This window comes from Eptatretus burgeri, chromosome 3 (genome assembly GCF_056783735.1).
Source record: "Eptatretus burgeri isolate ZD-2024b chromosome 3, Ebu_testis_v1, whole genome shotgun sequence".
Classification (NCBI taxonomy): domain Eukaryota; kingdom Metazoa; phylum Chordata; class Myxini; order Myxiniformes; family Myxinidae; genus Eptatretus; species Eptatretus burgeri.
Window position 1 is genome coordinate 72,377,254 of NC_140963.1, and position 72,089 is coordinate 72,449,342.

Here is a 72,089-nt window from a genome sequence, read left to right on the forward strand (position 1 = left end):
AGACGTGGCATTCCTCGACAACAGCATTCCCACCTTCTCCGCAGGCGTGGGTAATCCAGTTGCCGAAATGTTGTCAAATCTTCCCCACCACAGAGCATCAGACATCACTTCCAAAGCGGCCTGAGTCATGGCACCCTCTTCCTCATGCTTCAGCTTTACAAGATGTATCTGTTACTACATAACTTTCAATCGTTGCTGCATCTGTTGCTGCTCTTGCTGTGTCTTTTGTTGCCGAAGAAGCAATTGAGATTCTTACGATTTACATCCCATGGTAGCTCTGACAAAGGCCTCGGCTGCTTCTACTTTGGCCTTCAACCAGAGTGAAGACCTGGAAAACTTGGACAAAACCCGGGAGCCAGCGACATACCGCATATGGAAGCGAGCTCGACATGGCTGCTTTCGACGAACCACGGGATCCATTGACAGACCACATGTTTAACAAGATCAACATACGAGAGCAGCTCCTCTTCTTCCCGGTGGCGAGACGAGCGTGGTCAGGTTTTTACTGTCCTGGAACGCCCTACGTGTCCTGATTCTTGAATAAGAATGCTCCAGGCAGTTCAACCAACACTTGCAGAGGTTTAAATCACTTTTTCATTATTTAAAACATTCGAAGTGCGTCGGTAAAAACCGTGCCTTTTCCACAAAACCACACATCCCACCGGACCGAGGAAGAGTCGCCATCACCGCTTGCACTGGATATGATGCCATATATGGGCAGAGCATAAACATGCATGAGGTAAGAAATGGGTGTAACATGTAAGTATGCTTGAAGCAAAACATGAATATACATTTTTACTTTAAACTTGGTTGCATCGCACTCTGAAATATGAAATTATCAAGCGATTTCAAAGTATTTGGTTCATCGACATCAACTAGAACCATCGTCTTCATCTTCGCCTTCATCTTTATCGTCAAGATAGGCTTACGATTCATCGATGTCATTCATTCCGCATCCTTTTCATCTTCTTCCTCATCCTCTTCGGCTTCATTACCTCTGGATAGAATGTCCATGAGACTTGGAGGCAAGAGTGGCCCATCCGACCATAGAGGCTCGAGATGACCATCATCTCCTTCAACCCATCCATGCATGGTGGCTGATGGAACATCAATGATTGGGATACGGGACCGCTTCCATTGGGCCACGCGATAGTTCATTCTTCGAATATGGGGATGTTGAGCCATTATAAATGGTGGGAGGTGTGCTAGGTCTCCCTTTGACTTGACATTCAAGGTTTCATCCTCTCCCACCATCTTAATCAACATCAAAGCCCAGACCTCATTAATATCAGTGACTCGATCATGTTCATAATGTTGGTAAAGGCTTCCAGCTCAGTGACGATGAGTCAGCTTTCCTCTTCATCCCAAAAAATGATCCCAGCTCTGCGAAGACCTTCTGGAGTACAATTCATGGGCCGGTGTTTGTGTGTGTTTGTTTGTCTTCTCCTCTGAAAGTTCTGGCCCGAATCATATATATATATATATATATATATATATATATATATATATATATATATATATATATATATATATATATATATATATATATATATATATATATATATGCTACATATATATGCCTCGTGTCAGCACTCTCCACCACTCACCATCAAACCAGCCAGTCAACAGTGACACCTAGTGTGTCCACACATCATCAAATCACAGCTCACATCTATCTACCAGACAACACCCAGGCTGACCAAAGAGCGATTTGTCAAATATCCAATATACACAAACTTTCGTGTGCAGCCTGTGTCTGCTGGTTGCATAATTGGTGATGGACGGGGCTAAGCCGCTGAAGCAGTGCCTCTTACCAGTACACTGATACTCATTTCAGCAACATCAGAATGATGACAGGCAGAGTCAACCCCACCTGGTATTAATTCAATGTCCGACAGGGGCTCAAACTCAAAAGGTTCCAAGCGTCCCAAGCCAGCCACCCGAACCATTAATCCAACACCAGGTTTTCCAATACCTTAAGGCCAGTGAAGTAAAAAGCTAAAGATCGAACCGTTATATATGGTATTTGTAGGAGTGCTGAGGTAAAAATGGGACACAAAAGACGACGCTTTTCTTTCCTGTTATATTTTCTTTCCTGTTATATTTTCTTTCATAACTTTCACACGTCTCTCGTATTGTTTGCAGTGCAGGCACATCAATTAGTGCGGTGTATGATCGCGGGCTCATGGTTTCTACTACCGTCGGAATAAGATTGCGATCATAAAACAGTTTTCCTTGCAGTGTTAATTAAATATCTCAATGAACGTTTACGAAACTCAAAAGCAGATTATAAGGGATTTGTTTGATCGTTAAGCAATTCACCCTGTGACCCGGATGTGATTGGCTGTGAAGCTTCGCGAACCTTCCGTGCTGCGGGGTCCGTTCGCTCTCTTTGCGGATCCGTCGCCATCTGCGTCTCTCCGCAGGGTGTTCGACAACAAATATGTCTCAGGTCGGACAGTTGGTGTTCGATGAATATGGAAAACCATTTATTATCCTCAAGGACCAAGACAAGAAGACGCGATTGACTGGGATTGAGGCATTGAAGGTACATTCGATAATTCGACAGAATGAAGCGAGAGCTCGCTGTGTGTGCTCGATCTCCCCATCACATGAAAACCTTATTATGAAGATATTTTATTTTTGTCATTTTGATAATGTTACGGATTGTGGAATTTTATGTGAAAAGTGACCCGCAAATGGAGGATTTCCCGCGGTGAGAGCTCGTGCTGTGGGACATGGACATGGCCTCTTCATGTGAAATGGATGACACTGGAAGACTGTTCTGTTTGCTTGTGCTTTGAGCCGCAATCTGCTGGACTGAGAGTGTTGGTGACACGTCGTGTTGTTTAAACCTTTCAATCGACGGTTGCAACTAAATTCCTTTGTCTCAATTGTTTCTGTGTCCTGCAGTCTCACATCATGGCAGCCAGAGCCGTGTCCTCCACCATGAAGTCATCTTTGGGACCCAAAGGTAGTGATGCAACTGGTGCTGAAAAGTTACAAATAACACATCACACTTCATTCAATTTCGCCACAATATTTTTCTTATCGAGGAATGTCTCATTGCCTGCTCCACGATTCCTTTCCACCCCCTCTCCCCCCTTCCAGCCGCTCCCCTCCCCTTCGAGCCGCTCCCCCTTCCAGCCGCCTCCCCCTTCCAGCCGCTCTCCCCCTTCCAGCCGCTCTCCCCCCCTTCCAGCCGCTCTCCCCCCTTCCAGCCGCTCTCCCCCTTCCAGCCGCTCTCCACCCCCCTTCCAGCCGCTCTCCCACCCCTTCCAGCCGCTCTCCCCCCTTCCAGCCGCTCTCCACCCCCTTCCAGCCGCTCTCCCCCTTCCAGCCGCTCTCCCCCCTTCCAGCCGCTCTCCCCCCTTCCAGCCGCTCTCCCCCTTCCAGCCGCTCTCCCCCTTCCAGCCGCTCTCCCCCCTTCCAGCCGCTCTCCCCCCTTTCAGCCGCTCTCCCCCTTTCAGCCGCTCTCCCCCTTTCAGCCGCTCTCCCCCCTTCCAGCCGCTCTCCCCCCTTCCAGCCGCTCTCCCCTTCCAGCCGCTCTCCCCCCTTCCAGCCGCTCTCTCCCCTTCCAGCCGCTCTCCCCCCTTCCAGCCGCTCTCCCCCCTTCCAGCCGCTCTCCCCCCTTCCAGCCGCTCTCCCCCTTCCAGCCGCTCTCCCCCCTTCCAGCCGCTCTCCCCCTTCCAGCCGCTCTCCCCCTTCCAGCCGCTCTCCCCCTTCCAGCCGCTCTCCCCCCTTCCAGCCGCTTCTCCCCCTTCCAGCCGCTCTCCCCCTTCCAGCCGCTCTCCCCCCCTTCCAGCCGCTCTCCCCCCTTCCAGCCGCTCTCCCCCTTCCAGCCGCTCTCCCCCCCTTCCAGCCGCTTCTCCCCCTTCCAGCCGCTCTCCCCCCTTCCAGCCGCTCTCCCCCCTTCCAGCCGCTCTCCCCCTTCCAGCCGCTCTCCCCCCTTCCAGCCGCTCTCTCCCCCTTCCAGCCGCTCTCCCCCCTTCCAGCCGCTCTCCCCTTCCAGCCGCTCTCCCCCTTCCAGCCGCTTCTCCCCCTTCCAGCCGCTCTCCCCCCTTCCAGCCGCTTCTCCCCCTTCCAGCCGCTCTCCCCCCTCCAGCCGCTCTCCCGCCTCCAGCCGCCCTCTCCCCCGTCCCGCCCACACTCGCTCTGTCCCGTCCCGCCCCCGCCCGCTCTCCCCCGCCCGCTCTCCCCGTCCCGTCCCGCACCCGCCGGCTCTCCCCGTCCCGCCCCGCCGGCTCTCCCCCGTCCCGCCCCGCCGGCTCTCCCCCGCCGGCTCTCCCCCGCCGGCTCTCCCCCGCCGGCTCTCCCCCGCCCGCTCTCCCCGTCCCGTCCCGCCCCGCCCGCTCTCCCCCGTCCCATCCCGCTCCCCTTCCAGCCGCTCTCCCCCCTTCCAGCCGCTCTCCCCCTTCCAGCCGCTCTCCCCTTCCAGCCGCTCTCCCCCTTCCAGCCGCTCTCCCCTTCCAGCCGCTCTCCACCCCCTTCCAGCCGCTTCTCCCCCCTTCCAGCCGCTCTCCCCCTTCCAGCCGCTCTCCACCCCCCTTCCAGCCGCTCTCCCCCTTCCAGCCGCTCTCCCCCTTCCAGCCGCTCTCCCCCCTTCCAGCCGCTCTCCCCCCTTCCAGCCGCTCTCCCCCCTTTCAGCCGCTCTCCCCCCCTTCCAGCCGCTCTCCCCCTTCCAGCCGCTCTCCCCCTTCCAGCCGCTTCTCCCCCCTTTCCAGCCGCTCTCCCCCTTTCAGCCGCTCTCCCCTTTCAGCCGCTCTCCCTTTCAGCCGCTCTCCCCTTCCAGCCGCTCTCCCTTCCAGCCGCTCTCCCCCTTCCAGCCGCTCTCCCCCCTTCCAGCCGCTCTCCCCCTTCCAGCCGCTCTCCCCCTTCCAGCCGCTCTCCCCCTTCCAGCCGCTCTCCCCCTTCCAGCCGCTCTCCCCCTTCCAGCCGCTCTCCCCCCCTTCCAGCCGCTCTCCCCCCTTCCAGCCGCTCTCCCCCTTCCAGCCGCTCTCCCCCCTTCCAGCCGCTCTCCCCCTTCCAGCCGCTTCTCCCCCTTCCAGCCGCTCTCCCCCTTCCAGCCGCTCTCCCCCTTCCAGCCGCTCTCCCCCTTCCAGCCGCTCTCCCCCCTTCCAGCCGCTCTCCCCCTTCCAGCCGCTCTCCCCCCCTTCCAGCCGCTCTCCCCCTTCCAGCCGCTCTCCCCTTCCAGCCGCTCTCCCCCTTCCAGCCGCTCTCCCCTTCCAGCCGCTCTCCCCCTTCCAGCCGCTCTCCCCCTTCCAGCCGCTCTCCCCCTTCCAGCCGCTCTCCCCCTTCCAGCCGCTCTCCCCCCTTCCAGCCGCTCTCCCCCTTCCAGCCGCTCTCCCCCCTTCCAGCCGCTCTCCCCCTTCCAGCCGCTCTCCCCCTTCCAGCCGCTCTCCCTTCCAGCCGCTCTCCCCCCTTCCAGCCGCTCTCCCCCTTCCAGCCGCTCTCCCCCTTCCAGCCGCTCTCCCCCCTTCCAGCCGCTCTCCCCCCTCCAGCCGCTCTCCCCGCCTCCAGCCGCCCCTCTCCCCCGTCCCGCCCACACTCGCTCTGTCCCGTCCCGCCCCCGCCCGCTCTCCCCCGCCCGCTCTCCCCCGTCCCGTCCCGCACCCGCCGGCTCTCCCCCGTCCCGCCCCGCCGGCTCTCCCCCGTCCCGCCCCGCCGGCTCTCCCCCGCCGGCTCTCCCCCGCCGGCTCTCCCCCGCCGGCTCTCCCCCGCCGGCTCTCCCCCGCCCGCTCTCCCCCGTCCCGTCCCGCCCCGCCCGCTCTCCCCCGTCCCATCCCGCTCTCCCCCGTCCCGTCCCACCCCGCCCGCTCTCCCCCGTCCCGTCCCGCCCCGCCCGCTCTCCCCCGTTCCGCCCCGCCCCGCCCGCTCTCCCCGTCCCGTCCCGCCCCCGCCCGCTCTCCCCCGTCCCGCCCCGCCCCCGCCCGCTCTCCCCCGTCCCGCCCTGCCCCCGCCCGCTCTCCCCCGTCCCACCCCCGCCCGCTCTCCCCGGCTGTCTTTGGAGGTCAACTTTTAAATGTGGTTTGCTGATAACTAGTGCATGCCCGTAAGTGGGGGAAAAAAAAGAAGTAGAAGAATTGTGACGTCAATTGTCATGTCATAGCACCGTGTCCTGTCATTGGTTTGGTAAATAATTGGACATTACTTGGGAGCCACTTATCCGATTAATATCAAACCTTGAAAAGGCACATCCACAGGGCCCCAGCAATATACCTGGCAAGTTTCAATTAGATCGGACCAGAGGTTGTCGAGAAACAGCGGTCACAGACAGACACTCGCAGATTGCTGGAATTATAGATAGATGAGACCCAGGAGTTTGAGTGACTGAACTTCCTCAAGGGTATCGTTGAGTAGTAGATAGGGGTTGCCAGACGGTCCTTTCGGAGAGAGTGAGAGTGTTCGATTTGTCAGGAGTGAAAGACATATTCCAAGTGCTTGACCAGCTTGTCTTATTATTATTTTCAAGGTCTGAAGAGAGGGAAGAGGCTGCAGCCAGCCTGTCTGAAGGACAAGGGATGTCACAGGAGAGGGTGGAATCATCAGCCAATAGATAAAGAGGATTTTCCCGAGAGTCAGAGAGATCATTGATGGAAATCAGGAATATGACGGCGCCCAGAAAACTACCTTGGGGCACTCCATCCTTGACAGGGAGAGGAAATGAAAGGATTTCATTGAGTGCCACATGTTGGCTACAAGAGTAGTGGAAGTCAGTCTGCCATGTGTGGAGTTGGCCTTGGATGCCATAGCCAGAGAGTTTGGAGAGTAAGGTGGGATGTCAGACTGTATCAAAAGCATGAGATATGTCCAGAGGAAGGTCTGATTTTACGTCTGACATTGAGGGCCTTCTTCATTGTTGGACATGCTGCTTCTACTCACCCAAGGTGGAATGACCTGGTCAGAAAGCAAATCGGTGATCTGAGATGAGGTTGGAGAGAAGGAAAGCTTTCATATCAGTTGCGATGATGGATTCCATGACCTTGCTGATGATTGGAAGTAAGCTGATAGATTATTTTTTGCACCTTTCTATGTAATGCTGTGATGTTGTTAGATTTCCAAGCAGATGGAAGATGACTGGGTGAAAAGGGCAGAGAGTGCTGGCCGGTCCAGTAGCAGATTCAAAGGTTGAAAGAAACTTCTCCACATTCTCCGAAGGTGCAAATGACACAGTCCAGGAGCAGTTGGAAACGACAGGGAAGTACCAAGAGTGAGGGGTTGGGGAAACCAGATTTGGATTTAGCCTTCTCACGAGCAAAGTCTGTTGTGCCATTAAGAGATGGAGGGGGAGCATCACCAGTCACCAGAGACAGACTTAACAAGGCACCACCAGGTTTTAGAGGAGGGAGACCAGTTTGAAAGTTAATTTTTGAGGTTGAAAAGATTTTCTGGCTCTCGTGAGAGTGTATACACTCGTTTCGGACCCGGACTTATTATTATTTTTTGAATGCACTGAGATTGCCTTCGGATGGATTTGCCTTCCAGGACGAGAAGGCAAGTTGTTTTAGATTAACTGCCTCACCACTGGATTTAGTCTACCATGGGTGGAACTAAGGGTAGGATAATTGAAGACGAGCTGGGATTAATCTCTTCATGAGAGGGGGCAGGTTTCTGTGGAAGAATTCCCAGGCTGAGTTGACATCAGAGGCAGTAGATATGGGAGACCGGTTCTGAAAAGAAATGGCAACTTGTCCCTGCCAATATGCTCGAGTGAAATGCCAGACGTGCTGGCATTGAGGCACCTTCTGAGAATAGCCAGATATGTTGATTTTTCACAAGCATATTATCAGATGAACCAAATGGAAAAGAGGAAGAGCAGGAGACATTTGTTTGAAAGTTAGTCATCACGAAGTCCAGGAGTGAGGATTTGGCATTGGGAGAAATCAGGATTGGAGAGTTCACAAATCGAGTCAGTCCCATGGAGTGACAGAAGTCCTTTGCTGAAGTGAATTGGTTGGTGAGAGGTACCCACACCCAACCAAGTTGCATGGTGACAGTTGAAATTGCCACATATGAGGAAGGGAGATTGGGGTTGAGTGGTTAAAAGTTTGTCGATGTTGTCTGAGAGAGGCGGAGATGGAGTCGTTACTGTTAAGACTGTACAGCGTACAACTGAACAAGAGGTGGGAGTGGAAGGGGTAGTTGTAGCTGGAGGTACTCCTGGAGATTGTGAGGTGTAAGATCAGTACAAGGTCAGTGAGAAATTGAGTTGTTGATGTAAAGTGCAACTTCATTTCCGGGGCGTCGTTCAGGCCTATCTAACCGGGGAGAGACACTAATGAGTCGGGGATATCCTGTGGGAGGAAGGATTCTGTGAAACAGATGTCTGGTTTATCCGGAGGTGGGGTGTGGGAGCAAATCAGAAGCAAAGAAATTCACTCGAAATGAGAATCGTTGTGGAGTGAAATATAGTTTATCTTTTTTTTGGTTTGTTTGTTTTGATTTTTTTTGAAACGAGGAGAGGAAATAGTTTTGAGGATGGTGTTGAGGAAAAGCAAGATACAATAGGACAGCTCGGACACTTTTTATCTGATGTAAAGCCTTGAAGAAGAAGAAGAAGAAGAAGAAGAAGAAGCCGTGACAAAAAGAAGCTTTGATGAAATGAATAGCACAAAACAAGAAACTAATTAACATGAACTATTGCACGGGATAAAACCAACAACACTCCGACAAATGACACAACACAAAACATGACGAATCCGGTTCCGAAAACTTGGCTTTCGTGAGATGGCAGCTGCAGATTTGACCAACACATGGTAAAATCCCCCCAATTTTTTGAGTCTTCGTTCAGGCATATCAGAGTTTGAGTCATTGGTGTGCAGACTTTGAAATGAGCAACAGACCTGTTTGTTTACCGGCTTCTTTTGAAAAAAATATACAACAAAAAAAAACCAACTTTAAATTACTTGTAGAAGCAGTTAATGGAGACTAACTCAGAGTGCAGATTATTTTCATAACTTTGTGATTGTTTTCTAAGAGTTTGTTTGATGCTCTTGTATCATCTTGAATGGAGTTGTAATTGGCTTTGTGGGTCGTATTCATGCCATTAGGTTTGGATAAGATGATGGTGAGCCAAGATGGAGATGTAACGGTGACAAATGATGGAGCCACCATCCTCGGCATGATGGATGTGGAGCATCAAGTGGCCAAACTCATGGTGGAGCTGTCAAAGTCACAGGATGATGAAATAGGAGATGGTACCACCGGCGTTGTTGGTAAGGCTCTCTCGTTGCTTGTTTTTGTATCGCCGTACAAGTTTCACATCGAGAGAACAAGTTGGTTTTGTTATTGTCATGTTCGAGCTGATATGGATTCTTCATCGATATTACTCTGAAGAGATGCACAGATGTGCTGGAGTCGAAAGTAGAATAAATAAATAAATCACAATCACATGTGGAAGATGAAAAAAATCAAATAATCTTCCACGGCACCTCTGGGTGGTGTATTTTGCCATCAGAGTGACAAATGTCAGGAATAATAAAAGGAAAACATAATTTCAAACCGAAGGTGGGAATGATGTGGAAACCGGATTCATGAGATGTCTCGCGAAACTAAATTAATCCTGATTATGATGTCCATCAATCATTAGAAAAGAAGTATGCATACGTGGCAGTCTGTACATCATCCTAAAATATGACGTGCCATCCTTCCTTCCATTCCGTGTAAGTACTGCTTCATCAGGATGAAGATCACTGCACTGAGAAAACTGTTTGTCTATCATCTGTCCACGAGACAACGACTTGGCTGATCTCCACGGAATGTTTTTGCTTTGCATCAGGGGCGCAAAATGATTCCTCCTTCAGTACCCAGGGGCACGGTTGAATTGCAATTTTCACCTTTGCATGTTTACTGACCCCCAGTGTGACCACTCCTTGGCTTTTTCATAAGATCTTGGTGGCTATTCGTTGTTCACCTTGCCGTCTTGGTTTTCTATCGGTTTTCTTGGCATATAGGTTTTCTATTATCATCGCTTTTCCGAAACCTTGTGAATTCTTGGCTTTTTTTCATTGGCTCACCTTGGCATTTATTAAAATGAGGAGTGGTCGCATTGCTGACCCCGTCAGAGGGGGTATTACTTACTGTGGGCAAAAAATGAATTTACTCTCCTCACCCACCCGACCACCCCCCTCCCCCTCCCGAGGCACCCACAGAGGAAATGCATGTTTCTAGTTTATATAAACACAGCAGAAATTTTTGTTATTTTTGGCAATCTCACCTGTATTTTTATGATTTTTTTTTTTCAAAAGATGCACATGTGTGATCACCAGCATTTTGTTTTTGCCAGCGATCATATTTTCAGGGATTTTTTTTTTTCACCGACTTTTCAACAGCGCGTTGACTTTCAAATCAAATTTTTGAATCTGAGACGTAGACTGAATTTTATTCACTATTTATTGCCTGCGATTGAGATTTACAGCAACACCTGTTTTAACTACTTCTCGTAATTACACTTTGGGAATCGAGCCTGTGGAGAATCGCGCACACACAATCGGACAATATGGTGAATATTTGATTTCTCACTAAACCTGATCAATCGTAACTCCCTTTTTTTCCCCCTGCAATTTACTACATTCTATTTTTTCCCCACCGTTTCAAGTCACCGATTCCGTGAATTTTGTCCATTTTCTATGATCACAGAAACTACTCATTCCAAATGACTGCATTGCCCAAAACATGGATGTGGTTTGTTTCCTGAGAAACCTTACCAGTTTGCTCCAGTGTTTTAATTGTGTAAAATTGTCTTGTGCATTGCAATGGACTTTTATGCCCTTTAACATGAGCTGTGACTGTCATGACGTAGAATCTTCCAAGATCAAGTCAACTGTGATTGTATGTGTGAGGGTGTGTTGGGACCATTATCTCTCATCATTTGGTGAACTGAGTTGAATGAATCTGCAGTGCAATATTCCTACTGAAATACAGTGTGTTTCTCTGTTCCAGGAAGGATAATTATTATTATTTATTTTTTTATTCCCCTCCTCCCCCCACCCGATATCCCTATACCAGTAGATCGGTGTTAAAAAAAAGTAAAAATGAAATTTTTTTCCTTAGGTTCCAAAAATTCACAATGGCCCATTACGTATTCATATATGACGTACACATCATTGACACACGGGGCTTTTTTTGCCCCATCATGAGAAGGTTTGCCCTGGTGTTGGCTTGATGATTAAGGTGATGGGCTTGGGATCCTCGGATCCTGAGTTCAAATCCCCCTCTGCTGTTGAATTAATACCAGGTGGGGTTGACTGTCTGTCATCCTTCCAAGGTCGGCAAAATGAGTGTCAGCTTGCTGGTATCCTGTCGGAGTGGCGACCCATCCAGGATTGTGCCCAATAGCCAAGGAGACTGCTTCTAAGGCTGCACAGAGTGTGGTCCCAATTGATGGATGGATGCGAAGGTTATTTTGCTTCCAACTTCAACTTGTTTTAAAAATGATTTTGTTTTAAAGCAAGATCAGAATTTGTAACCTGCACAGTATGCATCATCATTACAGATCGCTGTGCCGATGTGACTATACCGGTATGACGACCGTGGATCACCCTGTCGGGAATGAGCACAGGCTTTCAAAAGCACACCTGATTCATCTAAAATAACCAATTGGCAATTTCTTTAAAAGCAGCCACAAGGGCAAACAAAAACGTGATTGCTTGTACGAAGCTTGGGTGGTGTTGGTGAAAAGTTAAAACCTAGTGTAATAACTTCCTGGTACGTCTTGACGTTATACGTTCCACTGTTCCTGGTGTAGCTGAGACACGGATTGCATTCAAGGTTTTTAAATCATAAACTGTATTTAAAGATTGTACAAATCTTTCTTCGATTTGATGGGTTTTTGGGGGTGCTTCGGGGTGGGGGGGATTGTTTTTTCCCATTTTTTTCTTTTTCGGTATACCAGTATATTCAGAATTCCAATGCCGGTTATATTGTTGAAGATACGGCAGCGCTTAACAGCACTGCCGTCTCAGGGGTTATATCGCCGGCCAGTTAGGCACAGGTCTCGGGTCACGCGCCCAAGATCACGATACCAAAGTACCCCTGTGCCTTGCCAGTTGGGGATGTACACCCCGGCTACAGACTGGGTTTGATCAGAGACCGAGCGAAGTCTGCCGCAGTCCGTAGCCAGTTTGGTTTTAAATACAAATCGAGCGATTGTTCCTCAGCACGACACAAATAAATTCAGGGCAGCAAATTTCGTATGAATCAGCCAGGTTTATTGGGAAAACATCGGACAACACGACACAAGCAAAGCATTCGCGATAATGTTATCATTCATCTATAACCTGCTCTTATCTAGGGAGCTATGGATATGGGTTTCGAAGGGAGCCCTAGCAAAATAAGCCTTAGGCCTGGACAACATGCATACAAGACACGGAGTACTTGGTGGTGCCTCATGGACGAGAGGAAAGGTGTCGAAGGCATGAATGCGGCTCGTGACGAGCCGTTGTTGCCGGATTCGAGCACCCAGCCCGATCATGCAGCGTCGCAAGATGGCGGCGACGTACTCCTATCGGCACAGCTCACGCATGCAGCCTCGGTGCCTCCAGCCTCTGTGAGATTGACGGCACAAGAGAAAGATCTGGTGTGTGTTCAAGCTGGTTTTTCACAAGGTCCAGTATGCGAATCCAGGCCTGGCCTGTACACCAGATTAGGCCAAATCTGGGTGTTGGACTCTGCAGGTGGATCGATGGGATGAAAAGACGTGGTCGAGCTGTGCAGGCAGTAAGTACAGTCAGAGGCTTTGTGGTTCGACTCAGGATGAACCTGGGGATGACCCACATGCTGGATCCATGGCCAAGAAGGAACAGCTCATCAAGTCACTCCTCATAAAGCAGATGACAGACAGGACAAAGCAGTTCCTCTTGCCTTTTGGGGCAGGCTTTTCGGACCACCTCCGGGGACACGTGATTGGAGTTTGCAGCAGCTCTCCGCGAATGGGTTGCTGGCACGTCTTGTTGACTGGTTCGGAGGGGGCAAGGAAAAAGAAGGCGCCTCTCGGTACACTACCACTGTATGAACACTGGACTGCCTGCTACACCTTCCGACACACATTTAACGTCCGATTACCAAACAACCTGGCTAAACATGCACTTAAGGGGGGATCTGGGTTAATCCTATATTTAATAACCCACTAAGGCCCATTTCCGCAACAATATCGATATAACTGGTATATGGATACATTGCCAGACCCTACATTGACACAAATAAGTGTATAAACTTATGAAAATTCTACTTTATTAATATGACCATGTAACTAAACTCTCCTTCATATCTCCCAATATGTTAAATGTAATTTCGCCATTTATATAATTTTTAAGCAATCGATTGATATGTATCTTTAAAAAGCTGGAATATTATCTCTGCTGCCGAAGGTGGATGGAGGTTATGTTTTCACCCCTGTCTGCGTGTTACTTGCTGAAATACTTAAGCCAAGTATGTTGGTTTGTAGCATCTGTTTGTCACACTTTTTGTCCACAGTTTCAAAGTGATTGTTCATTGATGGCCAAAGACCTTGTGGAATAAATAACGTGATGAAATATGGTTGTCATGGTTGCATTATCTATTTTGAGGTATTTGAAATAACTTGTGTTTTGTGTTGTTCAGTGTTGGCTGGTGCTCTTTTGGAGGAAGCGGAACAGCTGCTGGACCGTGGGATCCACCCAATACGCATTGCAGATGGTTATGAACAGGCTGCTCATGTTGCCATCAAGCACCTAGATTCCATCGCTGACTCATTTCCAGTGGACCCTAATAATCTAGAGCCCCTCATCCAGACTGCAATGACAACGCTTGGTTCCAAAATGTAAGCCTTTGCCTTGGTTTGTACAACTTGTCATGAACTCATTCATGATGCCACCTTATTGTGTATGGCATGAGGAAGTGGCTCACCTTGTGTTTTGCTTCCAAGACATGCAGTGCCGATAAGTCCACAACCCCTTTCAAAATGTTCACCTTTTGTTGCCTTGTAGCCTGGAATTAAATTGCATCAAATCAGAATTTTTCTATCTGTATTTACACATCGTAACCCACAAATTTCACAAAATTAATTTAAAATACTACACAAACATATCTTGGTTGGATAAGTGTCTCCACACCCCTGAGTTCAGACCTGTGAAAGCTATTACAGCTGTGAGTCTGTTGGGATAGGTCTTCACCAACTTTGCACACCTTGATTGAGCAATATTTGCCCATTCTTCTGTACAAAACCGTTCTAGCTCAGTCAGGTTGCGTCGGGAGCTTTGGAGGACAGCAATCTTCAAGTGATGCCACAGATTTTCGATTGGGTTTACATGGGTGAAACTCCTTCAGTATTTTACGGAAATCCGTAGTTTTTGTAAAGACCCATGCAGAGCTTTTCGTATGTTCATCAGCAGAAAGGTATGCCGTGATTGTAGTCTATTTAGGTGCTATTCTGATATGCTTATTTGTTTATTAACCCATTTCATCTGGAGAGGGTGAAATGCTTATGCAATAATGCATCATGGCCATTATTATGTAAATTACTCCCATGGTATTTTTTTATTATTCGGCTAACCCCCGCTTTAGCGGGGAAAATGGCCTTTAAGTGCGCGCGTGTGTGTGTGTGTGTGTGTGTGTGTGTGTGTGTGTGTGTGTGTGTGTGTGTGTGTGTGTGTGTGTGTGTGTGTGTGTGTGTGTGTGTGTGTGTGTGTGTGTGTGTGTGTTTTTTATTAACCTCCGCCATCGAAGATGGATGGATGGAGGTTACTGTTTTCACCCCTTTCTGTTTGTTTGTGAACAGTATTATGGAAAAACTCCTCGACGGATTTCGATGAAACTTGGTGGGGGGGGGGGGGGTTAGGTCTGGTCCAAGGATCATGCCATTCGATTTCGGACTTGGTCCAAAATCCAAGATGGCCGCTATGGCGGCCATTTTGAAAAAAATATTTGATTTTTTTTTGCATTTCTACATGTTTTAAGTGATTTCCAACCCCCCCCCAAAAAAAAATTGTTAGAGAAAAAAAGTTTTTTGCAACTTTTTTTTCAACAAAATTTCAATTTTTTTTTGCATTTCTCCATGTTATAAGTGATTTCCAACAAAAAACATGCCAAAATTATAATTGCGGCTGATTTTGGAACTTCAGGTGGATATACCCACGTAAAATCAATTTCTGTCTCGAGGATTATGACGAATGAATTGAGTATGTAAAAGTTAAAAGGGAAAGTTGCAAACTATAACTCTGTGAGCACCGTTGACGTCAAATTGAATGAATAGGATATCAGGTTCACTTGAGTGACCTAGCAGTATTGGCGGCGGAGGTTTTGCACTCTACCGAGTGCTCCCCCTCTATGAGCTGTTTTTTTGTGGAAGCTACGTGGGTACAAAAGCTTGCAAGTGCTTTACCGTGATTAGATTCTGCCAGGCAGCATTTCGTGTGTGTACGTCGGTGTTACGTATACACCTTTCCTCGCCGGCAGATTCGTCTGAATTGGTTATCACATTGGAATGGCATTTATGTTCGTTTACATCATGAGTGTTTGTTAACATTTTATTTGTTACATTGATGGCATAGTACAAATTACCTCTGCCACCAAGGGTGAAGGTGGTTATGTTTTCACCCCATTGTCTGTTTGTTTGTTTGGCTGTGTACATGGTATTTCAAAAAGTTGTTGATGGATCCAGATGAAATTTGGTGGACAGGTTCGCTGTGTGACAAGGACGAAATGATAGATTTTGATGAAGATAGGATCTGACTACGAGAATTTTAAAGTGATTCTTCACCATTGAGAAATGGGGCCAAAAACAATATAGTACTGTATAGCACGATATTTCAAAAATGGATCGGGCCCAATGTGTTCTTGTGGATCAGGCATTACATGGCGGAGGTATGTGCTCTACCGAGTGCCCCTGTAGTTTTTAAAGTGATTCTTCACCATTGAGAGATCGTGCTGAACTGATATATAACATGATATCATTTGCTGACGGATTTGGATGAAACTTGGTGGACAGGTTGGGTGTGTGAACATGATTAATTTGATTTGGTGATGATCTGAATCCGGATCTGGATACGAGAATTATTTAATTTTTAAAGTGGTTCTTCACCATTGAGAGATCAGGCCAAAAACATATTGTTACGGTTGTGGAAATTCACAGAACACTACTCAGGTTCCCCAGAGGTCAGTTATTTCGATAAGTGTGTGTTCTAGGTTAGAATTCCCCACTGATGTATAAAGGGAATTATTCGTGTGCCGGGCTGTGCATCTTTGAGTTAGCCGTTATTCTTTCTCTCTCTTTTATTTTAAAACAAACACATCGTCACAACAACAACCACGTCCGCGTTTGATCGGCGATATCATGGCAAAATCTGATCAAAACGGCATTACCCTCTGAAAGAGCTGGCCAATCAGAAGTGAGAGGGGCGGATCCAGCCTGGGTGAAGGTTCAAAGGTGAAAAGGGGAAGGCGCTGATTTCGGGTGATGCAGCCCACAGCGGCCCTTCCCCTTGGAGCTATAAAAAGCCGTGTTCGCTCGCCAAGGCAGTTGAGTGGTTGGAGAGACGCCGAGTCGTCGGTTGAGCAGTTGGGCCGGGTCACAGTGAAGGAGTTGGCGAGTGGGACATTCGGTTGTTAGCCGAGCAGTTGGTGGTGAAGCTGGCGAGCGGAGTGGAATTCGTTGGTCGGAGTAGTTGAGTTGGTTCATCGGAGCAGTGGAGTTCGTTCACTGGAAGGTTTGTCAGCGCAACCAGGAAGCCGGGGTCGAGACCCGTTCACTCCTCCAGCGCGTCGTCGGCTAGGCAAGGCCGCAGTGAAGGCTGGACGACCGAGGGGAACCGTACAAGCTGCTCGTCAGGCCACCCAAGCGACTGGCACGTTCGCAACGCACCAGGCTGAACGGAGACACCAGGGGTCGCCGATAATAAAGATCCATCGAGTCACCACAAGGGTGACGAGGTAACCTGCCCGGTCTCTCAAGGCCTATTCCGGTCATCCCGGCCCTGAGTGCATTAAAGGCTCACGAGCCCGATTCTTTCTTTCTTGGGTTTTGCATGAAAGTCTGTGGCGCCTTGTCCTTGAGTAGAATTGTTGTTAAGTGCCTGTATATACTTGCTTTCCGATATAACTGCTGTAGGCTTTTTGCTCGTGTCCTGTCCCCATCCCCCCATTGACTGCTTCCGTGCTGGGTGGAAATAAATACCTGTTGTTTGAATGTCAACCCGCTTGTTGTGTCACTTTCTCCATTGACTGCCATGATGCATTCGGGAAATTAGCTGGCTGATTATAAAGCTGATAAAATAATCTGGTCCGACGGGATCTGGCGAATTAAAACCGCTCGGCATTCGCATACGGAACGAGCCGCTTAAGCGGCTCGTTTTCGTGCAGGCCCCGTCAAGGTATAAACTCCCGGCATTTCTGTCCGCGCGAATAGTTAGGTATATCGATAATTCGGCGATTGACCTTGTAGTGGGTGGACAGAATAGTTGGCGAGTTTATGGTGTATTAAAAACACCCATAGCTGGGTTTCGGCGTTTGTCCGGAAGCTACGACTAGATTGTCGCGTTCGGTGGACGCCCGACCTGGATTGGGCTGAAAAGGTCGTGCGCATGCCGAACGGGTGGAAATCGATTACAATATTTATATATATATATATATATATATATATATATATATATATATATATATATATATATATATATATATATATATATATATATATATATATATATATATATATATATATATATATATATATGTAAATTTAAACTGATCAAGACACATGGTCTGGCAGCCAGAATTATTATTATTACTTATTTATTTTTTGATCAAGGTTTTTTTTTTTTTTTTTTTTTGTTTTTCCAATAAGACTCACTTGTCTGTGCCTGGATGTGCTTGAAGGTAGAGGAGTAGCAGCTGAATCATATCCAGGTTTCTCCTGATGACCTCATCTTTGCTTTTTGCTTGTTCGGGTTCCTTCTGCTTATTACTCCAATGCAGGACTGAACCTATTTGGTCTCCCATTTGATATGAATTGATTTTATTTTAAATCCATTCAAAAATCCATTTATTAATAATAAGCATCATGGGTCAGGGTCAAGTGTCCGATCAAAGCGGGACGTCTTGGTACCCGGTCATTACTGCCAGCGGTTATAAAGTGGCAGTTCTAATTGTCTATTAATTACGTAACACCCCAGTACACAAACACCACACAAAATTACACAAACTCCACACAAAACAAGTCCTGGTGAGGATTTGAAATCTCTGATTGCTCTCTTTCTTGTTTCTTAAATGTAGTTACGATTACTTACAAAGAACCTTTCCTTGCAGTCAGTTAATTCACCCAGAATTACGGACTGCGTTTTGCCTCCAGAGTTGGAGTAATGTCGGATCCTGCATATTCCTTGACATATGTCGGATCGTTCTTCACATATTCGTGTTTTGACAATTCAGGACTAGTCTTCTATATCCATCTGGGAAATTGGAAATCGGCCAACATCACAGCATTACATAATGGTGTAAAAATGGATTCCCCTGACAACAGCCCAATGAGCGTACTGTATTTCCAATCATCGGCAAGGTCATGGAATCCATCATCGCAGTTGAAATAAAATCCTTTTCTCCAACAGCCTCATCTCAGATCATCAATTCGGATTCAAACCTGGTCACTCTACCTTGGACATGCTGCTTCTATTCTCCCCACATTGGATGGAGACCCTCTATCAGACATGAAATCAGGGCCGTCTGTCTGTCGACATATCGCTTGCCTTCGATACGGTCGCACCTCCCTGCTTCCCAAACTGTAGGCCTATGGAATCCAAGACCAACTCCACTCTTGTATTACTGACTTACTCCACTCTCTTGGACAACCTCTGGCTCTCAATGGAACCATTTCTTCTCCGCTCCCTGTGAAAACTGGAGTACACCAAGGCAATGTTCGAGGCCCAATAGGATTCTTAATCATCATCAGTGATCTCAGCCACTTTGGAAAATCCTCCATCTCTCTCTGCTGATGACCCCACTCTCTGCCGTGACCTCTCTCATCCTTCTGACAGTCAGGCAGCAGCCTCTCCACTCTCCTCAGACCTTGACAAAATCACAGTGGTCAAATACAATTTTGCTTCTGTATCCATATTGTCCACCCATTGCATTCTCCCTTACCCCTCATCGTTACCTGCATCTCTTGTTTGTCTGTCTCTGTCTATTTTCTCCCTCCACCCTGCTCTTGTTGTTTCCCCTTTCTCCTGCTGTTCCCTTTGTTATGTTGTGTCCTGATTTGTTCTGTGTAATCACTCTTCTACGAGCCTAGACCATGTTATTATTTTTTTTTTTTAAACGATGCCCTGACATTCACGACATTTTTCAGGAACGCCTCCTTCCAGGTGGATGCACATTTGTGTTGAGATTTTATTTCATTTTATTTTTTTAACCCCCTAAAACTATCACATCACACCTTGAATGCAATCTCATTCTTTTCATCGGTTCAGGAGTGCTTGTAAGTCGAACATGGACATGCACACGCACACGCACGCATGCACACATACACACATACACACATACACACCATGTGATTGCAAGAGGGAAGGGATAGCTTTTTGTCTTTATGAATGAGTTGAAAACTTGAGGTCCATGGAGTCATTTGGCAATTCCCTATATGTCGCAGTGGCTGAGTCATGAGGGCACTCGACCGGCATGCCAGAAGTTGAGTTAAATTTAATTGAAGGCACAAGTTTTAAGGTTTTGGATTTTAAGTTTCTGTGACAGAGCTTGTTGCCTGTATCATTTGTGATGTGTAGTGATCTACAGAGGAATATCATGTCACCATTAAATTTTCAACAATGGCCACCGGTAGTGGTTCAATCTGCTTGACCTGTCTGTGCTGTTTGGCACGTGCTATCGGGCCACAGTTGATGGTTTTACGTCATGCCCTCAAGGCAACTTGCGATGGGCAACAAGTTCCATCCTCTGACCAAAAATGCTCTTCGAAAAAAAGTCGGAATTTTGTCTCTGCGAAGCTTCAAATGATTGTAAGAAGGGTTTACATCATCCACTGACCCAATGTTTGTTTTCCTTTGTAGTGTGAATCGTTGCCACAGGCAGATGGCAGAGATTGCCGTCAAAGCGGTGCTGTCGGTGGCTGACCTTCCGCACAAGGATGTGGATTTTGAGCTGATAAAGGTTGAAGCGAAAGTTGGAGGCAAGCTGGAGGATACGCAGCTGGTACACGGTGTGGTTGTCGACAAAGACTTTAGCCACCCACAGATGCCGAAAGTAAGTAGCATGATGTTAAATATAAAAATTCCTCCATTACCCCAAACAGATGCAGCCGTATGTTAAATGTGGGTGTCGCAAACGCTCGTAGATTGCAATGGCTGCTCTCGTGTACACAATGGATTAAACCACTTGAACTACGGTGTGATTCTACAGCATAACGCTCAGCCACAACCGTTTTGTGTTAAGTGTACATATTTGCTTTCTCAACTCGACAACCAATCACTTTTTTAAAAATATTTATGCATCGAGTCTCATTACAAAGAAGCACTCCTATGCTTCCTTGTTTGACGTGGATGTGAGTGTTGAGGAATCCGCCATCGGATATCTGATGTTGGAAACTCGACATCGGTTGCAATGATCCATTGCCCTCGGTGTTAATTCAAAAAGTGATTTATCTCAGCCGCTTGAATCAAGCTTTTGCCAATTCCAAATCGACTCGATCACACGATAGGTATCCAAGCCTCGGTGTTTCATTTTAATTGAAGATGTTCGAAATATTATATTGTTGCGGATTCGCGCCCGCCGGCGTGCGACGGCCACGTAACTCGAATCGCGGCACGTCGCCCACCGGACGGACAATCCAGTCGTGACCCTCTCGGACTAACGCCGGGAACCAGTCACGGGTGGACCTTTCAGTCTCACCGCGATCGAGCCAATCAGCCCCCGCGTGGGATAGGGTTGCTCGCCAAATTCGACCTACCTAAGTACCCACGCGGAGGGTAGACCGGGCGATCGCACCTCGCCGCAGGTCGACTTCGGACACGGGCCACTTAAACGACCCGTTCCGTACTATCAGAATAACCGAGCGGTGTTATCGTCGACCTCGACGGTTCAATTAATTATCGGGCGTATTCAGCCCACTACCAACCCTTTACGTGAAGCAAGATGAGGATTCAATGGGAGAAATGACGAAGCGAAGCGGGAAACAGTTCAACACAAAAGCACATTTATTCGCGGCACACGGGAAGCACACATATTCAATTCCACCAAATGCACACAGAAAAGACACAATGCAATTTACACAAAAAGCAAATGTAAAAGCGAAAACACAATGCAGAGCTAATACCGACTACCGAGCACACGGCAACACTTATACAATTCTACCTCACAGACGGCGCCGACAACACATACCCAAAACCAAGGAAAAGAAATACCCCCAAGAATGAGGCGGGCCTGAGGCCGAGACCGGGTCGCGCCTACCCATCTGGTGATGAGACGCGGAGCGGCGATGGCGCCCCAACCCGCGGGCCTCGCGGAGGGTGTCTGGTAGGGGGTGGGAAAGGGGCCCCCTTGGTCGCACTATCTCAGCGCGGGGGGAAACAGGAGGGGGTTGTTGATGCTCGGGGTATAGAGGATCTTTATTATCCCTGGTGTGCGTCTCCACCTCGGCCAGGTCGCGCTGTCGGCTCCCTGCACGACGCGAGCACCCCCTCATCTGGTGTCGCCGCCTTTCCACAGCTCGTCCCCTCCGTTCCGACTCCAACGCACACGACGAGCAGCTCCACCGCCCGCGAAGTCTTGACCCTCTGCTTCCGACTCTCCTACTCTCCGCCTCTGGACTCTCCGACTCTCGACTCTGGACTCTTCTGACTCTGCTCTTCTCTTCTCTTCTGACTGACGAACACGGTCCTTTTATCCCCCCCGTAGCTTCGCCTTTGACCCCCTCCCTTTGACCTTTCACCTCGCTCCCCATTGGCCCGAGAAAAAGTGGGCGTGAAGGCTTTTTGATCCACAAATTTGCATATATCGATCGTCCTGGAGGCGGGGCCAAATCGCCCCTCGCTCACCGATTGGACGGCAAAAAGTGGGCGTGTGTCGTTTTTGATCCGTTTTTGAAGCACAAAATCCGTGATTTTGTACACGCTGTTCGACGCGCGCCCTGCACGAGTCCAACACCGGTACCCACAGCGGGGCAAGAACGGTGGCGATGCTACGGTTGCGAGGTGTGACGTGAAGGTCGTGGCGGTTGTGGTGAAGCGGCGTTGTGGTTGGTGGTTGATGTTGTGATTGTGGTGGTAATCATGGCGGTTGGTCCAAATTAAAGATAGTAAAAGAAAAACGGCTATCCTGAAGAGTCGCAGCACGCATAAATGACATGTATTCCCACTAGACAACGGGTTTGGGCCTAACTACACATGCACTTACCGAGATACCTCACCTAAGGGGCCTGAATGGTGGTTTGCGAATTTGGTAACCACAACAATATGTACAAAAATGATTCCCTTCCCCATCACTCCTTCCCTTGCTCTTGGCTTGTGTGGGTGGTAATCGTTGAGCGAGTGACAAGTTATAGGGCGTTCTGTACGTACGATTTGTTGAATCGCCTTTTCGAATGTCTGTCTGTCTCGGCAATGGGATTTTGAATCCAAGTCTGACTATATTGCTGACATTGAAGCTTGTTTGCCATTGCTATCTCAATCCAAAGTTTATGATGTTTCACTGTCATTATACTGTTAATTTCTATGTTGTCGACTCGTGATGAGTGTAAAAGTACACTGACTTCTCCAAATGTCTTTGTCCTTCATGTGATAAATGATAAATGTACAAGCTCTTCCATGAGCCCCAGCATCAGATCAGTTAAAATAAATGATGCTCATGATCGAGCGTAAATTTAATTGCCATTCAAAATGTCTCGTGTAGCGCCGCTCTGGGTGGGGGAGGTTATCACAAGTCTCCACCCTTTCTGGGTGTGCTCTGGCTTTCAAAAATAATTACCCACTGTGGCTAATCCAGGTTTAGAATGATTAGACACAGGAGAAAGGAAATGGCCACATATTTTATTCAAAAGTTTTTTTTTTTTAGCAACATGAAATAATAAGTTAATTTTAAGGTGGATGTGTGAGTTTGATGGGTGAGGTTGGTTGAATGAACGACCATCAGGGGAGGTGGTGATTGTGAGGGATGGTTGTGGTGATGGTTTGTGTGTGTGTGTGTGTGTGGCGGGGGGGGGGAGTGGTATGGTCATTGTGCCTTTAGTAGGTGGTAGTGGGGATGGGGGTGGTTGTGGACCAGGATTGGACCAACCTCATGCCAGTCAAACTCACTCATCCAACCAATCTCACCCATCAACTTCACTCATCCAAACAAACTCGTACTACTACTGATTGTGTCAAAACTCACCTGGCAACCACTGACCCAACGAAGCATGTAGCGCCGAATCATTCCGGAAATTTTTTTATTTTTTTTCAAAAAAATTCAAAATTTTGAGATGGGAATCATGCGTAATTTTGGTCGATTATTATTATTATTATTATTATTTTTAACTAGAAACTAGTTTAAAACGACTAAAGTTAGTATATATAAGGTTGTATGAAATCATGCGTGATTCCCGTAATCAAAACATATAAAATGGCGGCCGTCTCAACGAAGGTTGAATTCTGTGCTAAAATTAACCAAAATTCATCTAAAACTGGTAAAAAACAACAAAAAAAAAAACATTAAAACATGGATTAGCCACAGTGGCTAATGGGTGGTTTAAAATATTAGTCACAGGTAAGGGGGATTCGCCCACCCAGCCTTTATAATTCTATTACAGTATTCCTGTCCCCACATTTTCCAGTGCATTGAGGTGATTTGAATTGTAGGCAATCGGCATGTTTTTGTTGCATGCATGTAACCAGGGATATTTTTATTTCCATTTTCTGAAGCAATTGAGGCAGCTCGCTGTCAGTTACCTATACACCACCCAAATAAAGGTATACGTCAGAAGAACGTTTTGCATGCTTGGAACAAGCTCACCTGTGGGATGGGTACTCTGCTAGTTGTAAATAATTTGTCGATGCCTTGTTTTGCATGTTGTTCCATTGCTGTTTCTTGGGGTGAGTGGGTGGTGGGGGGGGGGGGAGCAAATGTTCTTTGTTATTGAGGCCTGGTGTTTTTAGCTTCCTTGCTCTGTCCCCACACTGCTTGAGTAATAATGTTTTGAAATAGTATTGGAGTTTTTCAGTCCAGATCCCAGTCATGTGTAAATGTATATTTTAACATGTATGGCCATTTTGGTACCACAGATGGTGAAGGATGCAAAGATAGCCATCCTGACATGCCCGTTTGAGCCACCAAAGCCCAAAACCAAGCACAAGTTGGATGTGACGTCTGTGGAGGATTTCAAGGCCGTGCAGAGGTTTGAAAAGGAAAAGTTTGATGAGATGGTCAAACAGGTCAGCTTTTCTCAAAAAAGGAAAAAAAAAATTGAACTTGTTCTTGTTCTCAAGTATGGATGTTGTTATTCTTTCTATCTTCATATAATATTTATTTATTTATTTATTTTGTCAAGTGTGTGAACAGGTTAACAGTTTTGAGCCTTTCACTGACTGCTATTCACATATTTAAATGGGTTTTTTTTTTTGTTTTTTTTTTAAATCCTGATTTGAACCATCAAAACTCAATTGTATCGACTACCAAATAACCCGTCTTTATGGACTGATTAATTCCCCCACTTCTATGATGTCGATGGTGTGTTTTTTAAATTACGATCCGTAATACTGGTTTCCACCACTTCCAGGAGTATGATAAAATGTATTTTTTTATTTTTTTATATTTTTTTGGCCAAGTATTTTTTTTTTTTTGATTTTTTTGCCATGATTCCCATGATGTTCATCATGCTCAACATCTCCACTGACTAAGTCACCGGAGGCATTATGTTTTTTGGGTTGAACATATTGTGATGTCCACGGGACTTGAACAGTCCCGCCAACGTAGAACGAGCCGAAACGATGGAGGCGGTTTATTTTTTATAAGCCAAAGATGGCGGTTTTAATCGCTCTACAGCAAACGGGACGAGGAAGGTGGCACGAGTCGCTTTTCACTGAGTTAATAATGTTTATTTCTCTAACCAGAAATAATAATAAGACTCTACAAGAGGAGGGATCCGGGGAGATTCGACGGGATGGTGGTGTGGGTTCGGGCGTGGGGAAAACACAAACAATTCCAATGGATATACAAATCTCAAACCCTCTAAGGCGCCAGGAACACGCACACAAAACGTAGCTGGTCCTGGTGGTCAGGCTGGCCCGTGGTGTCGACGCAACAGTCCCTGGATTGGCGCCGGACGAGCTGGCGTCGCGCTCGTCTGGTGTCGACCTCCTGGTCTAAGCCCAAGACCGCTCACAGCCGCCAGGGAGCCAGTTCTGGCGCCAAGATGCGAGCAGGAGAGGGAGGCAGGTCCGCCCGCCGTTCGGTCCCGTACTCTGAGCCAGCAGAACTCCAGAGCCAACAGAGGTGAGGCACGAGGCACAGCTCGGCCACGAGACACGACGAATCGAGGAACGAACCAGCCCAACAAGAGAGCACGCTCCGAGACCCACAGCCTCGACAAGACGCTTTCTTTTTATGACTCCTCTTCCACTTCTTTTCCCGAACAGAACCTTTTTATACTCGAGTCCTCGTCACTTCCAATGAAGCCGTTTTATTGGCCCTCCGCCGTCGCCTTCCGCCAATCGTGATCAAGGGGTGGAGCCATCCGCAGCACTGTCCTGTTACGTCACGGCAAGCCTACAGGGAATACTAAAAGGGTTTACGCAGACACACTTACCCTAACCCGTCTCCCTATCTCATTACGTGACAATTGTCATTTCCCCCTTAAAGAAATGGACATTTACGAGACAACTTATCACCACTGAATTGCTACTTATTACATCGAGATCCTGGTACACTCGAACAGCATGGCATACCTAATTAAACATCCTAATTACCCTTTGAATGCATACCCTCCCCCCTCAGACGTAACAATATGTCTTTCCGTGCTAATCTCTCATTTCTCTGCAACCGCTTATCCGATTGACAAATTTTCAGCATCGGAGCGACTATTCATGTAGAATGTTTTTTTTATGATAATTATGACATCATCGGTCATGTGGTGTGGCAGCCATGTTGGAAAAAAAGGAAAAACAATGGACCTCTATCTTCAAAATGCTCCATGGAAAAAAAATTAAACTGCACATGTGAAGTACAGTGTGATTATTTTTATTTTTAGTTTTTTATCCCCCGCCGCGTGGCGGAAGGGGGATATTGTTGTCACCCGGGTCGTCTGTCAGTCCGTCCGTCTGGCTGGCTGGGCATCAACATTTATAGCTGTGAGTGCGACAACTCATAAACTGTTTGCCATATCGATTTGAAATTTGGTTCACACATGTACCACCTGAAAAAGAAGAACGCTATTGATTTTGGGCGTGGCCGGATCCAAGATGGCCGACTGGGGCGGCCATCTTGAAAAAAGTTTTTTGTAATAAATGGAAAACCGCTTATCTGATTTCAATTATTTTTGGTTACGACGTTCCTCACCCCTGGGGAACTTTTTCGAGATGATGACCAATGGTGTCTTGTTTCCAATTCACCTCCCTCATTATCTGGAATATGTATGACCTTTTTCATTCAATGGTGGGGGATTCCCCATCTCTGATGGGTATATTTTGATGATGTCATAGGTGGCTTCATAATGGCATTAGTTGAACACTTTATCAGATTTCGTGCTGAATTGGGTTGGGGGGGGGGGTTCATGACGTCATCGGTCACGTGGTTTGGCAGCCATTTTGTTCACATAAAAACCCTCAAAATTATTCTCCGAAATGGCTGAACAGATCTGCAAAACTTTACAAGTATGATCGCATTTGCGTGAGGAACAAAAAGTTCTCCACCTATGACGTCGTTGGTCACATGGTTTAACAGCTATGATTTTTTTTGAAGACTAAGCCTTTAAAAATCTTCTCCAGAACGGCTTGACAGATCGATGAGGAAACTTCACGCACATTAGGTCAGGTCAGGTATGGGAGCATGTGCCAGAACAGCGCGTCGCTGCATCCCCTTTCCGCCGGTACTCCAGGGGCCTCCGTCTGGCCATCCCCCAGGCAGATACCAGGCCCATCCCCATCTCCTTGAGATGATGGTCAACCTGCTGCAACCACGAGGCATGTGGTCGGCCCACTGGCCTCCTCCACTCATGAGACTCCCTCGCTGAGAGAATCTGGTGAGCAGGATCAGCGTCAGGAAAACGAGCCACATGTCCATACAGCCGCAACTGACGCTCACGGACTATGCAGGTAACAAATGTCATCGGAGTCTCTCTCAGCAACCGCTCGTTGGACACAAAATCCGACCAGCGATAGCCAAGGATTCTCCGAAGAGACCTGGTACCAAAGGAATTAAGTCTCCGTCTCAGATCCTTGGTCAGAGTCCAAGTCTCGCATCCATAGAGCAAGACTGGAAGTACCAAGGACCTGAAGACTCGGACTTTCATCCTCCCGCACAGGTACCGGCAGCGCCAGACCCCATGATCCAGTGAATCCATGACTCCCCAGCCCCGACCCAGACGTCTATTGACCTCTGACTCGCAGCCAGCAGAGACATGAATATCACTGCCAAGGTAAGTGAATCTCTCCATGACCTCAACATCCTCACCACTAACAGACACAGACAGGACAGCAGCATCCAAGATGTAACCGAAAGCCTGGATCTTAGTTTTGACCCAAGAAACCCGTAATCCCAGCGGCTCCGACTCCTCATTCAGCACCTCGAGGGCCCCCAAAAGGAAGTCTAAAGTCTCCACAAAGATGACTGCATCATCTGCAAAATCAAGGTCCGAGATCTTGACATTCCCAAACGATGCACCGCAACTTGATTTCTCCGACATCCTCCCTAGAATCCAGTCCATACAAGTGCTGAAAAGTGTGGGGGCCAGTACACATCCCTGACTAACTCCAGTAACAACTGGAAATAAGTCAGAGATGGTACCACCACACTTCACAGCACTCTCAGTACCAGAGTAAAGTTCAGACATCAGATCGATCAGTTTTGGTGGCACCCCACGAAGACCAAGAATCCTCCAGAGGACATCCCGATTCACTGAATCGAACGCTTTACAGAGATCAACATAGGCTGCAAGCAGCCCCTGGCGAAACTCTCGTCTGTGTTCGGTGAGGACACGAAGGGCAAGGATACGGTCAATCGTTGACCTCTTTGGTGTAAAGCCTGACTGCTCTGGACGCTGGTGCTCAAGCAGATGGTGGCGAACCCTATCAAGAATTATCCGAGCAAAGACCTTGCCTGGCACTGAGAGCAGCATCACCCCTCGGTAGTTGTTGCAGTCTTGGCGATCACCCTTCCCTTTCCAGAGAGGGACAACAAGGCCCCTCTTCCAGTCAGTTGGGACGATGCCTGTGTTCCAGGCAGAGCACAAAACTGCATGCAACGACACGAGTGCAGCATTTCCACCAGCCTTGAGAAGTTCAGCATGGATGCCACAGATCCCTGGAGCTTTGCCCCGTTTCAATTGGTTCACCGCAGCCCGTGTTTCCACAAGCGAAGGTGGACCACAGTTGATTCGAGGGTCAGAAACAGGGGTTGTAACACCCTTGACGTCCAACTCGACAGCTGGGGGATCGGCCCGGTACAACCGCTCAAAGTAACCGGCCTCGCGGGCCTTCACTTCAGACTCCTCTGTCAAGAGCCTACCACTCTCTGCTCGAACTGCAGTGCTCCGAGGGATGGGCTTGGATGAACGCAATGCGCGAATTCCCCTGTAAGCGGGACGAGAATCACCTGTCCACAGGTGATGCTCTACCCCCTCACAGATTCCTCGCACATATGCCTCCTTGTCCACCCTCAGTGCACATACAGTTTTACGCCTCAGCTCCCTGAACAGCTCAGCTCTGACATTCAGCCTGGCCCTGCGACTCTGGTCAATGGTATCCAGTGTCCCTTGAGAGACAAAATTCTTCTTTGCCCTGCGGTGAGTTCCAAGACATCCACCGGCAACATCAAGGACGGTGGTCTTGAAGGCGCTCCACAACTCTTCAGGACTCCCCAAAGCACCCAGACTCCCCAAGTGTCCGCTCAGCCTGTTCGCAAACTCCTCAGCTACTCTCTCATCCCTGAGCTTGCCAACATCCAGCCGAGGCTGGGATGGTACCATTCTCCAGGATTTAAGGTGCAGCTTTAGAGTTGCTACAACAAGCCTGTGGTCAGTATTGAGGAACTGAGCACTCTGGTAGACCCTGCAGTTCTGGATCATCCTCCAACGACCGTCAATGAGGACATGGTCAATCTCCTTTGCCACACCGCCAGCGTTGGAATACCACGTCCAGCGATGAGCTTATGGGTGCTGAAACCATGAACCAGCCACCCTAAGTCCATGACTTCTTACAAAGTCAAGGAACTTGGTGCTATTCTGGTTCATAGTTCCTGACCCATGGGGACCAACACACACCTCATAACCATCCCTATCAGTTCCAGTCGATGCATTGAAATCCCCCAAGACTCGAAGTGTATCTCGTCTGGGGCACTGATCAACCACAGACTCGAGCGTGGCATAGAATGCATCCTTCACGGTGAGATCACGCGCCTCAGTTCGAGCATAAACAGAGACCAGGGAAATGACACCTAAGGAGTGACGAATCCTTAATCTCATAATGCGCTCGTTGACCGGTGTTACCTCAATTATCATTGGGGTCAGCTAAGTCATCGGATTCTGCACTTATTGATAATGCCACGAGAGGTCCGTACTGAAGCCCAGGGATGTGTATGATGCACCTGGACTTTGGCCTTGTCCCTTGACCTCCACTGCCACCATCCTTCGGGCGTTTGGTTGGGGGCCTTCTTTCTCTTGACGTTCTGATCAGTGCATTGGGTCAGACATCACTTTGCATGGTTGCACTCAGCCTCTGTGAACCGGCAAATAGATAAGAAAGCCAACATTAAAAAATTTAAAATGTCATATCTGTGATTAAATTTAAAATTGAAAGTTATTTTGCTATTCATAATTGACTTGTGATTGTCTCTGACCTAAAAGAGAAAACAACTACATATTTGATGTTAATGTCAAAATAAATGAATTGTATCTTAACTAACCTGTTGGCTTCAATGTAAATGATGGGAATAATTCTTGAGTAATCTGCAAATGAATATTTGTTGTTGAAGTTCCTTGAGGGGGAGATGTCTGTACTACTGCTCCAATGGCCATATTCTGCACATTAAAAATATAATTATGTGGAGGAAAAAAAAATTCACACAATACCAATTTCAATATGGATATCTTTGTTCATGAGAAATCAAGCTTTCTCTTCAGCACCAAGTCATTTCTGTTTCAGGTATTGACCTCGATGGAGGTTCTGGTGATAGTTAACAAACACAATGAGATTAACCATATGCAATTTAGGATGTGATAACATTGCGGGTATCCAAGATATTGGACCCATTTTGGCATCAAGTGGAATGCAGTTGGCATTGGCATGTCACCTCATGGTTAATTAGCAGGATATATAACAAGAAACAGGATAAAATAAGCTTTATTGAAAACTACAACACAGTAATGGGCAGTTAATAAGACGATACAGTACATGTACTCAACATGTTATATAAGCTCTTGGATATATTAATTTTTGACACGTACATGGAACTAGCATGAGATTATGTTTCATAGAAGCCATAATATGTGTAGTCTGACAGTGTAATGGGTTGTCTCAAAGCCATTCTGATTGGGTACGGAAATCGCTTTTGGCACAAATGACGAAAATTCATTTTTCAGGGTACCCCTTTTCATGAGGCTACAAGAGGTAGTGCATCCCAATATTTTCAATGTTAACATTCAAATTCGTATTCAGCATATCCAGACACTTCAAAAAAACAGTTTTGTTGGGAGGTGGGGGGGGGGTGCACGGTGGCCCTATCTAGCCCATGGCCGACATGTTCCCCAAGCCTTGGGAATACCAGGGTGTTCACAAATAATTAATACGTCACATGGTCTGGCAGCCACATTGGATTCAGCGAAAATCTTTTAAATTTTTTTTATCTTGAACCGCTTCATTAATAGACGTGAAACTTCGCAATTATTATGTGGTTGTCATATGGAACATGTCTTGAATTTCATCCTCATCAGACACGTGGTTTGGCAGCCAGAACTATTTAATGTTTTGAATCTGTGTTCAGGGATTTAAATCAAACTTGGTACAAGTATTATAACGATGTAATAATGTGGGCGGAGGCATATCTGGTGATGTCGAAGAGTGCCCTTCTTGTTGTTTTCTTTTAATGTTAAATCAAAACCTGTTTGGTGTCTGGGAGTATGCATATTTTTTATTGCCTAAAACGTTCCTGTGCATACCCTGGGTACATCCACCAGTTTTCAGCATTTTCCGTACAGCAGTTCAGAGTGCATAGAAGACAAACAAACTTCTGGTTCTCCCATTTCTTTGGTTTTCTCTGATCGTGACTTGAAATACCGGCACCCACCAGGTGGTGGTATACGCTACACATTTACATCAAGAAAAATGGAATTCCAAACTCTGAAAGCATGAATTGTTTTCATCATTGCCCAAACATCTCACCCCCCAAATGCTTTCACCCTCTCCTGAGTACAACCACCAGTTTTGAACTCCTTACGTCAAGTGGTTCATGAGTGCCGAGAAGTCAAACAGACAAATAGACACTTCCCATATGGTATACCAGCAAATACAACCTGTCGCTTCGCGAAGGGAGGGGTGGGGAGTTGGTAGGGGAAGCGAGGAGTGGGTGAAGAAGGGGGAAGCTAGGAAGGGGAGAAGAGTGAGGAAGGGGGGGAGTGTAGGTGGGGAGCACAATGCCTCACAAAATGTTGCTCCACACTGCGGGAGGGAGGGGTGTGAGAGACAGAGACGTGGGAGGAGAGTGCTGAATTTTATTCGGAGGGGGGGAGTGAGAAGGTGACAGAAGAATTGGGGTGGGGGGGTGAGGGGGGAGGAAAAAATAAAATAAAAGAGATAGGTGAGGGGTGGAGGTGGCATGAGCAAAGAGAGTGATATGCTTAATGACCGAACACAACTAAATAATAATATCTCGTCAGAATAGCTGTACACACAAAGACACAACAGAGTTTGTAATGTTAACCACAGGCACATCTGCAAAAACTTTGATATCCCAGTTCTAGAAAATTTGTGGGAACATTAACCATAAGCGTGTACTGAAAACGTGGAAGTTCCACTCACGTACGACCTCATGATCCCATTGAGCGTGAACAGCAAAAACAAAGCATTGCGACCAGATATCCTACTTGGGTACAAAAAAGACAGAGGAAGGCATTGCTAAGTGAGGTGTTAATACCAGTAATTTTGGACTGAACAATGCAGAAATCAAGAAAATGACCAAATACCAAGAATGAAGTGAAAATGGAAACTGAAACTGAAGAATGCCAAAGTTGTATCGGTGATAGTTGGAGCAATGAGAATGATGACAAATAACCTCAGAGATATAAAAACCATCCCTGGGAATATAATCACAAACAAATTACAGTTGGAAGCTGTCTGGAGCTCAGTGACGATCCCAAAGAGAGCCCTTGACACAAAACTTTGAGAACAGAAAACTTCACAGCTTGGTCCATGAATCATGAAAGTTTTCTTCAGTAAGCTTGGTCCTGACTGAAATGAAGGTGGATACTTTGAGCCCACCCTGGGAGGACTCCATTACACATTCTTAAATGTGTACACACACACACACACACACACACACACACACACACACACACACACACACACACACACACACACACACACACACACACTAAATAAAAACGACAAACGCAAAGATTTACCTTGAAACAGCGTTATTTGAGAGATAATTATCCCACCCCCCCCACCCCCCGGAAGGAGGGAGCGGAATATTGTAATCGTCCGGTTTGTTTGTCTTTGTTTGTTTGTTTGTCTGTCTGTCTGTTAGCAACTTTATGGCAAAACGGCTTTAGCAAACACTATCAAATTGAAGCCACAGGTGGGCAATAAACCTTGAACGACCCCATTAACTTTTTGGTTCCAATTGGATCAAAGGTCAAGGTCACGAAAAGATCAAAATCATTTTTCGCTCATAACTTTGTCAAAAATGATCTGATTTACTTCAAACTAAGCTTATAGTGAACCTTATTCTATTTGTCACATAATCCTACCCATTCCGATAGTGAAAAATGCATATTTGTGAAGATCGGTGGGGTCCGAAGTTTTGGGGATCATGGTCATTGGTCAAAATTACAAATTTTCCATTATAAATCAAAAAAGGTTAGGAATATGCATGTTTACTATGGAAGACATGTATCAAGTCCTTTATTGGCTTTCATTTGACACCATGACCTTTGACCTTATGTGGCCTTGAAAGGTCAAAATCATTTTACGGTCATAACTTCGTCAAAAATAGTTTAATTGACTTCAAACTAAGACTAAAATATTCCTTATTCTATTCCTTATAATCAACATTCAGGTTAAGGATGTATCGAATTTAAATTTGATCCCCAAAATAACGTTATGCCTTAAATGGGTGGGCGGGATTTGTTGTGCCTGGCACTACTTGTTTTTTTGTTTTTTATAAGTATCAATGTCGAAGTGAAGGGTGGATTACAAAAGGTTATCGCACAACAAGGTTAAACAAAGTGATGTCCTGTAAAAATATAATTGCACATTTTCAGTGGATGAGACACATCCCGAGGCGCCAACCGTCCTGCACTGCGGGACCCAACAAAGGCGGAAACGTACATCTAATCAATGTGAGATTGAAAGCACATGTACTTTTTCCCGAAACCACCAAGCAACATGGAGAGCACTCACCAAGTGGCTTCGACAGTCAAGCAAGCACTCCAACAAAACGGTTGATGTGAAACGACTCGCTTGGCATGCAATTGGCAATCACCGACCCGTCATGTTCAACATACACCTCCCAGAGACGCCCAAAATGTCACATATGTCCGAATTTGACAAATCGACATTTTTCTAGTCCGAACTGCTTGTAAGTTCGATTCTGGGGCTTTAATTTTGAAATTCTTTTAAGTTTGAGATACTCGTGGTGCGGAAATGAAATTAAAAAAATGAACGCTGACGTCTCCAGGAATTTATATGCCATGCAATGTACCCAGCGATTCGTAGCTTTGATGAATAGCTTGTTCCAAGTCAAGACAAGGTTGAGTAAGCCAAAAAACATGGCGGCTTTAGATCCCAATGAGGTTACCCAGGAAACGCCTCAAGACCGCAGAGAGCGAGGTGGCCGAGTATTGCCTGATGAAGGATATAATTTAATAAGGCCGTTAATTATCTTCAAAAGGGGTGTTTTAATCAACCCAAAGACCCAATTTTCACTCCTGCACTTCCATGGAGTTTTCTTGGTGTGCTTGCAAAGTTTCAGACTGCTCGGTTTTATAGTTTTGGAGTTGTGGAGGCGACACACACACACACACACACACACACACACACACACACACACACACACACACACACACACACACACACACACACACTGACGCACACACGTTGCCTTTTATTGTTATGGATAGTATAAATTGTCGTATGATTTTGATGATTGCTTTTTTGCAGGGGCTGTGTCGTTAAATACCGAGAGTGCAAGTTTAGTTCCATTGTTGAATATAGGCCACAGCATGGTGTATGTTTTTCCATTTCTTTTATACACTACAGGACCTAAGGCTTGTAATGGAGCTGCCACACATGTCACACACACACACACATGGACATAAACAAAATTTTCTTTGCCAACTCGTTAAATGATATTTTTGGTTTATTTTAGGTTAACTGCTCTTTTCTTTCTCATCTAAAAGATTTGGGACCATGCTGTCTATCCAGAGAGGACCCTTATTTGTAACCGTTTTTTGTTTGACTACTTCCACGGTGGGATGAGTACAGTTGATGGCACTCACTGATCATGTTTGAGTTAACTAAGCTTCGACCTGTCAGATAGGGGGAGACTTGCACTTGTTGGGATTGTTTATATAATTGGTGCCTTCAATTATTAATGGTACCTCAGAGTTTTAGACCCCAATAAGTGCTTTGGATTCTTTTTTTCTGCCAATTTCTGAGCTGTATCTCGGAGACGGCTGCGAGTTTGAGAATTAAATTTGCATCAGTAATAGGAATAAAAAGTGTGGTTGACATTTTTTGACCCTGACCTAATTTTCAAGGACATGATCAAAAAAAATCACCAATTACTGCATTGTAGTCCCAAGAAGGAAGCCAGACAACAATACAAACACAACACCTTCCCTCACACACGTAATTGCAGAAATTTTTACATTTTTCACCATAACTTGACTCAGGTTTATCTGATCAGAATGTAATTGCCCTCGCTCGATAGCCTCAATCAAGGCACATTTATGATTAATTTACATCATACCCCTCCGTGTTAAATGTCAAGGTCAAATGGCGGTCTGAAAAATAGATTACGCCTTTTTTGCTATCGCTCAATCTTGCCATTGTGGAATCTCAGACCGCTTGGCCTTCCAAGATGTTCTTGCTTCGTAATAGTGTACCTACTTGCCACTAAAGTTTTTCACCTGATATTTCATTTGTGTACTTGACCTACTTTTTTTGGATTGTGACCGATTTAACAAAAAACACACTTTTTTGATCGTAACTTGAATATTTTTCCTTTTAATGTTGAGTTTTAGGGATAAATTGTCGATGGGGACACATTTTCTTAATTTATGCTCTCGCCTTAAATGCTGAAGGTCAAGGTAGTCTGAAAAAAATGGCCATCATGGGAGGCTAACCCTTGGCAATCGCTCTGTGATCGCAGCTATCTAGTTGGGGTTGTTTTAAGGTGGGCACACATGGGCCAACATGTTGTATGCAGTTTATCTATTAGAAGTGGGGAAAAAATCTTTGCTCTCTACAGGACTGCAGGTTTTACAGACTTTTCCTCCTGAACTCTCCAGCAGCTCAGCTCCTGTAACTTTACTGATTTGTTAATGACACCAATTGCTTTTACTCATTAGTTAAAGGCACCGATAGGTCATGAAATATAAAACTATATTTCCGCAATTTGGGGGGAACACTACATTGGTCAACTTTCCCCCACAACACACGAGACATGCATTTCTTACAGATAAGGTAAAGCTTGGTGTACATGCCCACATTAAGGCTCTGCTTCAACAATTGTATTTCTCAAAAAGAAAACCAGGTTTTTAGTGAGACCCGTGGGTGGAAGCTTATAGGGATGCTAAGAACGTTCCAAGATGCTCAGTTTCTAGCTGAGATGTAGGGTATTACCAATAGCTTGTACAATCGGTATGTGAGCATGAGGGTGTCGACCTGAGTGATCTCTTTGGCAAACTTGGGTGTTACTTTGCCCTCTCGTCATCGTCATTCTGTCCCAAAAACGTGGACACAATTTTTATTATTTTCTGAACTATCTAAACATCTTTTTTGTGTGTTGGTGTGTTCTTTTCTTCTTTTTTTTGTACAGGTCAAGGCGACCGGAGCAAATCTGGCAATCTGCCAGTGGGGTTTCGATGATGAGGCAAACCACTTGCTTCTGCAGAATGAGCTTCCTGCCGTGCGCTGGGTCGGAGGTCCTGAGATCGAGGTGTGGATCCTTGACTGTGCACATTTTGCTATCGCTGCGACGAAGTCGTTCCCAGAGAAATCAGTTTAAGCCCTGCGTTTTATTGCACTGTGATGGAGACCATTTATTATTTATGCAGATATGTCAGAATGTTAACCTCTTTTACCCCTCCTCACTTGCATACATAAATTGATGACATGCCAAACAGTATTGAGCTGAATCACTGACGGTCAATCAGAAATTTTTCTTCATTAATTTATTGAAGGTTGCGGCTCTCGCAATCATGTGACTTCTGGATGACCATTGGGATACATCCGGCAAATGAAGATACTTCTTATCTGGCTATCAGAGATTTATTTCTGAGTCGTTTATTTGCCATAAGAGCATTACAATGAGATTATCGTCCTCTTTTATTATTAGGCTACCATTAGCCTTACAGGCTGTGGTACCCTATTGTTTCTGTTCAGATTATTTGTTATCTTGCCAAAACGAAGTTTTTGCAAGATATGTTGGTCAGCTTGTATTTTTTTTATTTTTTATTATCTTGCCAAAACGAAGTTTTTGCAAGATATGTTAGTCAGCTTGTATGTTTTTTGTTTGTTTGTTTGTTTGTCTGTAATCACGTATAAAAAATTCTGCAGAGCACAGTTATCATTGGAAATTTTTGTAACTTCGCATATCAGAGGCCTATAGAGGTCCCTTTCAGTGCACAACATTTTGAAGGTCAAGGTCAAAGGTCAAGGTCACTTTGTTGCAAATCAGGGGAGTCGACGAAACCCTTTTTCGAGTAATTTTGATCGGATAGTCTTCAAACTTCATGGGAATATAGTTCATGGTCTGGCGCTCAGCTGATTAATTTTTGGTGGGGATTGGCCTTGACCTTCATTTGTTTTTTTTGTTTTTTTTGTCTGTAATCACATATAAATCACTCTGCAGAGCACAGTTATCATTGGAAATTTTTGTAACTTCGCATATCAGAGGCCTATAGAGGTCCCTTTCAGTGCACAAAATTTTGAAGGTCAAGGTCACTTTGTTGCAAATCAGGGGAGTCGACGAAACCCTTTTTTGAGTAATTTTGATCGGATCGTCTTCAAACTTCATGGGAATATAGTTCATGGTCTGGCGCTCAGCTGATTAATTTTTGGTGGCGATTGGCCTTGACCTTCATGGTTAGCGCCGCATGTCAAGCATATTTGACCCCAAGGTCAAATTTTCAAGTTTTAGGAACCATATCGTGTAGTACCTCAAATTGAACACCTCGGTGAGTGCTTTCTAGATATGTCAAGCTTGAGACATTATGACGTCATTTGGTGACGTTATGAGGCAAAAGCATATTTTTCATGGTTACTCTGTAGAACGATTCTCATCGGAATCTCTCGTAGGCAGATATTCCTCAAGGAGTCGCTCCTGGTGGATAGCAGCTCTGTTCACCTCAGTGTGACCTTAAAGAAGTCACACGTGGTCACCTTTTGGCAAGACCCCTGCGGGTGACATTGGTTTATTTTTATTTTTATTCGGCTTCCAAACAATTGCTTGGAAGCCCATTGTTGTTGTTCTTCTTTTTCTTTGTCCCATTTTGTGCCTTTAGTATTATTTTTTACTCATATTTTTAAAAAAATTGTTTTCTCAGCAACTGCTTGTGACAGAATTTTCAGGGTCGGAGTAATCCCCCATGGAGAATATTTTAATGATAATTATAACATCATAGGTCATGTGGTTTGGCAGCCATCTTGGATTAAACAAAAAAAAATTAAGGAATTATATCTCTCAAACTGCTGATCAGAAAAAATTGAAACTTGGCCCTTGACATTCTACTCCCATTGGGGAATAAGGATCTTGTAATGATGTCATTGGTGAAGTGGAAGGCCAGCCATAAATGTGTAAACATAAATCCTTGTCCTAAAAATCTAAAACTTCATGCACGTAATCTGTGCCTCAATGCCTATAAAACACTTTGATTTATGATGTCATCCGTCATGTAGTTTGGCAGCCATATTGTTTTTTTTTTCAAAAAAAAAATTCTTCTTCTCCAGAACCGCTTTAGAGATCAAGGTGAAACTGCACCCAAATGATCAACTAGTCATGCTGAATATAATTTGATAACTTTGACGTCATAGGTCACATGGTCTGGCAGCCATCTTGGATTTACCCTAAAACTTTCAAAAGTCTCCAGAACGGCTGGATGGATTCAGGGGAAACTTCACAGACATGTTTCCCATGAGTTAGGGATACAAGGGTGATAAATAATAATTTATACGGTTCGGCCATATTGGATTGAAGAAAAATATTAAATAATACTTTCTCTGGAACCGCTTATCCGATTGAAGTGACATTTTCCAAATATCATCCAACACCATTGCTGCATACAGTGTGAAAATGATGATGTCATAGGTCATTTGGTGTGGCAGCAATATTGGATGGGAAAACGAACACTATCTGATCAAAAGAAACTTCACACATGTAAGCCTCTATCCAGTAATGGGCAGAGTGCAAATTTTCAACGACGTAGTTCACGTGGTTTAGCAGCCATGTTTATTTGAAAACCGAAACTTTAAGAACCTTTTTCTCCGAAACCGCTTGATGCATCAAAGTGAACCACATCTCATTACATGGAGCAAGGGTAGTGGATCATAACTGCAAAGTCCAGTATTGATAGGTTATTCGGTTTCAGAGAAATAATTGTTTAATTATTTTATCATAACCATTCAATCATATATATATATATATATATATATATATATATATATATATATATATATATATATATATATATATATATACACGTGTGTGTGTGTGTGTGTGTGTGTATGTATATATGTATGTATATATATATATATATATATATATATATATATATATATATATATATATATATATATATATATATATATGTATATATATATATATATAGATATATATATATGTATATATATATATGTGTGTGTGTATATGTATTTTGGATCCCAAGCCGCTGCCCCAACCACTGCGCCAACACCAGGCTGTGTGTGTGTGTGTGTGTGTGTGTGTGTGTGTGTGTGTGTGTGTGTGTGTGTGTGTGTGTGTGTGTGTGTGTGTGTGTGTGTGTGTGTGTGTGTGTGTGTGTGTGTGTGTGTGTGTGTGTGTGTGTGTGTGTGTCGCTAAGTTTATGTCTGTGGGTGGCTGGGTCATAAGCGCCGCCCATTCTGCAGGCCACGCCTTCCCGCCTCTCTGTAAATGTCATACGCACCGCCTTTAAGCGAATCCACGCCTTTCCCTCCAGCAGCCCAGAAATTGCTGCCATATTTTTTGCTTCACATAGCTCAGATTGCTCAATAATGCCTCTGATGTACTTTTGAAAATAACCAAGCATCTTCTATCATTAAATATAACAACTGTTTTGAGGAAACGGCAGAATATTTTTATTACAACTCAAAACGAGGTAATGCATGTTGTGTGCAATGATCGCTGCAATGGTCTAACATACACCGCCCAATGAAGGTACGTTGATTCTCATATTTTATAGAGGAAAGAAAATCGTGGACTTTCATTAAATATACTTTTTGTTTTAGCCTGACTTTAAAAGCTTATTAAAATCCCATGGATATGTAATGCACATGTTATGTGAAGTGAATAAACATTAACATCGGCTTCTTCGTGAAATTCCTGCTTCCGTAATTAATTGGTCTGATCGTGAAGTCGAGTCTTCTATCATTAAATAACGCTGCACCGTTTTGAGGAAACAATGGTACATTTTGATTGTGACTCGAACAAGGAAATGCATGTTTTGTTCGCAACGATTGTAGCAGCGCTTTAATATTCACTGCCCAATGAAGGCATTGGAATTGGTGTTATGCAGAGGAAAGAAAATCGTAGTCTTTCATTGATAAAAATTTTCCCACGGGAGCCGATGACAAAGGCCCGACATGATGCGAGATGCGAATGGTGTTGGCGGGACCCCGGAAGCAGCTGCCGGACTGCCGTCAGATGGCTTGTGTGCATGGAAAGAGTCAGTGAGCATGGTATGAGAGTGAGGGAGAAAGAAAACAGTGGAGTGGATTATGTGAATGAGTGGTGTGTGAAACAGTGGGATAGTCCGTCTGCATAAGTGGTGTGCAATCCGAGCTCTTTATAAGGAACGTGAAACTGAACATGAGCAATTACACTTGGTAACTAACGGAGGAAGGGAAAGGGGTGGGGTGGGAGCGGGAAGGGGTAGGGTGGGAGCGTGAAAGGAGTGTGGTGGGAGGATGAGGTGGCAGGTGATAACGAATGTATGATGGGTCACGTGGTTTGGTGGCGACATTGGATTGAAGGAAAAAATCAAATAATGTTTTCTCTGGATAAAGAGGACGTTCTGGGTCAGGTGTCTTATCAAAGCAGGGCGTCATGGTACCCAGCCATAATGGCTCGCAGTTGTAAAGTATCGCACCTCTAGTTATTATTATTTTTGTTTGTAAAATCAGCCATTCACATCATCATGCATCAATATTAATTATTGACTCACCAGCAGTTGAACAAGAATGAGCGTGATCGAGCTAAGCTGTACAGTATGCATGAAAAGGGGTGGTAGGCAATTTTTATTAAATAATTTTATGAGCTCACCATTTTGTTGGGCATTATTTGAGCTTGCAAACTTGTTTCACACTTTATGTGCAGCTGATCGCTATTGCCACTGGAGGCAGAATTGTTCCACGGTTTTCTGAACTGACCCCCGAGAAGCTGGGCTATGCGGGGCTTGTGCGGCAGCTCAGCTTCGGCACCACCAAGGAACACATGCTGGTCATTGAGCAGTGTCACAACTCGCGTGCAGTCACCATCTTCATCCGTGGTGGCAACAAGATGGTGATTTGGTGGGGGAAGTGGGTTTCTACGTTCGGCTCAGTTTCTCTTGACAAACTAAAATGTACCTGGGTTGGCTGTCGGTGGTTTTCCAACAAAGGAAAATTTTGTTAAAGTATATTTTTTTTTTTCAATATTTAGTTTGCTATCTCTGCCTATTTGGCTCTGTCTTGGGAATATACATTGCCCGTTTGTTTATTTTTACTGTGGTCAGATCGTTGAAGAAGCCAAGCGATCGATTCACGATGCCCTGTGTGTGATCCGGAACTTGGTGCGGGACAATCGCATCATATATGGAGGTGGCTCACCAGAAATCTCTTGCTCATTGTCGGTCAACACAGCAGCTGACAAGGTTGATTAATGCTTTTCTTTTCTTCTTTACTTGAATGTTGTTGTCAAGCAGCATGTGTGCAGCAATTAGATGCAAGGTAATGGAATATCGATTTATTAATTTTATTATTTAAGAATTATTTTTTCATCCGTATTGTGCATTGCATATTATTTTGAGTCTCCCAATTTGTTTATGTGGAAAATTTCCCATTTGAGGCTTTCATTGTACACAAGATGAACATCTGTCGGCTTGGCATATTTCCAGTTGGCTGTGTACAAGCAATTGTAGCTCTGTCGGTCACAAGTCTGTAGAGCAAGTTCCGTCAAATAGCCATGCACAAGATGGACCATCATTCTGGATGACCATTCCTTGCGGATGGTCAAAAGCTACAGAATGACTCAGAGACGAGCCTGAAACTGCAGCCAAACTGATAGCAGTTTCATAATTCAATACTTGTCTGTCATAACGGTTTACAGTACATACCCAAATACACATTCATTCACTTTGTGTGCAGCCCATGGCTGCTGGTTGCATCATTGTTGGGCATGCGGCTGTGCCGTTGATGCACAGTGCCCCCTGTGGGTTAGGGCAGGAGTTTGAAATTTAGCCACGGTACCATCTGGCTCACAACTTTTTGCAAAGCACTGTTAGCCCGAATACCTTTCCCGAATGTTAGCCCAAATATATTCCCGAAGGAATATACCTTTCCAAGTCCGATTGGCATGCAAGGTTTAAAAGTAGTAGTTCGCGAACGCTTGCAATGATGCCTTAGACTTGGAGGTCTGCACACTCACCTCCAAGTTGGCAAACCTGGGTTTGAATGTCAGCCCAGCTATAAGCTGTTATTACTAGTGTTTCATCGGTAGGGTGATTCATCAATGTGTGTGCTGTCCCTCGTATGGATGTTAAACTGGGGGTCCCGTCTGCCTGCATTTGTTGGTGGATGTTGGATTCCACAGTGTCCTTCGTAAAGAGTAGGCAAGCTATCGCCGGCGCCCTTAACAAATTCCAAACTCCTGCTTTGACTCCCTGAGTCGGAGTGGCGACCACTATTGTAGCCATAGTAACTGCTTTAGCAGCATCAATGCTCTGCATCATCGGCCATGGTACATGACGAGTTGGTGAACGTGAGATGAATCGTTGAATTGCGTGAACCATCGTGCAGTGAACACAAAAGCACAACCTACTCATATCTTTGTTTGGAAATGCAAAGGTTCAAAGTCCACTGATTCAGCCACAGAAAGGCCTTAATCAGGGACTAATTGATGTGATTCAAATGTTCACCCAGTTCCTGATGAAGGTAACTTTTTGGATGAAACTTTGAAATCTCTGAGCATTTGTTTTTGATTTTAATTATTGGTGTATTTGAGTACAAATTGTTGTATTTTTCGATTTAATTTAACCCTCCCTCAAACCCCGTTCAGTGCCCAAACCTGGAGCAGTATGCCATGCGAGCATTTGCAGATTCACTCGAGGTGGTGCCCATGGCTTTGGCAGAGAATGCAGGACTGAACTCCATCCAGACACTAGCAGCCATCCGTGCACAACAGCTCAAGGAGAGCAAGCCTTGGCTTGGAATTGACTGCATGAACAAAGGCACCAACGGTTCGTTAAAAGAAACTTCCTTTATTGTGCTTGAGGAACTCTGTTGTGTGTACCTTTGAGCAGTTGAGTAATTTCTACCACTCGGGAATGAAAGACAATCTCAGCATATTTATAATCATTGTACTGCTGCAGTGATTGAAATTTTTCACCAAAATGTGTAGAATATTAAATCTTCCATTTATGGGCAATAAAATGTAGGTACTGTCAGACCCCGGCATTCGCCATGGAGATCCGTTCCTGAAGAATGCCGTGAATGTCGAGGCATTGTTTAAATAGAGAAAAGGGGGACAAGTTCCCGGCGATTCGTGATTTACAAGGGAAAAATGAAAAATCTCACGAAAAACCGTGAAAGCAGAAAATGCTTAAATTGTTGCATTGGTTATATTTAAAACAAAAACATTTTTGGTCAACAGATATGAAAGAACAGCACGTGGTGGAGACATTGCTTGCGAAGAAACAGCAGATCTTGCTCGCGACACAAGTAGTCAAGATGGTGCTGAAGATCGATGATATTCGTAGCTCTGGAGAGAAAATGGATTGAAGCTCTACCTTTTAGTCCTACGTCTGCGACACATTCCCAGAGTATGTCAGTTGTTCAAACGAGTTCCGAGGAATTCCTCCCTTTTGTGCTTGAGGCCGGTCCTGTGTGGTAACGTGACGTGAGCTTCAGTGTTAAAAATTGAATGACGAGAAAACGTTTTGCTATTGAAAGCTAAAGGAATATGTAAGACCTCTGAATAAATATTCTTCATCATGCCATTGTGTAATTGTGATATCTCACTGAGAAATCATTTAGCTCTGCAAACTGCAGAGGCATTGATTTCCTCTGATCAAGGCCTATCAGGACAGCCAAGGAAGTTGGAAGAAATTTACCCAGAGCCATAAGGAATTTTTTTTCATCTTTTCCTCTTCCAGATTTTCATTATATTGGAATTTGGACACTCGGGCGTTTTTGCTGACAAATCAGAAGGGGCACATTTGTCAAATAACATCAATGCAATTTAACGTTTTGATGAATCTTTGAAGTAAATGTTCCATGTTTTGAAGTGAGATGAAGGATTGTTGGCCAAGTGTTTTAAAGGTGAATGCAGTACTCGAGGATTTTGTAATACTCTTGTTAGTTTTATTATATACTGTACTGGGGAACTTTCACACAGCTTGCCTTACCTTGAGCTCCATCTTTCGTGATCACTTTGAGGGAGGGGGCTTTGCAATAGAAAATGATTCCTTTGAGATGGATGGTTCTTACCAAGTTGATAAACTCATGCCAAATGTAAATTCACATGTGGACAAAATAACCTTTTTTTTTTAGTGAAGAATCAACATTGAGCATCCATGAAAAACTAGGAATTGCAAAATAAGAACTGTAGCTCAATATTCTCCAACATAATAGCCTTTATATTTCGCTTTGTATTATTGCTGGGCCAAAAACCAAGGCCAACTTGAGGTTGAGGCCAGTGATGCTGCAGGGTCTTCCTCTACCGTCTGGACAATCCACCTCCACAATCATGCTTTTTCCACCATCTAGAGCAGGGGTCGGGAACGTTTTTGACTCCGAGAGCCATGAAAGCAAAATATTTGGAAATCTATTTCAGTGAGAGCCATATAATATATTTTAAGACTGAATTCAACTAAATGTGAATATAATAAGCCTCTGAATTTATTCTTTTAAATAATGTTGTTATAATACTCACCATTAATGGGACTTCTGGTGCTGCATGGATTTGCTGATGGCTTTGTAGTCTGGTTGGTACTTGGTGAGGTTAAGCTTCATGCAAGCGTTGAGGCTTTCATCCATTAGACGTGATCGTAGGTTGGACTTGATGTTTTTAAGATGTGAGAATGACTGCTCACATGCATACGTAGATCCAAACAAGGTCAATACAGCAATACTCACACACTGCAGTGTGAGGTATGTGACAGGAAGCGCGTTCCAAGTTTTGATAATCAGCTGGTCTTCGGGTTGAAGTTTTTTCATTTCTGTCCACATGTGTTTGCTCGCCAACTCCGCTTTCTGTCGTGCGATTCTTTCCAAATCTTCATTCAGTGACTTGAACTTATTCACCCACATGTCTGAGGCCTTCAGGTCAGCCACTTCTGCTTCAAAATCTGTGACTGAGACACCAGGAATGTAACTCAGGTCGGCTGTGTTCAGTGAACACTCGTTTGGATGGGTGATGAACTTAAAAAGACGAGTGTGCTCACGAAATTCTCCAAAGCGTGCTTTGAATGACTGTCAGAGACTGGATGTGAAGCCAGCTTACTGGTGGAGATCAAAGTTTTGAGTGGGCTCACTTGCTGTGCATGCATCTTTAAATTGTCTCAGTTTTTCAAAATGTAGTAAACGACCTGTTTCAAGATCCATGATAAAGAGCTCCAGCTTGTTTTCAAAAGCAAACACGGCTTGTTGAAGCGATAACACTGTATTTCCAATGCCTTGCATTTTCACGTTGAGCTCGTTCAGATGTTCAGTCATATCCACGAGATAGTAAAACTTGAGGAGCCACTCACTTTCGGCTAGCTCAGGATGCTCAATCCCTTTCATTTCAAGGAAAGTCCGGATTTCGTTCAGGCAAGCCGCAAAACGGCTAAGCACCTTCCCTCTTGACAACCAACGCACATTGCTGTGCAAAAGCAGACTGTGATAGTTATTTCCAACTTCATCCAGCAGTGTTTTAAACTGGCGACCATGTAAGGCTCTGGCAACAATAAAGTTGATCACACGAATGACCAGCGACATCACTTCGCCAAGCTGCCCATCACACATCTGAGCACAAAGTGCCTCCTGGTGTAGAATGCAATGGAAACTTAGGATGGGTCTATTTTCATGTTCACGGAGAAGCGCCACAAATCCTTTGTTTTTCCCCACCATACACGGAGCACCATCAGTACACACTGAGATAAGTTTATCCATTCATAGATTTTTTTCTTGAGCGAACTCCATGAAAGACTTGAATAAATACTCACCTCTTGTGGACCCTTTTATTGGCAGAACAGCAAGACTTTCTTCGCGCACTGTATCACCAGCAGCATATCTTGCAATCACACTGAACTGCGACAAATTGCTTACGTCTGTTGACTCATCCAAAGCCAGGGAAAAGAACGGCGCTGTATTTATGTCCTTCACTTGCGTTTCCTCCACTTGGTTTGCCATCATGATGGTACGATCATGAACAGTTCTTGCCGACAGAGGCATGTCTTGTATCCGTTTGATTATCTTGTCTTTGTTAGGAAGATCATCAAAAAGTTCATTGGCGACATCCAGCATCAACGTTTTAGCATACTCGCCATCTGTGAATGGTTTTCCGTTCCTCACTATTGCTAAAGATCCAGCAAAGCTGGCGGAATTATAGTCACCTTGCCGGGTCCATACGCGGAGTTGCTGCTGGCTGGCTTGCACCCTGCTCAGTAGCTCTTGGCACGCTTTCTTTCTGCTGTCTCCCACAGGGTATTTTGATGCAAAGGTAGCATGGCGCGTGTCGAAGTGCCGCTTTATATTCGACCGTTTCATCGATGCAATTTTGTCATTGCAAATTAGACACACCACAGAACCTGCTCTCTCCACAAAGGCGAATTCTTCGGCCCATTCGTCCTGAAATGTACGATACTCCTCATCTTTTTTATTTTCGCCATCTTCGTCGAAGGGTTAGCTTTGAGCAAATGAGAGAGAGGGAGATGTTGACCCAAGTGAGTCTGGCTGGCCTGCGCACGGGCTGACATACTCGAGAGGTGCGGCACGGCCGGCCGACTCTGGGATGCTGTCGCCTCAGCGGTGGCGCGTGATTGGTCGAGATGAATTCCGTGACGCGTCTCGGCGGCGGCACGTCATTGGAGGAACCGAAATCACTAGTCGCCTCGGCCGCATGACTGGACGAAATAAAAACCGCTTTAGCCAATTCGGAGGCATTTTTTCTTCTCTCCTTCTGCCAAGTTCAGCCCTGCACGTGAATGAAGCACGACACCATTCAAACTATAGGTAAAGCTTCCGCGAGAAATATTGGGCTTTCAAAGTTTCAAACTCCAATTTTATCTGCGAGCCAGATGCAATCATCAAAAGAGCCACACCTGGCTCGCGAGCCACACGTTCCTGACCCCTGATCTAGAGTCTAGACACATGTATGCCAGGTTGTAAGCAAGCCAAATTTAAATGACCACAAAAACATTCATTGCAATGATCATCAGTTGTGGACAGCCTTGTCGCTCGCAGGCATAACTTTTGATCATTCCATAGTCAGCTCTCCACCAACTGATCCAATGTGACAGACTCGGTCGTCTGTGATTTTGAAGACAAATTATTCATTTACAGATGGCATTTAGATGCATACCATTCATGAAATCAGCCCTTTAATGGCTTCAATAAGGCAGAGACATTTTCACCATTGAAAAAACTTGAGTTAAAAAAAAAAACAATTTCGATTAGGTCTTTACGTCGGTAAAAAGTTTTATGTACTTGAGTTGAAGTGACATGGGACCGTCAAAATGTGCACAAACTTTCCCCAGTTTGTCCTGTACTTTCCCTTTATAAGGATGCTTTTCTTTCAACCCTTAACCCCTCCTTTTAGTTTTCTTTCAACCCTTAACCCCTCCTTTTAGTTTTCTTTCAACCCTTAACCCCCCCTTTTAGTTTTCTTTCAACCCTTAACCCCTCCTTTTAGTTTTCCTTCAACCCTTAACCCTCCTTTTAGTTTTCTTTCAACCCTTAACCCCTCCTTTTAGTTTTCTTTCCTGATGTAATTTGATGGTGCCTCAGAATACATTTGCAAGGAATTCAACATGATATTTTACTGAACACATTTACAATTCTTTTATGAGAAAGCACAATGTATATGTTATACCAATTAAAGCTTAGCAACAGTATTTACAAAATAGATGTTGAACATCGACAAAAGTTCGACGAAAATGCGACACCAACAGTGGGCACGAGATTCTGCACTCTCGGTGCTGCAGCGAAGTCAGAGTCCAATTGATGCCCATGAATCGTGTTTCCGGATAGATGTTTCATCCATTTCACTTGATCATTTATCCCGATGGTGCAGGCTTGAAAGTCAATGCCACACTATTGATGCAGTAACGTCGCCCACTCGGTTCTGGACCGTCATCAAACACATGGCCCAGGTGAGCATCACACTGGGGAAAGGGAGGTGAAGTTTCAAATATTTTATGATGGTATTTTTAATCAAAAGCAATGAGCACAAACGACAGGTAATTTCTCAATTTCATTTCCCTTCAGAGGCCCAAACAGTTTTGTTATTTTGTATGTACCCTGTGGATGCTGGTGGTATTGTTGGAAGCGCAGTTGTGCCACTGATGCAGTGCCCGTTTCCAGTAAGCTGGTACTCATTTTGCTGACCGGCTGAGTCAATCCACCTGGTGTTGTTTAACAGCACGACAAGGGCTCAAACTCTAAACCCTAAGATCTTAAGCCAACCACCTTAACCATTAAGCTAACACCAGGCTTCCAAATTCACTTCTTGGCACATTTTGAAGAATTTATTTTCAATAAAGGAAATGTTTCACACAAGATAGTTTATTCTTGGAAACTTACTGCTGTCCAGGCTACACTTCTTTCTGCCTTGTACTTTTCCACACATTGGAGAAGTGGAGTAGACAGTTAGCTGAGGATTCCTTTCCAAATTTAGATTCTGCCAATACATATGGTAGTCACATGGAATCTTGGTTCCATTTTCATGCATGACAAATTGCCAAATTAGGGCATCTGTCCGTTTATAGTATTACCGGGTCCAAGGTATCTCAAGAAGGCCATCAGTGTTGAGATCTCACTTTGGTGTCAATAACAAAGTTGCTTGGTTACTGTATTTAGAATCTACTTTCACCTTTGACAGTGTAATCTTAGCTCTGTTTAGCCAAATTTAAAATTGTTGAGCAAGTTTTTTTTTTAGTTTTTTTTTATTTATGTATGTATGTATGTATGTATTACCAAACAAGAAAAGACCATGATTTTTGTGAATGGCTGGTTGAATATGAAGTTTATTAGTTGCATACAGAGACATGATACAAGTAAATAGACACCTTAAATTTATCAATTTCATCTGTATAACGCAGTTTTAATCAGCAATTTGTACTAATATTCAACTATTTATTTGCAGAAATGAGTTCCTGGGTCGTGTATGACAATTAACTATGCCTCAAACCCAGTGAGCGTGTAAACTTTCTGATTTTCAAAGAGGACGAATTGTTGGCCATTTGGAAGGTGGAGTCGGTCAGCATCAGATAGCTCAGAACCGTGGCATTCCGCTTTTTACGGTCAATCAAATGATAGTGCAATTCACCAGCGAAGGCAAGGAATCCAAAGCTTCCCATTCTGTTCAACCTGGGCCCTCAAAGGTGTCCGAGCTGTCAAGTAGTCCATTTTGAACTCCTCATTGAAAGGCAGCAGATGTTGCAGAGGAGGTCCAAGTTAGCTTAACTGCTGTGCGGTACCTTCATCAACTGGGCTACTATGGGAGAGCAGCGAGGAGAAAACCTCTTCTTAGACCAGCCAACATTCAAAGGAGAAAGAAGTGGGCTGACGAGATGGCCACCAGACCCTTGGAGTTTTGGCAAACTGTCATGTTTTCAGATGAGTCCCAATTTGCTCAATTTTCTGACGGTGGACGTGTATGGGTCTGGAGACTTCTCAGTTAAGAGTTCTCTTTGAACCGATTGCAGTCAACTGTCAAACACTGGTTTTTCAATGAGGGTGTGGGGGAGCGCTGGTCGGTCAGAGCTTGTGGAGTGTGTTTGCAACATCAACACAACACATTTCTATCCTTGAGGATGGACGTCTCCCCGTCTTCTCCACTGGTCAGATGGTCAAAAACAACACTGTTCATGGAAGATGGAGCTCTATTCCACACTGCAAAAAAGACCAAAGAATGGCAGGACAGAAATGGGATCAAGTGACTTCCATGGCCAAGTCAGTCTCTTGAGATGAATCTCATTGAACACCTCTGGGCCATATTAGATCGAGCTGTGCTGAAAAAGCCCAGGAAACCAACATCATGGGCAGAATTCCTCAACCTTTTGTGTGAAGCCTCGGCAGAAATCCCACAAGAGAAAATTTTGGAACTCGTTAGTTCTATGTCTGAAAAAGTAAAATAATTGAAATCTACCAAATATGAGTGTATGTATTAAAATGGATCAAATGTTCTTCAAATGTTCAATAAATAAATTATTTTAAAATCATGGTGTCTATTTACTTCTGTCATGTCCTCAGGAGTGTTTGGGGAAAAGGTGCTGTTTAAGAATTGTGAAATACTATCAGAGGAGTGTTGAGCTTCAATCTGAAGAGGATGGAGTTAAGAGGGAAGTCAAGACACCTGAGGTTGGGTGAGAGAAAAATATTTGTTTACCGATTTCTAAGAGAAATGGGAGCAGCAAACCGTCGTGTGTGTCGTCGGTTGTTATCTCCATATGTGGATTGGAGCCCTCCCAGGTCTCTGAAGTATCCGTGTGTGTGTGTGTGTGTGTGTGTGTGTGTGTGTGTGTGTGTGTGTGTGTGTGTGTGTGTGTGTGTGTGTGTGTGTGTGTGTGTGTGTGTGTACGCAAGTTGTTGGCTGCTATCTCCACACTTGGATGCGTTTCAGGAGGTGGAATAGAGACCGGCCAGGTCTCAAAGTATCCACCTGGCAGAGGTTGTAACTCGGGTACCTCATGGATTAGTAAAAGGATCATTATTATTCATAATTTGTGTCAATTATTTGGACAATAGGGTTACCAAATTTGCTGATACCAAATGGTGTGTATGGGTATTTATGGAGCGGAGGATGTCTGGTACGTATTAAATCGTGAACTTACGTGCTTACAGATGACCTCTGTGCGCACGGCCCCAGCTGAGTTATCTGGCCGTAGTAGCACATTGCAAGCAGAGTTGTCTTCAGGGTGTGCTCTCATGGCTTCCCAAAATGAAGGCCAGCCCGAGCCAGAGTCGTACTTGGCATTTGAGCTGTGAGTGCACATGCAAGGCCATCAGCTAGATTTCATTATCAGATGTAATAACGAACCTCTCTAACATCATGTGGAACTATCATTTCATTTTGGGTGGAGCATGTAGCTGCTGATTTGCATAATTGCTGGTGGGAGTTGTTGTGCTGTTGATGTGGTGCCTCCTGTAGGTTAGAGCAGCAATTAGTAGTTTGGTCAGGGTGCCAGTGATGGATGATCAACCCTTTGCAAAGGAATCTGTGGGATCTTTAAAGTCCACTAATGCTGGCAGATAGGATGCCCAATGTAAAGTCCACCCAAGACACGACACACGTTGATGCTTCACCCTGCCTGTGAAACACTGGGATAATAGTTTGTGTCTATGCCATACCTCTCGGCCATCCTGCCAGCCTTGGGAACAACAATGACGGTATTGGATACGTTTTAAAATGAATCGCCTTTGTCGACTGTAGTGTAGCTCAGAAGGCTACAGGATATCGACAATTCAGGTCTGACCCATAATTCCACTATCAGTGCAGTGATTTTCAATGATAGACAACAGAATCATTAAAAAGCAATGTTAAATTTGCTGTCCTGTTTGCATTGTTGTATCAAGGTGGAAGTTTTGCTATCTTGAGAACAAGGTTTTATGTTTTGGCCTGTATCATGGCGACATCATTTTCCACTCTACTGCAGTTAACCAAAAAGGGCCAAAATTTACAGCATCTAGTGGTTTGTGGATGATGCACAATTGTTTCTAATAGGAAATGGAGTGTTGCATCACCTGAACAATGCAGATTGACAGCACACACAGTGATATGTTCCTTCTTCACTGTGGTACAAGTAGTCCCCACTGAATGGCTGAAAAATAGGGGAAGAAAGGCAGAACGACAAATGGAGGCAATCCTATCGGACCCAAAGCCATTTCAGTTACGTTGGAGTCATTTTTATGGAGATTAGGAAAGCAAATAGCATTGTAATTTCAATGCGAAACTGCTGATAACATATTCACTACCCAAAGTACTAACGAGTTCACAGAACACGATACCCTGCGCAGTGTTCAGGTACATGTGTGATGGGGTCTGATTCGGAGCCAATGTTCGGTAAAACAAAACACTCGTCTTTCTACTCATGTTCCGATTCCTGTTCAAAATATAACATTCAATTTAAACAAGCTGTGCCTCGATCATATAAACTGACAAGACAAACGGACGGACGGACACACACACATGAACAAATTACTTTACCCTGCTTTTCGCTTCACCTGCACAGGGTAAATATGACTTTCAATATTTCATATAACCCCTACACTTTCGTACGTCTACTCCGAGTCTGGGAGCTCGGACAAAGGTGGATGTGGTTGAGAGAAAAAGATTTGTAAACAAAACATGTTTTTAAATTTTTTTTTATTACAGTTTGTGTGGCTCATGGAGAAGTGTTTTTAATATCACGTGCAAGGCCGGGAGGAGACGCTTAAGTGTAGTTTAACATGAATTACGAGGACATTAGTAGACGTTGGACAATCTTACCATCTCGGTATCCCTCTCACGTGTCACGACAAACTGTTCGGGGCTCAGCTTCACCTTCCAATCTTCAGAGAGCATCTGGTTGTCATGACGAGTGAGTGAGCGACGAAAAACTGGTGGTGACAAGATGGGAAGAAAGTTGTACACCATACCCTGTTAATCCACATTCTCGCAGAGGTCGATTTAAATACAAAACAAAGACCTCACTCGTCTCTTAAAAGCCACTGGGGGGGAGGCGAGAGCGGGGGGGAGGGGGGGGTGAGAGCGAGGGGGGAGAGCGAGGGGGGGAGATGTATTTGGAAAGGAAAATAGGTTGCAGAATGGGGAGGGGGACTTTGTTGAAGTTCATGGCCGAAGTCAGAAGGGTAAGGTTGACAAGGTGTGTATTTACAAACATGTTTTGTAAAGATTGATTTTTTTCCATTTTATTAATACTGGCATGTAAGACCCATCACTTCACTGATGGGAAAACCAATCTTTGTTGTGATGATTGATCAATGTGGCAAGAACGAAGAATAATTCCTGGGGATGTCGGCCCTCTGTGTGGGGATAACCAGCATTGCAAGTCGGCGTTTGCAGTCTTGCCAGGTGTGCTCATTTACCCACACACAAACCATCCTTCCTGATTATTATTTTTTTGTCCTCTTCTCTTTTTTTTTCATTCGTTCTCAAGTTCTAGCATGACAGACAGACACGGCTCCTTTTATAATATAGATTTTTTTAAATTATAAACCGATGTTGATGAAGTGGTATGACACGTTGGAGAAAAGAGAAGAAAATACAAATCGCTCTCTTTCTTTATGTGCTGAACATGAAGACAAGTGATTGTTTACTTTCTCCTTTCTTGTTTGTTGTTTCCACTATGACATGAATGAACACCTGATCATCAGCTAAGGTGCAGTCCAGGCATAGTTGGAACAATCTCTTGAGCAACAAGTCGCAAGACGTTCATGTGTAGTGAATTTTTAAAAACCATTTGTGGTGGAATTACCCAATGATAAAAAATATACATAGTTCTTGATACTGCGATAATCTCTTGGGTAAATGTTTCCTGTTTGATTTGAATACACTATACAGGTGGGGTTTGATCCTCGTATGGAGTATAGTGCATGTGTAAGTTGGCAAGATGGTCGACAGTCATGCACACTATAGCCAGGGTTTGAATCCCGACCCAGCTATAAACTGTCATCCTGGTGTTTTACAGGCAGTGGGATTCATTGGTGTGTGCGCTGTTCCTCGCATTGACGTTAAGTTGGGCATCCCATCTGCCGGTATTAGTTGGTGGACGTTTAAGACCCAACAGCGTCCTTTGCCAAGACTAGGCGAGCTATCGCTGGGCACCATGAACAAATTCCAAAATTTCTGCCCTAACTACTGCTGCGAAAGCAATGAATGGCAAACCACCCATAATAACTTTACAAAAAACTGCTTCAGCAGCACCGACACTGTAACAGAGTACGTTACACCAGAATGAGAAATGTATGGCGATCTTACAGCATGGAGAGGATAAACGAGTTATCAAACAAATGTGGCTGAAGGATTATGGCCTGCCACGTTCAAGTATTGGGAGAAAGAGTGGAATTATCCCAGCACGAGCACAATAACATGGGTGAGAGCCGTCATGGAAGCAAGACAGCACCAAGACTTTGGAAGGTAAACAATTGATTTATAAATGTGTAATCCTGGTAAGATTGTGGAGTGAGGGGTATGGGTAAGGGGGTTACAGGAAGTTTAAAATGGCAGTGGGTGCAGGACTTGGTGAGAGACGGCTCAGTTTGTGGTTTCATGAGCAAATTCCTGCATGTTACCGTCTGTCTTCCCTCCTTTGTTGTTGTGACATTCCTTTAGTTGTTGCACACCACTCGGTGCTGTTTACTGTGTGTTGTGGAAAGAAAACAACTACTTCATCACACTATTTGATGGTTTTTAAACTGCTGAGAACAACTAAACACCAGGAAAGAGAAACAGACACAGATATGAACTGGGTGGGGACAGAGAGAGAAAAATAAATGGTCAGGGAGCTGGACATTGGCCAAGTGTGTGCAGGGGTTGTGGATAGAGAATCATTCGTGCTTGGCAGGACAGACTAAAAAACGTAGGACAGCTGAGGACAAGCCTGGAAAATTCCCTTAAGTCGGACATTTGCCAATTCCCACCGCAATCAATCTCTCTCCCTTGGAGCAAGAAACCGTGCCAGGTGCTTACACGTCTCCCTGCACAATTGTGATTGCACGAGTGTCCAAGGAATTCAAATTCGGCTCGTCCTCATCCTATGTTACACCTCGTCTTCCTCATCATGCTGTGACGTCATTCCCAAATCCCCATGCACCTGCAACAGTCAGGACCAGATGATACAATACAAAGCACGATAGGTTCATCAGTCCGTACGTTTCATCCGTTATAACTGTGATGACATTCAAAATGAAGGTTTGCATTGCTGTGGATTTCTGAGGCCTTTAATAAACTGTACTCAGTTTATCACTTCATGGATTATAAAGTGCTCAGTGGATGGACACCATCATCCAGTGATTTGCACAACAATCGGTGTCATGGCAACAGGGGACAATGCTGTAAATCTGAGTTTCCCATCCGAAATCATGTGACCGTATTATCCCTCCATTGGGAGCACACTCTGTGCAGAGCGTTAGTGTTTCCGAAGCAGTCTCCTTGGCTGTTGGGCACAATCCTGGACGGGTTGCCGCTCCGACACAGGATATACCAGCAAGCTGACACTCATTTCGCCGACCTCGGAAGGATGACAGGCAGTCAGCCCCACCTGGTATTAATTCAACGGCTGAGCTAAATTTGAACTCTGGATCCTCGGATCCCAAGCCCACCACCCGAACCATCAAGTTGACGAAAATTAAATGCAAGTAAATCCAGAACTCAGATATGGAGACGAAGAAAAAAAAATGTTAGTTGGAAACAGTAAGTGCATATTTTGATGTGTATTCGCTCAAACGTAGTACTCTATTTTACCCAATGCCGATTTAAAATTCTCCAAGCGAAACACGACGGTGCTGTGCGATTAGGGGTTATCTCCACGTTTCGTTAGCTCAGCTGGTTCCTTCAATTACACGTGAATTACAGGATATAAATTTTCATCAGCTAACTAATTCTTTCTAAACAGCTTTACCAAATAAACGATATAATCCAGTGTTTACGTAATAAATTATAATATATAACTGTCATAGAGCGGAGTAATTCCCACTGAGCCATACATTCACTTCCGGTGTACTCACATGACGTGCTGCTCACTTTTCGAAAGCTCAGGTTGGAGAGTGTGGACTGCGGTGGCCTCGAACTCAGGAGAATCCGTGGTGCGGTAGTGAGAATCCGTCGGACGCTTCGATTCGCCGCTTGCATGATGTTTCTTGTTTTTATATTATCACAGTAGTTTCCTTTTGAAATGCGGTAATAAATACCCGACTCCGTTTTTTATCTTGTGGAGACGGTTATCGATTGATCTGTCGATGAACGAGATGCAAAATTAAATTCGGCTCAAAAAAAAAAAAATCTTAAAAAAAATTACCCGAATGTCACACACACAAGTCCTGTTTATCGAGCTGAAGCGATTTTGCAGATATATACGGTAAATGTTCAAGCTCCGCCCCTTAACTCCTTTCTCGAGCGGAGCGCGAATCGCACCCGCGAAGAGATCCGCGTCACGCCGGTGACGTCACAAATCAGTCACGCCCCCCCTTGGAACTCGATCGCAAAACATTATTTAATCACGTCGTGGAACTCTACGGCCGGAACTTTGTCGCTTGCTCTGGATTTACAATCGATTTTAAATGCTTTACTGAACACCAACAATTGGAAGACTTCTTGAGGACTGCACACAAAATATAAAAACGTCATTGTTCATCTATCTATCATTCCAGGTGTGTGTGTGCGTGTGTGCGTGTGTGCGTGCGTGCGTGCGTGCGTGCGAGCGTGCGACCGCTGTTTCTCGACAACCGCCCGTCCGATCTAATTGAAACTTGCCAGGTATATTGCTGGGTCCTGAGGATGTGCCTTTTCAAGGTTTGATATTAATCGGACAAGTGGTTCCCAAGTTATGGCCATTTATTTACCAAACCAATGACAGGACACGTTGCTGCGTAGGCATGGCCAATGGGGAAGAGATACTCAGTTACCAATGACAGGACACGTTGCTTGGCGTTTTGCACCCACAGTATCTATCTCTATCTATTATTCCAGCAATCTCTGTCTGTTTGTTTGTTACCCTCGCTAAAGGAGAGGGTATTGTGCTTGGGTCCCTTTGTTTTTCTGTCTGTTTGTTTGTTACCCTCGCTAAAGGAGAGGGTATTGTGCTTGGGTCCCTTTGTTTCTCTGTCTGTTTGTTTGTTACCCTCGCTAAAGGAGAAGGTATTGTGCTTGGGTCCCTTTGTTTCTCTGTCTGTTTGTTTGTTACCCTCACGAAAGGAGAAGGTATTGTGCTTGGGTCCCTTTGTTTCTTTGTTTGTTTGTTACCCTCGCTAAAGGAGAGGGTATAGTGCTTGGGTCCCTTTGTTTTTCTGTCTGTTTGTTTGTTACCCTCGCTAAAGGAGAAGGTATTGTGCTTGGGTCCCTTTGTTTTTCTGTCTTTGTTTGTTACCCTCACTAAAGGAGAAGGTATTGTGCTTGGGTCCCTTTGTTTCTCTGTCTGTTTGTTTGTTACCCTCACGAAAGGAGAAGGTATTGTGCTTGGGTCCCTTTGTTTTTCTGTCTGTTTGTTTGTTACCCTCACTAAAGGAGAAGGTACTGTGTTTGGGTCCCTTTGTTTCTTTGTTTCTTTGTTACCCTCGCTAAAGGAGAGTGTATAGTGCTTGGGTCCCTTTGTTTTTCTGTCTGTTTGTTTGTTACCCTCACTAAAGGAGAAGGTACTGTGTTTGGGTCCCTTTGTTTCTTTGTTTGTTTGTTACCCTCGCTAAAGGAGAGGGTATAGTGCTTGGGTCCCTTTGTTTTTCTGTCTGTTTGTTTGTTACCCTCACTAAAGGAGAAGGTACTGTGTTTGGGTCCCTTTGTTTCTTTGTTTGTTTGTTACCCTCGCTAAAGGAGAGGGTATAGTGCTTGGGTCCCTTTGTTTTTCTGTCTGTTTGTTTGTTACCCTCGCTAAAGGAGAAGGTATTGTGCTTGGGTCCCTTTGTTTTTCTGTCTGTTTGTTTGTTACCCTCGCTAAAGGAGAAGGTATTGTGCTTGGGTCCCTTTGTTTTTCTGTCTGTTTGTTTGTTACCCTCACTAAAGGAGAAGGTATTGTGTTTGGGTCCCTTTGTTTCTCTGTCTGTTTGTTTGTTACCCTCGCTAAAGGAGAGGGTATTGTGCTTGGGTCCCTTTGTTTTTCTGTCTGTTTGGTTGTTACCCTCACTAAAGGAGAAGGTATTGTGCTTGGGTCCCTTTGTTTCTCTGTCTGTTTGTTTGTTACCCTCGCTAAAGGAGAAGGTATTGTGCTTGGGTCCCTTTGTTTTTCTGTCTGTTTGGTTGTTACCCTCACTAAAGGAGAAGGTATTGTGCTTGGGTCCCTTTGTTTCTCTGTCTGTTTGTTTGTTACCCTCACTAAAGGAGAAGGTATTGTGCTTGGGTCCCTTTGTTTCTCTGTCTGTTTGTTTGTTACCCTCGCTAAAGGAGAGGGTATAGTGCTTGGGTCCCTTTGTTTCTTTGTCTGTTTGTTTGTTACCCTCGCTAAAGGAGAGGGTATTGTGTTTGGGTCCCTTTGTTTTTCTGTCTGTTTGTTTGTTACCCTCGCTAAAGGAGAGGGTATTGTGTTTGGGTCCCTTTGTTTGTTTGTTACCCTCGCTAAAGGAGAGGGTATTGCATTTGGGTCAGTTTGTTTGTTTGTTTCTTTCTCTGTAAGCCTCACCAAAGGAGAGAGCAGTGTTTCGATCCATTTGTTTGGCAAGGGTATTGTGTTTGGGTCAGTTTGTTTGTTTATCTGTTTGTTTGCGACCCTTGCCGAAGGAGAGGGTGTTGCGTTTGAGTCTGTTTGTTTCTCCGCAAATAACTTTCATGTTTTTCTCTGCAACCGCTTGTCAGATTGTGATGAAATTTTCACCACTGGTGTGACAACTCATGGAGAATGTTTTAATGATAATTATGATATCGTAGGTCACGTGGTGTTGCAGCCTTGTTGGGAAAACGGGAAAAATTTGGACCTCTGTATCTTTGAAACTGCACCAAGAAAAAATTAAAACTTGGCACAAAGCAAGTACTACACATGGGGAATGAGTGATTTTTTTTATTACATCACAGTTGCCTTCATTATGACGTCATAATTGCATAAGTCGAACACCACATCCAATCAGTATGAAAATTTTTGAGGGTCATCTAGGTATAAAGTGGTCCACAAATTTTTTGATTGTCATTGGTCACGTGATTCGGCAGCCATATTGTTTTTTTTTTTCAAAAAAACCTTCAAAATCTCTGAAATGGCTGAACAGATCGAGGCGAAACTTTACACATATGACCACCTATCCATGAGAAACAAAAGGGTCACACATTTTGTCATAGGTCAAATGTTTTGGCAGCCATATTGGATTTACCATAAACCTATAAAAATACACCACTCAAAAGAAGTGCTGACGAGTATCTGCAATCCCTGGTTGCTCTTTTTCTTGTTTGTTTGTCCGCACAGAACTTTCATGTTTTTCTCCGCAACCACTTGGTGGATTGAGACGAGATTTTCACCGTTGATGATACTACTCATGTAAATGTACCATTTTTAATCAATAGTGCAGGCCCGTAGGTGCATAAACGATGACTGGATTGGGGCATTTTTTCACCCCCCCTCACCCCCGCCCCTCTCTCGCCCCTCCTCTCTCCCCCTCTCTCGTGCCAGTACCCTCTCTCGTGGGTGAGGCGTGTGCCAGTATGTGCAGCTTCGTTCCTTCGCTCTCGTAAACGACGACGGGATTGGGGCATTTTTTCAATTAGATTGGACCAACCGTTTCATAAATGGCCATAACTTGGGAAACACCTGGGAAACATACTCAGGTCCCCAGCGTCAATTGTGACGTCATATCAAGCGAAGAAGAATTGTGACGCCCCCTCTCTCTCACCCCACCCTCTCTCCCCCCGAGTCTCGCCCCCTCCTCTCTCGCCCTCACTCTCACCCCCTCCTCTCTCCCCTCTCTTGAATTGTGACGCCCCCTCTCTCTCACCACCCTCCCTCCCCCCACCCTATCTCCCCCCTAGTCTCGCCCCCTCCTCTCTCCCCCTAGTCTCGCCCCCTCCTCTCTCACCCCTCCCTCGCCCCTCCTCTCTCCCCTCTCTTGAATTGTGACCCCTCCTCTCTCTCACCCCGCCTCCCTCCCCTCTCTTGCCCCCTCTCTCCCATCTCTCACCCTCCTCCCCCTCTCTTTCCCCCCTCCTCTCTCCCCCCTCATCTCTCGCCCCTCTCTCTGTAAATGTATTCACAAAAAAACAATAAATAAATAAATAAACATTAATTGTGACGTCATTCGTGATGTCATAGCACCATGTCCTGTCATTGGTTTGGTAAATAAATGGCCATAACTTTGGCACCGCTTGTCCGATTAATATCAAACCTTGAAAAGGCACAAACTTAGGTCCCCAGCGTCGATTGTGACGTCATACCAAACGAAGAAGAAGAATTGTGACGTCAATCGTGGAAAAATAAATAAATATTAATTGTGACGTCATATCGCACCGTGTCGGAGCCGTGTCGGAGCCTGGTGTTGGCGCAGTGGTTAGGGCAGCGGCTTGGGATCCAAGAGGTCCTGAGTTCAAGCCCCGTTGAGCCACTGAATTAATACACCAGGGGGTTGACTCAGCCTGTCATCCTTCCGAGGTCGGCGAAATGAGTACCAGTATACTGGGCCGGTGTATACCCCGGTTAAAAGAGGTGTACCATATCCCTGTGTCGTAAGACGCGACCAGGGTTGCGTCAGGAAGGGCATCCGGCGTAAAACATGTGCCAAATCATTATGCGGATCATAATGGATGATCCGCTGTGGCGACCCCTAACGGGTGCAGCCGAAAGAAGAAGAAGATCGCACCGTGTCTTGTCAGCGGTCGACAGATAAATGGCCGTAACTTGGGAACCGCTCGTCCGATTGACATCAAACCTTGAAAAGGCACATCCGCGGGGCCCCGGCAATATTCCTGGCCAGCTTCAATCAGATCGGACCGGCGGTTGTCGAGAAACAGCGGTCGCACGCACACACACACGCACACGCACGCACACGCACACGCACACACACACACACACACACACACACACACACACACACACACACACACACACACACACACACACACACATACACACACACATACACACACACATACACACACACACACACACACACACACACACACACACACACACACTGCTGGAATTATAGATAGATGACATCATAGGTCACGTGGTATGACAGCCATGTTGGAAAAATGGAAAAACTTTTTGGACCTCTGTAGCTTTGAAACCGCACAAAGGAAAGGAATTGAAACTTGGCACATCGTACTCCTCATGGCAAATGAGTGATTTTTAAAATGACATCAGTGGTGCCTTCATTATGACGTCATAATTGCATATCTAGAACACTACATCCGAACAGTATGAAAAATTTTGAGGGTCATCTCGGGATATAATCGTCCACAAAAATAAATATTGATGATGTCATCGCTCACATTATTCGGCAGCCATTTTGTTTAAAAAAAACAAAAACTTTCAAAAATCTTCTTCTCTGAAGTGGCTGAACAGATTGAGGTGAAATTTTACCCTGTCCATGAGAAACAAAAGGTTCACAATATGATGCCATAGGTCACATGGTTTTGGTCACGTATCACGAATCCAATCCACATTACATCTGATGACTTCATCTATTCTTTTTGCTTGTTTGGGTTTCTTCTGATTACTCCAATGCAGGTCTGGTGTTGGCTTCGCAGTTCGGGTGGTGGCTTGGGATCCTTGGGTCCTGAGTTCAGATCCCGCTCAGCTGTTTAATTAATACCAGGTGTGATTAACTGGCCTGTCATCCTTCCGAGGTCGGCAAAATGAGTGCCAGCATGCTGGTATTCTGTGTCGGAGTGGTGACCCGTCCAGGATTGTGCCCAACAGCCAAGGAGACTGTTTTAGCAGCACCAATGCTCTGCACAGAGTATGGTTCAATCTCCTCCTCCTCGAAAACCTGTAAAAATCTCTGGAACGACTGGACAAATTGAGGGGAAACTTCACACAAATGTTACCCAAACCTTGAGGATACCAAGGTATTCACAAATAATTAATAGGTCACATGGTCTGACAGCCATATTGGTTTGAGCAAAAACATTAAAAAAAATGTTTTTATCTTGAACCGCTTTATCGATCAATAAGAAATTTCACACTTGTGATCTAGTCGGACAAGTGGTTCCCAAGTTATGGCCATTTATTTACCAAACCAATGACAGGACATGGTGCTATGACGTCACAATTGACGTCACAATTCTTCTTCTTCATTTGATATGATGTCATAATTGACGCTGGGGACCTGAGTATGTGCCTTTTCAAGGTTTGATATCATTCTTCTTCATCCTTTTAAGCTGTTTCCCAAGTTATGTCCATTTATTTACCAAACCAATGACAGGACACGGTGCTATGATGCCACAATTGACGTCACAATTCTTCTTCTTTGTTTGATATGACGTCACAATTGACGCTGGGGACCTGAGTATGTGCCTTTTCAAGGTTTGATATCGTTCTTCTTCATCTGTTTCAGCTGTTTCCCAAGTTATGGCCATTTATTTACCAAACCAATGACAGGACACGGTGCTATGACGTCACGATTGATGTCACAATTCTTCTTCTTCGTTTCATGTGATGTCATAATTGACGCTGGGGACCTGAGTATGTGCCTTTTCAAGGTTTGATATCATTCTTCTTCATCCGTTTCAGCTGTTTCCCAAGTGTTTCCCAAGTTATGACCATTTGTTTACCAAACCAATGACAGGACACGGTGCTATGACGTCATTTTCAAAATAGGGTAGGATTTTTTGATTTGGTCAGGCGGACATGCAAGTTTTCAGCTCAAACAACAGCAAAGTCAGCTCTAATGATTGGTCCAGGACAAAAACATTGTAGTTTCTGGGTTTTATAGCTTGTACCATTGTTTCATAATACTATGTGAACCATTGTTTAAAATATGCAAGTTTTTTTGATTTTTTTTTTGCAGTTTCGAGATGAAAATAAAGGGCTTCAGATCAATCAACATGAATTAAAAAGCGTTTAATAGGAGCAATATATAATTTCATTAATGTTCAGACTCTATACGAACTTTGAATATCATTAGATACACTAACAAAACAAAACAAACTGATAATCATGGCAAAATATACACATGCATGGAAGCCAAGATTCTCTCGATGCCGTTCATGAAAACGTGACGTACTGGAAAATAATCTCATTTTGTCATTTCTGGACTAACTATATCAACGGGATCACCTAAATTGACTATCATGCTATTTTAATGCGATTGCAACTACACCGATGTTTCATACAGCGTTCTAATTTCACTTTCATTATTGGAATTCATTTTCATTTTCACAGTATCGTTTCTAGCAATTCACAATACAAATAATCACCATATTATAGTTTTAGCAGTCATGAAAGGGAGAACAATCCTACCTTTGATAACTAACTTGAAGAAAGTTCAAAGATACAAGTATTCAATAGCATTTTGTACGGTTTTCCAGATTGGATTCTGCTCGAGTTCGATGGAACAAGCCCAAGGTCAGGCAACAGATTTGGGGTTGCCATAAGTATTATTTTAAGCTTTTGAGTTTCCAGTTTCCCATAAATATTATTGTTAATTGAAATCTCAATCAATTTTCATCTCCAAAGACTCACCTTATCACTAGTTATCGGTCAATTTTCTGATAGAACCACGGCCACAGCTGTCGGCAGCTCATCGATGACTGTCATTCGAAGGGTCAAAAACCCAAAATTGTCCAGAAATGATAACCTGAATAAAATACTGCATCAATGCTATCAGTAAGCTTAGTAATATAATCAAAAGCATTTATTATGGAAAATAACATGAATTACACAGAAAAATCACATTTCTGAAAATGTGACGGACAGGTGGAGAAATTTTCATCGGATGATATTTTCACCAATAGGGGGAAATAAGGGAATGATACTTGGTCAGATTAATCACTCCCATTGTATTTGATTATATAACCGACAACAATTTAATTGCCATGTTATTCGTCTAAACTATTGACTGAAATGCAAAATGTGACGGACCGGTGGAGATTTTCACTGGCCAAACCCAATTTGCTGGCCGAGTCATATCAGTTCCCAAATCCTGATGGTACCAAGCATGAAAGTTTACTATTACTCGAAGAAACTTTCAAGCAATATCATTAGAAAAAACATTTATTTTTCTATCGGATTTGACTCAAGGGAATTTATAGGCACCAATAAGAGCCTTCTAGTGTGAAAATGGTCAATTTCGACGTTTTCCGTCAGTTCACATGGATAGACCCTTTTCGAGCGGATCCAATTCTATTTTCAAATAATATTGGGGCTATTTGTCATACTGGGAACCAAGACTAGCATAAAAATTGAAATAATTATGTCAGCCCAACAAGAAATATCATTAATTTACAAATGTGAAAATAAAAAACGAGGCCCTTATTGACAACTTCATTACAAATTCCCCAGAGTGAGCACATGAAGGACTCAATATAGACCAGGAAGACCATACATTAAAAAAAATAGATTTTCAAACGCTTGTTTAGAATATCTTCTCCAAAATTTTGTTTAGTAAACTATTTAGGCACACTGATCATTTTCTACAATGAGGGTTCTCTGAAACACCGCGGCTCACACTTCCCTGCGTTGGGCCTTGAGATTTCAGAAGTAACGACTGAATACATCGACATCAGACAGACGGACATCAAAATGTGTATATTGTTGTGATGACAGATTTACAGAGGCCCCACTGGGCCATTATTGTGTTTTGAATGGGGCCCCCAAATGACTAACACCGCCTCTGCTTGTGCTGTGGGCACTACCTGACAATGGCAACAGGTGTTTGATTCACCGCTCAAATTGTCTATCTACATGTGCTGGTAGCTGGGCAGAGATGGTGTTGCATTTTTGAGTGACGGCTGTTTCTTCCGCTTTATCGTGGGGATGGCATCCTCTCTCAATCGTGGTGGATAACCACAAGACGGAGCCATCTCTGTTGTTTCATAACGGTGCTCTGTAACATGTTCCGAGCCCAAAAGCGAACATTTTCTCGGCACGATCCACACGCGGGTATTTCGGACAAACCTCGTCCAATTTCTGACAAACCTTAGGTGTTTCAGTCATTGGTGGAGCATGAAACCATCTCGGAGCACCAAGTAAAAATTGGGATACTTGTGGAATATCGAAAATTATTCGCCGTTTGAGTTAAACCGTGCCGCAATGTAACCCGTACACAGTACAGATCTGGTGGTCCATTTCCAATTTTGCATCACGGCTAATCAGAAGAAAAAAAAGATTTCAACTTTTAATCGCAAATTTACCTCCTTTAGAATTCGGAAAATCGGAAAAAGTCACATCATACCTATTTTGTAGGTTATCAAGGGATAGATTAGCGTCAAGGTGTTCTGAGCATTTGGGTTCCCCTTTCAGCTACTGTGGAAGAAAAATAATTACATTCATGTACTCTCAATTATAATTGTTGCTGGTGCTTTGTATATTTAATTTTTATGCTATCGTCGAATTGGCTATCAGTAATATTTCCCTTTTCCCAAGAATCTTTTGACCTACATGTTGATATAAAAGGAATATCTTACTACGAAGAAAGGTCTTGTTCACTGCATAGAAACAGGGTGACCTGGTTGACAACACTGCAAACTTTCACCATGATTGTGTCATTCTCTCCCTTACACCCAAAGTGGACACGTATTACTCTCGTAGCTCAAGGTGGTTTTGTATGCACTTGTATGTCCAGAGCTAAACTCTTCAAAAATCATCTAATTGAATGTCATTGAACAATTTTTGGTTGCTAACACATTTGCCACTGACGGCGAAATAGGTGAAATGGCCACGCCCCTTTTTAAGCGAAGTACTACCACCCGCCATTACTGTATCTCCAGAACCGTTGGACCTAGAAGGTTGTGTGACCACTCAATGTTTGGAATGGCCACATTATGGGGGGGGGGGTCAGTAATACATTTCCATGTCCAAAAGTCAATGGTTTTTAAGATATTTGCCAAAAACTGATTTCAACATGTTACGGACTTCAATTATTCCTAATTGTTCCTTCTTCTTTTGTTCAATTACTTGATTCCTGAAGATTCTAGGTGGGCAATAATCTGCATTAAAAAGATTACAATGAACCATATTATTTCTTTGTTGTAGGAGGCGTGAGGTGTTCAAGTGTTAAAGAGTTCTCTGATGGCAAGTAATTCTACCTTGGATCCCTGCTTGCTGTTACTATAACATGGTATGATTTCATTAAAGTTAAATTATGCACATTAAAATCATCTGAACAAAGTTTTTGAATAATAACTGCGTCATCTACAATTAATTACGCAAAAAAATATTTTTTACAGGAAACTTTAGTGGTTTCAAGGTCAGCAGCCGAAGGGGTTTTTGATGGGACTTCATGCGTTATATGCAACACTGCTTCAGGAAAAACGTTAACAGGTAAATTTCAGATGTAATAGCATCAGAACCCTATTTGGCCAACTGATGAACAATACCTCCCTTACCTCACAATGTCTATGGATGAAAAAGTGTGTACTTATATGTGTGTATATAACGCCATGCTTGTAAAAATTAAATCTTTGGTACCTTTGGAACACAGGTAGATGGACCCTATTATTTTGGTGATATTTCATACATATGTTTCAGGAACTGATGACGGGCGTGCCAAAATCCAGATGGCAGCAGAACAATTGGATGATTCTTTAGTCATCTCAAGAATAAACGCATACAGCAACGCATTCACGTACCATCTGAAGCCGAAAGCCTGTTATTCCACTTACATTCTGAAGTCGAAAAGATCAGCCAAAACGAAAAGTGAGCCAGAGCTTGTCGAAGAGGTTGAAGAGGGAGAAAGCAGTGACAGTTATAAGGCCCCCAAAAGATGAAAGAAGAGTACTAGTTCCAGTTGCAAAGACATTGAAAGGAAGTGTGTTATATGTGACAGAGCAAGAGAGAGTTGTGGTGATAGGAATCGGGTGTTGTATCGCATCTCAGAGTCTGACAGAGCAGCATTGTTTCTAGATGCTTTGAACTTTTGTCAGGATGAAGTTAAGACAAGATGTGCTTTTCTGGATACAGCTGGTGATGTGTTCGCTGCAGATGTCTTCTATCATGGGAATTGTTTTCGACAATACTTGCTAAAGTATAACAGACAAATTGATGCATTGTTTGAAAATATCCAGCGATCAAATGAGGCAGTTACAATTGACTTAAACTGCAAACTTGTGTTTGATAGTCTCGATTTCAAAACTAGCAGCTACAGTGTTAGCCACATTTGTGACCTCGTCAATGCTAACTTGGAGACAGATCAGCAAATAGATAACAGACGGACAAAGGTTCTTCTAATCAAGTGCTTCAGGGACACAATCTGCTTCACTTATCCTGATGACAGACGAAAATCACAGATGGTTTATTCTAGCTCTCTCCTGCAGGGTAACATCATAGAGACTTTGAGATCTTCTGGGAAGTCAGGCCCACAGAAGTGTGCACTGGAGCTACGGCATGAATGCAAAAATTATGACTTGGTGTAGAGGAACTGTCACCACCGATGATAAGTAAGGCCAAAAAAAAAAAAAATGTTGCATTGGCGTAACGGGTCACTGAAAAATAGGGTAGGTCGGTCGGGATATTTTTTATTTTTTTTTTTCCTAATAAATCCCTCCCAAAATCTCCCCCGGCTCGAGTACCACCCTTTTTGTCGGCGGGTTCTGTCCGAAACACTTCCGGGTTTTTGCGATCGCGATCGCAATCAACAAGATACTTGAAAACGATAGCAAAACAACAAAAATAGCAATAAAATAGGGTCGGCAAAATTTTTCGATAGCAAAAAAACAAAAAAAAAACGTAGGGTCGGGCGGGTTACGCCAATGCAACATTTTTTTTTTGGCCTAATGCTGAAAAATTCTGTGTGTCTGGATTAAAGAAGACCGACTGTTCCACATTCGATGAGTATCGTTGGGAGCAGTACCACAACTTAAAAACCATTGACTTTTGGACATGGAAATGTATTACTGACCCCCCCATAATGTGGCCATTCCGAACATTTTGAGTGGTCACACAACCTTCTCGGTCCAACGGTTCTGGAGATACAGTAATGGCGGGTTTAATCGTTTAAAAAGGGGCGTTGCCATTTCACCGATTTCGCCGTCAGTGGCAAATGTGTTACCAACCAAAAATTGTTCAATGACCTTCAATTAGATGATTTTTGAAGAGTTTAGCTCTGGACATACAAGTGCATACAAAACCACCTTGAGCTACTCTCGTATATTGCAGTTTTGAGTTATTTTGCCTAATAATTATTTATCAGCTAATCTTGTAGTTGAGTTGCCAAATGTCTCCCCCTCCCCCCCCCATTCTTTGGAACGTCAAATTGTGTATAAGAGGAATTGCTTCAGGCTTCTGTTTCAGTGAAGTCCATTGGAATGTTTCAGTGAATCATTCAATGTTCTTCCTCCATATATACAAAATTAAAGATTCTCCTTTGGTATGCTGATCCAACTTGTGGAAATCGAGTTCTTTTCCATGACACTACCGCATGTTGGCCTCTGATACCGTTTTGAGGCCACCATAAGCCGCTATATTGTGTATATTGGGATGTGGGGTCAGGTAGTGCTGCCACCAGTAGCACCATCTGGTGAATAACTCCATAGTAAACACCATGAAGGTAAACACCATGAGGCCAAAAACTCCTTTGCTTTTCAGTGGCCAATACATTCCATCCCCCCCCCACCCCCACCGGGAAAAGCTCACAACCATGACCATGAGGGCAGTAACTCGATACTTTTTCAATGCACATGTGCCGGAACCCCTACTTAGTTTTTTTTTACCGTGAAACGTTGGGTAACCACACTTACATTGTGTGATACAGTTTTTGGAGCCCCTGGGGAGGCACATACAATACACATAGAGGAACCCCAGTGTAGTTATCTCTGTGGTATATTTCGAAACTAAAATGGGTCACACCCCCCCTCCCCCACCCCCACCCCCAACAGTGGAAAGGGAACATGTGTTGTGTTTGTCAAAGAATCCAGACCCATTGTGAGTCTTTATCTCTATCTATTTATTTATTTACTTACCTCTATCTTGCTCTCTCCACCTCAACAGCATGCACGCACGCACGCACACACTCTACACAGAAAAAATACCATGTTAAAACTTGAGTAAGTACAACTGAGCGGAAGAACTGAGTGCACGCCCCAATTGCCGGCACAAAGCCGTGCATCACGCCATCACGCCGCCAAGTTGGAGGAGCCAATGGGGATAACTGGGAGACAGTGCTCCAATGGGCAAACAGGAGGATCATACAGTATCTGGTCGTATGGTGAAGGGCAAATTGTGACTAAAAACCCAGAATGAAGCCGAGAATGGGGCTGACGCATCTCGGGATCAACACGGAATGAACTGGTGAACCTGCGAGAACGAGCTGGTCACAGTGGCACAGTGGAGGGTTGGCAAAGGAGCACGAGCGAGTGAGGGTTCCATGCAGGCAAGCAGACCCAACCAGCAGAACATTCCTGGATACATTGGCCACATATTCACACTGACTCATGCGATCTGCCTCTTGCTATCCCTGCTCTATTTTGTTATCTTTGGACACAATGAGCGATCAACAACTGCCAATTCTTCTTTTGAGAGCACACTGTCTGTCACACCTCACACTATTTCCTCTAAGCCGCACACGTCACCATTTGCACCTCTCCCCACATGTTGAATCACACCAACCTACTCTCCTCTTCTTTCTTACCCTCCCCCCTCTTTTGTTGGGACCAACGTAAACCCACTGGCTAATGTACGGTGAATGAGGCCAAAAACACACCATGTACTCTTCTCTGTCTTACGTCTATCCTTCTTCCTTACCTGGTTTTCCCGTAACAACTGAGGTGCCCGTTTTGTCGACCCGTGATAAGTGACTGAGAAAGAACAGACTTCTGTGTTTAGGTTAAGAACTTTGTTTTGTGACAACACCTTCGAAATACATGCTCTTGTTAACTCGATAAACCTTTCTCCAAACTATCCGATCGTCAGCTTCCATTGGTTAAACAGGATGTAGAACACCGAGTTAACCCCTGCCATTTCGTTATGGGTAGCCATTAGCCACTGTTTACACTTGTGCTTTCACTCAGCCGACTGATAAATCAAAGTGGGGCGTTGAGAGCTCGGTCCTCTATCTGTGGGGATTAATTCTCCGGAAAGGTAAAGCCTATTCAGATGCTGGACTCTGCCTGAATTCAACATCTCAGACGGCATCTGTGGTTCCTTAGCAACCCACCACGCTGTGGAATTATCGAGAACGGAGAGTGGATTTGAGAACTCCCGTTGTGCTGCCCACGGCTCCCAAATCCGTTTGGTGTCAGTGGTGTGGATTTTTGAACTCCCTAACATTTGGAATCAGGATTGTGCAAACTTGAAATTTTGAACGGTGTGGAGTTTGGGTAAAAATTTAAACCGCTGAGTATAACCAAGACGGGCAGGACCAGGTGGGTTTAAAATTAATATAACTGAATGAAGCTGCGTCCCAGAATGAAACTGTGGAAGAGGAAGCAGTAGAGGGCACCATAGAATCACCTGTAGTGACTGGTGGTGTAACGCAGTTAATGGCAGAGTTGAAGATGCGGCAGGCCGAGTCTGGAAAGACTGAGCAATAAAATGGATGTGGGACAGGCAAGGCTGGATACAGGACGAGCTGAGGTAAAGGCGATGGGTAATGACATGAAGGCTCAGGGAAATGATATAGTGGCAAGGATCGAGGCAGAACAGGGAGAGCTAAATAAAGTGAGGTGGTCAGGACAGAATGATGGAAAAAATAAATGGTCTCAAGACAGAGATAAAGGGAGTTGGAGAAGGACAATAAGAATTAAAAGTAAAATTCGAAAAGAAGACGGGAGCGATAGGGGAATTAAACAAGGCCCAGAAAGAAGTAAAGAGGGAAATGACAGCAATTTTTAAAAGAATGTATGACGAGACACCATGACACAATACAGAAAATGGGACAGGCAATGGAGACGAGGGAATGACAGACAGATGAAAGAAGAGTTTGCTAAAGTGGTAAGAAAGGGGGAACTTGAGGAAGTGAAATGGGAGCTAACAGAGACAGGGGAGGAAATGAAGGAAATTAAAGTGGAAAAAGAGACAAAGGAAAAGGGTGAGAAAATAAAAAAAGAATTGGTAGAATGTGTTGAAACAATGTGCAAAGATCGTGATAGCACATTGCAGGAACAGGTGGAGAGGATACAAGTCCTCGAGGTGAGCTGGGACGAGATGAGTCCAGCAAAGGTGAGGTTGGTGAACGGGAGAGCATGCATGGCACAAACGGGTGTATATCGAGCTTGGGGGGTGGGGGGACCTAAGGTTTCTTGGAGTGTGCAGAAAGGATAACCTTGGAAATTATATCCTGTGCCTCCATGTCAAGCAGTTTGGCCTTCAAGCGCTCATGGAGGCTGAGACACACGACGAGGTGGCTCGATGACTGGCTGAATGGACGGATCCAGTTCAATGTGGTACGGTGTGTTGAACTTCCCTAGGCCAGTGAACAAATCTGCATAATCAGTCTTGACTTTGTCCAGTGTAAGGTGAAGCTGTGGTGAAACCACTGGCGTCACAACCTCGACAGACAGCAGGTGACTGTTGGGGCCCTTCTGGATAAGACCCTTGCGTGTCGACGCATGAAGACTGAGAATAGGAGGCCCTTCGGTGTCAACCACATAGAAGTCAAAGCACCCCGTTGACGACCCAGCAGAGCATTGTAGTTTGGCCACTCCATGATGAGGGACAGTGCCCCCACTGTAGCTTTTCAATCGGATCAGAGTTAATCGTCTTGACTGGCTTTTCCATGGAATGGAATATTCTGCAAGGGAGTATTGATACCTGTACTCCAGTCAACCTTCACTTTTATCTTTTGGCCATTGATGTTGACCAACCATTAGGGCCAACCAAGAGACGTCTGGCTTCATGACCTGCATATGTCCTACCAGCAGTGTAGACATGCAATCAATGTACAAGTCACTAAGAGATGGCAGTTTGGTTGATGCTGTGCTCGGCGCCAATGCATGAACATGCTTGGATTGTCAGCAGACCTCTGAAAAATGGTTCTGCTTATTACAGTTCCTGCAGCATTTCCCAAAAGGTAGGGCATTGGTGAGGTTGATGAGTACACCTGCAGTTCCCACAATTTTGGGTGTGCTTATTGCTC

At 44.6% G+C, this 72,089-nt stretch overlaps 2 protein-coding genes across 3 annotated transcripts; one reads left to right on the forward strand and one right to left on the reverse strand.

Moving 5' to 3' along the window:
* The first annotated feature begins 2,313 nt into the window (after positions 1–2,313).
* CCT5 (chaperonin containing TCP1 subunit 5) lies at positions 2,314–44,023 on the forward strand. Its single transcript, XM_085873954.1, has 11 exons — positions 2,314–2,548; positions 2,914–2,974; positions 9,051–9,215; positions 13,600–13,798; positions 20,025–20,217; positions 24,228–24,377; positions 36,415–36,534; positions 41,149–41,334; positions 41,546–41,683; positions 43,087–43,267; positions 43,681–44,023. The coding sequence occupies exons 1-11, from the start codon at positions 2,444–2,446 to the stop codon at positions 43,806–43,808; spliced, it is 1,626 nt and encodes a 541-aa protein (XP_085730080.1). The 5' UTR covers positions 2,314–2,443; the 3' UTR covers positions 43,809–44,023.
* A 3,571-nt stretch (positions 44,024–47,594) lies between these two features.
* On the reverse strand, positions 47,595–56,286 carry LOC147030171 (methionine-R-sulfoxide reductase B2, mitochondrial-like). Of its 2 annotated transcripts, none has more exons than XM_085873963.1 (5): positions 55,959–56,284; positions 52,720–52,829; positions 51,975–52,051; positions 51,065–51,212; positions 47,595–48,394 (listed from the first exon to the last, which is right to left on the reverse strand). In XM_085873963.1, exons 1-5 carry the CDS (start codon positions 56,080–56,082, stop codon positions 48,287–48,289), a joined length of 567 nt encoding a protein of 188 aa, XP_085730089.1. In that variant the 5' UTR covers positions 56,083–56,284; the 3' UTR covers positions 47,595–48,286. The 2 variants fall into 2 exon arrangements, with proteins under 2 accessions (XP_085730089.1, XP_085730090.1); XM_085873964.1 differs by lacking the exon at positions 47,595–48,394 and adding an exon at positions 48,401–50,586 and having other exon boundaries at positions 55,959–56,286.
* Positions 56,287–72,089: the final 15,803 nt, after the last annotated feature.

Bases quoted from the DNA above. Each gene is read 5' to 3' on its own strand.
- CCT5 (XM_085873954.1), top strand. From the start codon at position 2,444: ATGTCTCAGGTCGGACAGTTGGTGTTCGATGAATATGGAAAACCATTT. The intron at 24,378-36,414 runs GTCAGCTTTTCT...TTTTTTGTACAG, and splicing joins TTGATGAGATGGTCAAACAG to GTCAAGGCGACCGGAGCAAA. The intron at 41,684-43,086 runs GTTGATTAATGC...AACCCCGTTCAG, and splicing joins TCAACACAGCAGCTGACAAG to TGCCCAAACCTGGAGCAGTA.
- LOC147030171 (XM_085873963.1), bottom strand. From the start codon at position 56,082: ATGCAAGCGGCGAATCGAAGCGTCCGACGGATTCTCACTACCGCACCA. The intron at 51,213-51,974 runs GTGATGCAACAC...GTGCACTCACAG, and splicing joins TGTCAATCTGCATTGTTCAG to CTCAAATGCCAAGTACGACT. The intron at 48,395-51,064 runs GTAAGTTCACGA...CCCTTTCCCCAG, and splicing joins CAGAGGTCATCTGTAAGCAC to TGTGATGCTCACCTGGGCCA.